Genomic DNA, 71257 nt, shown 5'->3' with positions numbered 1-71257 from the left:
TGGTACACGTAGCACGTATGCATCTGTTCATCATTTTATTTTAAAACTGGTGTAGCACCTTATTGCTGCTGCCATAATGAAACGCTAGGGAAGTGCCTTGTTAAAATGTAGCTTAACACTTTATTAAAAACAAAACAGTAATTACAAGGCCTCACAAATGGAAAAGAAAACAAGAGCCTTATAACCATTTTGTGTCACAGTTCATACTTGACAACTATGGCCTGTCATTCACCTAGGCTTTGATGAGTAAAATAATCTCTGTGTTTGTGACCTTTTACAGCCCAAATTAGAAGGAACAACTAAAAAGGAAAGGGGAAAAAGAAACAAAGAGGAAACAAAGAAGCGGAGTGTCAAGACAAGATTTATCTACATTCTGTCTCCATGTTTACCTAGGTAACAAAATAACACATGTGAGTAAACAAGTATAAAGGAAAAAGAGTCGTCACAAACGTGGAAATGTATTTCATGTCATCGCTCAATCATGGTCTTTGTTGTTAACTGAAAAAATTAATTCAGCTTGATCCACTAGCATTTTATTCATATAGAAAAAGTTAATAGAAACAAGTAGTACTTTTTTTCATTCCAACAATTCAAATTTGTGTGAGAGGGACAAGGAGAAGTGGGTGCGCACATGCAGTATGTGGATGTGTGGGACTAGAGAAAACAGCTTGCTACTTGTATTCTGACCACCTGCCCGAGGCAGCAACTCGGATGCACACAGAACTGATATATATGAAGGGACCACATCAATCAGAGTAGGAAACTCATCAGGGAAACATGTCTATCACATACCCTCTCAATGGCATGCACAGTCAGATTGAGAAGGTACAGGCACTTAGTTTACAGTCCATATTCAGGCTGAGGATCTGGAGGAACATTTGGCTCTGGTCAGACTTTGAAGAGAGCCGAGCCGCTTTGATGTGTGGCTGTCAGCTCCATGTGTACTTCAGTGCGGCGCAGAAAGTCTGACTTTTAGCACCAAGAGTTAGCATCTGTTTCCAGTGGTTCCAGGCACAACCTCCTGGTTTCCAGTAGGGTCCTAGTTACACAATGTTTGGGCTTAACTCCTCCACGTGGTCAGAGGCAACAGAGAGAAAGTCACAGCTACTATTCTAATGGCTGGATTGTCAGCTCCATTGGCTGAATTGCAGAGATGATCCTTGGAAACCCTATTTCATCAATATTTGCTCTGTTTCCTCCACTTTTTTAGTTGTCTCTAATTTTTATCAGGTCTGTTTAATGTTTAACAGCGGAAATTAGGCAGAAGATAATGTAGCAGTATAAGTAACAGTGTGGAGAACAGCATGGTCAGCTGAAAGCAGCAGGGCTTCTGATTTTGTAAGTACTGCACATGCATTTTTCTTATAGACTTGCAAATTCTGCTTTCTGCGGTTGGTGAAATTTTCATGTTAGGTTAATTTCACTTGTCTGCTTGTGATTTGGTTGTGTGCAGATGTTGCAATGGAATATTAATCAAACAAACACGCAAGGGACTAGTGGGACCTGCTGTTCAGGGGGAATATGCTTAGCCTGAAATTAGAATAAAATAACATTTGAAGTCATGGGGACTTATTAAGTAGTTGTTAAAGTAGAATACTGATGAAATCACCTTTTAGGTTTGAAACAGCCTTCACAGTGACTCAAAATTAGCATAATATCACTAGTGACTGAACAACCAGGTCCAATTTATAAACTCTCCTGGTGACAATGTATAAGACAACCATTGAATTGCTAAGGCCAGGCTCTCTAATTAGGACTGGAGTGAGTGTAGGGGGTGGGTGGAAGGCCACAATTTAAGTTTAATTACCCTTTTTATTCCAATAGACAAACTAATCTGTGGTTTGGCAGAGAATTATTTTCTGAATTTCCAATTTGCATATAAAAAATACAGCCCACATTTAATAAAGTTTTTCCACTTTCTCCAGCTTTGAAATGGTAACAAAAACTATTTTTGACTGAAATTTTCTAATTTCAAAATGTTGAAATTAATGTGATTAACATCTCTAAAGGGAAAATGTGTGGGGAATACTTGATGACAATATTCAGTGTTTTCCAGCTTCTGGTAGAAGTACTTCTTTAATATTTCTATAAAGAGCTGTGATACTAAGAAGCTTTTTAACTGATCTGATATAGTAAGAGTTAGCAATGGAGCCGTGCCTAATAAAACCTTGCTGCAGAAAAACCATACTCTTTGCTTCAGAAGTTCTTTGAAATTTAGGCTAAGCTTTGTTTGGACACAGGAAGTGGTCATGAACAGCAGAAAATTATCCTCTTTTTCACATAAGTGTGCAATATCTCATATAACTAGAGAAAAACAGTCTATGAAATGTTAAACAGCAAGTACTTTTGAAACACTCTCTGTACTACATGATTGCTTCATTTGTCTGCCATACATAAGGGGGTTTTTTTGGCTGGGTGGAAGAGGGAGAGTTCTGCCTAAAAGAGATGCAAATAGTTGAATCATCTTCCCATCTAGGGCCATATTGCATCTTCTGGATTAAGGAAATTAAAATTTAGTGTTACCGATTCCTACTGCCGCTCACTGGAGTGGTCATTGTCTGCTTTCAGACATATACAGCATATTCAGATCCTAGCAAATATGAGACCACACAGCTAGTGTATATGTTTGCTATAAAAACCAAGGAAGACCACCATACCAATAAAAAAATAAAACAACTGGTTAATCACCAAGAATCCTGGAACGTGGGCTGCCCTCAGAAACTCTATCTAAATCTTGTTTAGGTAGTAGCTACAGTCATCTTTCACATCTGGGAATGAATACAGGACCAAGAGAACTTTACCTTAGCAGGACATGGGAAAATGCATTCCTGGAAAAGAAGGATACAAACGGGCTATGCTGGCCGAAAACCAGAAGAAGAGGAGAGGAGCCATAACAGTAGAAAAGTTCTAGAAATGTTTTCACGTAGGAGCTGCGAGGGCAAAAACTTATTTTCATAGATAGCTTGTCATGTTTCTGAAGAGAGTTTATATGAGATGTCTCCCCAAAATAGCAGGGAACTGAGTTCAGTAAACTAGACTTGTTCCAGCTCCAATGGAGGTCAGGAGGCTCATGTGAAGTATATCATGTCAGCATTAGGAGAACAAGCATAATGAAGAATCTTGTCATCTCCAAGGGGATTAATCTGAGTGTCCTTTGGTTTCCAAATACAATCTGTGCTCCTCTTTTCCTCTTGAATCCAGGTCCTTCCTGTTTCTCTAGAGGTAGGCACGCATCCCATGTACCCATGGTGAGAGGCAAGCCACCATTTTAAAAGTTACAAACACTTGTTGCAGCCCCCTGAAAGGAGGGTCTCTTCTTTCCAAACATGTAGCTCCTTTGTTGGTGCAAATCTGCTGCTTCCCATGTGTCCTTATGCCTACTTCTCAGTGACCTGTTGCCATGGCACTGGGTACTCCAAGCTTTTGCCCTGAATTTTGCCTTGAAGTTTATGCAGATGACTTTCATCCATCACTTATCAGCTGTGGCCAATGACTGGCTATGTGAGTAAGTAACCACAAAGTAAACAGGAATGTGAATTTAACAAGCACTGGATAGTCCATGATAACCATCTGTCTGTGTGCTGCTGCCCTGATGAAAGTGAGGGAATTTATTCCACTTCCAGTGAGAAGTGAACTGCCTCACATTTACCAAACTGCATTTGGGCAGGTAGAGTATTTGATGTCTTTGAAATCCACACCTTGGGTAACACCTCATGGTAACTTGTTTGTCTGGATGCACTCTATGGGAGAGAATGACCCAGGGAAGATAATGTCATTGTTAATAGATATTATTACGGATTTTGGCTCTATGGTTTCATTGCCAATGAAGAAGAGAGTCGCCTTTTCAGGCAGTTACAATGGAGTATTATGGTTTCATTATGCCTGAAATTTTAGTTTATAATTTGGTTGAATTTATTAATGACATTTGACATTGTGCCCATGGGCACTTTAAATATCCTATGTACATTAGATCTTTATAGTTGCACTGTATAATATTTATGCTAACAAACTATTCATTATTTCTTACTACCAAGATCATTATTACCATCTGCTTATCTAATGACTGTTTGTTTTGTGACAGAATAATTTGAAAAGAAGATGAAGTATGCCCTGTGCCTGTGTTTACTGCTTACTGTTCTTTGTGCCGTAACCCATTGCCACCATGAAGACATTTGCCATGAAGTCAATAATACCAATCTGCACGATGGAACAGAAAATTTATTATCACATAACTGTGACAAGCAAGGCTCTAACTATGCAGATTTTGTATTTAGATTTTACAAGCAGGCTATATCAAAAGAAGCTGATAAAAATGTTTTCTTTTCTCCCATGAGCATCTCCACTGCCTTTGCCATGCTGGCTGTTGGTGCTAAGTCAACCACCCTGTCTCAGATTTTTGAAGGACTGGGCTTTGACGGTCTGACTGAGACTCGCATACATGATATACACAAAAGTTTTCATAAAGTTTTAGCAGTACTGAACTGTACTGATGTTAACATCACATTAAATATAGGAAATGTCCTTTTTACAGCCATTGGGTATGAGCCACAGGAGACATTTTTACAAAATACCAAACAATTTTATGATGCAGAATTTTTTTCTAGTGATTTCCATAAACCAGAAGAAGCTAAAAAGCAAACCAATAAATATGTAGAGGAGAAAACCAAGGGGAAAATTTCTGAATTAATTGGTCACCTTGATCCAAGTACTGTATTGGTTCTTGTTAACTATATTTATTTTAAAGGTAAGATATTTAACATTATTTTCCAATAGATGATTTTGATGGAAAACAAAAATTGTAGGGAACTCTTGATGATTTATTAGCAGACTATTTAGGAAAGAGCTAAACTGTGCAGGACCTTCAAAGTAAAGATTATATCTGGTCAAAAGCAGGGTATCTGATTGTTGAGAAATACTGATTGCTTGAATTTGGCCCAGTTTGTTTAAAAGCTGTGGACAGAGAAGTCCCACTCTAGTGGACTGGCTGATAGACAGGAACCCACTGCACACAGTCTTACTGGTCTGAGGCCATAATGGCTAAAGATGTTTCCAAGATCTCTATCCTGACTGTATGTGCCAGTCAAACTTAGTGAATTGACATGCTTGCACTTCCAGGGTCCCCAGTATTGTGGCAGATCTACTAGGTACACTGCATGAAAACTTAGGACATAGCATTTTGAGGGCCTGGGCTTCTGGAGCTCTTCTTGAATGTTAGGATCCTTTATTCTGCTTATCAATTCCTCACCAGGCTGAGTGCAGTCAGCTTGCATTGGTACGGCCTAACAGGAAAGGTGTAACAAGATCCTGTGGCTGAATGTTTAAGTGATTCAATTTAAATGACATAAAAGGCACAAGTGATGGGAACATATGACTACAATAGAAGAAGGAGTCTCTCAATTGGTTCTCATCAACCTTTGGTTGTTTTTCAGCAAGACAGGATTTACACTAACTATGCTGAACTTACTGCACAGCTAAAATGTTTCATTGTGAGTTATGCAGTAGGTTGAAGTGATTCAGTTATCCTCTTCTCCCATAAACAGCCCTCCAGCATCCTAACATTTAAGTTGGTCTGATTTATATCAGCCATTTTTTATGATCTTCACATGTTTGAGTGCAACATCTTCTTTTTTCCCCCGTTAGCTGCCTGGGAAAAGTATTTTGATCCTTTGCATACATATGAGCATGATTTTTTTGTGAACACAAATACATCTGTTAGAGTCAAGATGATGCAGCGTGACAGTGACTATGACAGTTACTATGACCAGGATCTCTCTTGTGAGGTGGTAGAGCTGCCTTACCAGGGCACTGCAAGAGCATTGCTCATTCTCCCTGATGATGGAAAGATGAAGCAAGTGGAAGATGCTCTCTCCAAGGAAACTCTTTGTAAATGGGATAACAAACTTGAAACCAGGTAACTCTAGGTAGATGGATTACTACATGTGAGGACATGTAATTATTTTTAAAAGAAAGCGTTAATTTCAGATCTCCTCCTCCTGGATATAATATCCTGATTTCATAAAGTGGGGTTTTAAGTGATTCCCAAGACAAGTCAGAGCAGAGCATAACTGATAAGCAACTACAGGCTCTCTGACCTGACAGAAGGGACAAAGCATTGTTACAACTGCCTCAAGACTTACTTCTCTACCTTTTGGCTATCATACCTCTTCTTTCATGGTGCTAACATAACTCATTTGTTTCACTGTGTCTTAGATTTTATCCTCATTTTCCCTTCTTTTAGCCTTCCTGCAGTTGGTCTGCTTACTCTCTGTAACTCTCTAGCCACAAAACTCTGCTAGCTGTGTATGTGGCACTTGGATGAAAGAGTGGCAATGAAGAAATTAGTTTATTTTTCCAAAATCAAAGAGCGAATGTAGGTACAAGAAGCTGGCACATCTCTCTGGATGCCAAAATTGCTCAGGGAATACAAATGCTACCATCAAACAAAATAGCAATCAGAAGAATGCTTTCAAGTGTCACTGAGTTGCATTCTACCCAGCCTGCTGGCTGAAACCAGGTTGCAATACTTCACAGCTGTTTCGTTTTCTTTGTTCAACAGGAGATTAAATCTGCAGTTACCAAAGGTTTCTATTAGTGGATCTTACGATGTTAAAAACCTGTTTGAGGAAATGGGCATTACTGAAGTATTCTCTAGTAATGCTGATCTGTCTGGAATTAGTGGCAGCCGTGATCTTCAGGTTTCACAAGTAAGTGAACAGACAGAGCTGGTGATGGGGTGGTGGTTGGTTGCTCTCATCAATTATATCTGGGGTTTTTAAAGACTTGCTTTCCCTCCTTGTCCTACTGAAGTTATAAGTAAAACTCACAATGACATGTAGGGACTTGCTTAGTAATTGTGCTTTTCTACAGAGAGGGTCTGCTGCTGTCCCATCTTTGTATTATTTTAATATTGCTATTAAAAGGCTGGATATTAAGTACATGGAAAAGTTGGACAAGGTTTTAAATGATTTCTTGGCACTGGAATATGATTGTTTACATGAGATTGTGTGAAGTAAATTATAAATGAGGGGTATATTATGATATTTGTGTTGATTAGTACCTAATTTTTTTTTAATATTCTCGAAGTTTCCAGGAAACTTCCAGTTTGCAGTAGCAGAATTTTACCATGTCAGTTTAACCTATGATTTAATGTGGTAAAGATGACAAATACTGCCCCTGTATTAGCATTTAAATAGCAGTCTTTCATTAACCTTGGAGAGAAAGTGTTGCTAGTGGAAGTCCGAACCATCTAAGAAAATCAACCAGCTAGTGCATGGATTGTTATTATCCCTCTCAGCACTGGTGAGGCTGCATTTACAGTGTCAGTGTGTCCACTTTTATTTTTGGCTCTTCCCATTCAGTCCTGACATAGAAAACACTCCTGTTGCAGGCCATTGGAGATTTACCATACAGGAAAGTTTGGTCCACTGGATTTTATCACTCCTCTCTTCTCCTAAATATTCCATAAGAATAGAGTTTATCTTTACCCCCTGCTTGCTGTCCCATATATAAACCACAGTGTTTGATCCTTTTCCCTGCAGGCAATTCACAAGGCCCTTCTGGAAGTTGATGAGGCTGGAACTGAGGCTGCAGGGGCCACAGCCATAATCCTTACCAGAGTTCTCCGTCCTTCTGTTACCATCAAATTCAACAGGCCCTTCATTATCTTGATTTCTGACAAAAAAACCAGCACCACGCTTTTCATGGGGAAAATTGTTGATCCTACTAAGAAGTGATTGTTGAGTTGTTGGGCATACTGGTATTTGGCATGAGTTATAATGGCTACAGTGTTCTCACATGTGGGCTAGTTAGTGCTACTAACTACTCTCTGATTGAGGGATATTCAGAAGTAAATGAGGAATTTTCTTATCAGATTAATAAGCAAAAGAATTGTAGAAAAACCCCAACAACTGAGACATTTTAAATATAACATTTTCCCCAGTTGAGTAATTCAAGTTACTTACACATTTTCTAAATTTTCCTTGGAAAACAGTTTTTTGTAGTTTGCTGTTATTTTTACAAGTGAATTGTCTCTGCTAAGCAGTTTTGTCCAGACTGCTTTCAGTTCTGGGTTACTCACCAAAAGCTTTATTCCATTAGGTAACAAGTCCCTTGTAATCCTATTACGTCTTCTCCAGGGCTTGGGGTTCATTATTCACCTGAACTGGTCCCTACAGAGTCCTTTCTTCCTTAGATAGCTCTGTGCTGCTTAGGCCATTGTTGTTTACCCTCAATGAACCTGTTCTTTCTCACATGTTCCAACTCTTTGCCTAGGATGTCTTAAAAAAAGATTAATGAGAAAGAGAAAATTCCCGAGACAATAGACTTATTCTGCCTGCAGGACTCACTGTGTGTTTTTGCAGCCCAGAATTGACAAAAAACTTTGAGAGACAGTGAAATTAGGCATAAACTGTCAAAGAATTGTCCTGTAAGAACATCATCCATGATTATTGCTGTGGCTGATGAATAGAATAAACATTGTCATTTAAATCCATCACTTAAGGACTGACTCCAGACTCTTGTTATCATTATATAAATCTTTTAAAATCAACAAAAACTTGTAGTCACTTTTATTAACATAGCAGGGTGTCTGTAAAATATGTTTTAAAGGCTGTTAAATGAGTTCAACTTTTCTCATATGGAGATGGCGATTCTTTGTATTCTCTCCTTACGTGCCTACTTGGGTAAAACTTGTTTTCAAGAAATACATAAGCACTCTCTTGCTGTTGTGGGACTGCAGATCACCCACTCTTACTGCAGTGGAGCACTGGGGCCCAGTGCTCAGCCTTGCTGAACTCTATAGCAAACCCTTTATCACGCAGCTGCTGCCTCAAGGAGAGGTTGACTCCTGCTTTGACAGCTGCTCTCTCACTGAACTGCTTTGACTTGTGCTATTGCATATTGACCTTGGGTAAATTTTTTGCAAGTGGAGTTTAGTCTCTGTCCCTGGGAAGATGATGCTTCTGGTTGTACACGACTCATTTCTACAGTGGTCCTAGCAATGTACTGTAAGCACTGTGAAGGTGGTGGAAGCCTCAAATCAACAAACAAACTCCCCACCTCTGACATCTCTCTGGTCCTCTGATGTGTTCTCCCAAACTTGGTCTATCGCTCACAGAGGTACTTTATTGAGACCCCTCAGTGCTTGTAGCATGGTTTTGGTGTATGGGGAGCTATGCTTCTGACTCAGTGGGACTTGGAGACTGCCACCTTGTATAAGTCCATTTACTCCAAGCAGCAAGAACTCAGTGGAAGCCCTGAGCTATTGTTTCTGCTGGGGCAAGATACCATCACTCAGTGGACTGGGAGATACTGCACCTCTGTGCAAAGCAGCGGCTTTTACAGAGTTGAGATCAATGATAACTTGCTGTGGTGTGAGGCAGCCTGCTCTGCAGTGGCTGTACAAACTCAACAGGAGCTTGGAGCAGCTCCAGTGAGATCCCACCCTGATAAATCTGTGCACCGGTACTGATTAGAAGGTAGGTTGGTGAGATTTTTATCAGAGTGGGGTGGCAGAAAAACAGGTTCTCAGCCTATTGCTAAAGGGAAAGAGGTTAGGAAAAATCTCACGGTTGCTAGGACAGAGCAGAGGTTTTGGGAAATAACACATGGAGCAACTTCCTGACCCATCTACCTCCCAGGACTTTGCTTTTGAGAGTGGAGGCAAAGAACTGCAGGAGGAGACCTGCACTGGGAGTTTTCACACTGGAGTGTGAGAAGTGACTGCCTCTGGCAAAAGTATCAAACAGGGCACCTTTGAATGCTGGATGGGTTTGGGAGGTATCTACCAAGATGTGGGGTATCACCACAGCTGTCCTCCAACTGAGGAACTTCACACTCCAGACCAGCAGGTTGGTCTGAGTTGTGGCAGAAACCTGGAGTAGGAAGAGGGATTGTCCCAAATGTCTCTGTAAGGGGAGGATGTGGGGAGGACAGGCAACAGATTAGTCTTGTGCCATACATATATGGAAGGCACAAAAATGCCTATAGTTCACAATATGGAGATCTATAGAGCCTGGGGACTGAACATACCTGGCTGATGCTACTCTCAGCATAGTCCTGATGATGTTCTTTAGGAGTTGGACAATTCTGCAAAGTTTTTGTGGAGAGAGGGGGCATTTTGTCCTAATTCCAAGAAAATCTACTTGCATTGGTCTGCCTTGCATCATTTGTACTTGTTGCTTTTGTCTGTCTTAATCTGTGATAGGCAACTTTCCTCTTCATGTTATCTAGGTGCATTAATGGTAGAGAAGGAAAAGTAAGATTCTGACAGACATAAGCTAAAATTTTCCTTTAGGGACTGTGTATTCATTCAAACTGTGGTAAACACATGTATTTTATGGTGTTTGTCATTCACTTGTAGGTGATTTTATTAACACCCTTCAATCTTCCACTACAACAAAACCAGAACTGATTAGGACAGCTTAATCTCACACAGGCCTTCTCTCAGTCTATGGGACACTTGGATCCAAACTAAGCCCTGAAAGAGAAATAGAGATTCTTTACACCCTACTAAGTGTCATCTACCTTCCTGCAGTGACAGTCAGCAGAAGGAGATAATACAGCTTACAGTAGAGTATGTGACCCCCTATCATAAACATCCAAGATAAATGACCTGCTGTGGGTCTGTTAGACCTGACCTGACATGGTTACACAAAGGTCTGAGGAAAAGGACTTACCTAAAGAGGGCATGTCTCAGCTGAGATCCCTTGAGAACCCACTGGGCTGGGTCTCTGAAAGGCAGCCTATTTGTCCCCCAGCAGACCTGAGTGACAGACTTCTCCTGGCAGCCTCTGAGCCATGTGGGAGACAGTAAGTTTGTTCTATCTGACCTTGTTTATGGTCCACTGGGACTCTGTTTGCTGACAGGATAGCTTCTGTCAGTAAAGCTCTGTTTGCTTTATCCAATGACATAGTCCATGTAGTATGCTGTGACAAACCATGAAGCAGTGGGTTGCAGGGCTAATGTGGTATGTGTCCAATGCATCTTACCTTTCATCAATAAGGAAAGGAGCTGGCTCAATGTCAAAATGCACAAAGCAATCAGGTAATCACAGAAACACCAGTTGCTCACATAGGCCCTGTTGTTCAGATGTTACTAGCAATTTGGACCTACCTTTCTTATTCCAAGCTATGCAATTTCAGCTTCAACCCTGGTATCTGGAAAACTTGCCCTTGAATGGTCACACCAGCCCTCTCCCCACATCTATGTCATCTATTCAGCCCTTGATTGCTGACACTATTTCAAGGAAATGGGAATTCACCCTTATTTAAGCCAACTGTATTCTAATTGTTTCAGTAGATTCAATACAAAAAAAGCAGCAGACTTTTTCCCTGTACTCACAGTTATTTCAAGGAGAGAATCACTAAGCTCTTAAAAACCGGATGATTATAATAGTTCCTGAGCAGGGAGTTTTTTGACTGTGGATTCTGATAACTATGAGTACCTGTATGGCAGCTACAAGGCAGTTGCAGTGCCTCACAACCCAGCTCATCCTTGACATGAAAAGGCAGACAATATATTCTATAAGCAGCTGGGAGAAGTCTTACAATTGTCAGCCCTTCTTCTCATGGGGGACTTCAACTTACCAGATGTCTGCTGGAAATACAGTACAGCAGAGAGGAAACAGTCTAGGAGGTTCCTGGAGTGTGTGGAAGATAAGATAACTTCCTGACACAGCTGGTGAGTGAGCCAACTAGGGAAGGCACCCCGCTGGACCTGTTTTTTCTGAACAGAGTAGGACTTGTGGGTGATGTGATGGTTGGAGGCCATCTTGGGCATAGAGATCATGAAATGATAGACTTTTCTATTCTTGGAGGAGTAAAGAGCAGGGTCAGAAGAACTGTTACCCTGGACTTCTGAACTGCAGACTTTGCTCTGTTTAGGAGCCTGGTTGACAAGAGTCCCTTGGGAGGCAGTCCTGATGGGCAAAGGCATCCAGGAAGGCTGGACATTTTTCAAGAAGAAAATCTTAAAGGCACAGGAGCAGGCCATTCCCATGTGTCGAAAGACAAGCTGGTGGGGAAGAAGAGCAGCCTGGCTGAACAGAGAGCTTTGGCTGGAACTCAGGAAGAAAAGGAGAGTTTATGACCTAGGAAGAAGGGGCAGACAACTCAGGATGACTACAAGAATGTTGTGAGGCTATGCAGGGAGAAAATTAGGAGGGCCAAAGGCCAACTAGTACTTAATCTGTCTACTGCCATAAAACACAATAAAAAATCTTTCTATAAATACATTAGCAACAAAAGGAGAGCTAAGGAGAATCTCCATCCTTTATTGGAAGTGGGGGAAAGCTTAATGACAAAGGATGAGGAAAAGGCTGAGGTACTTAATTGCCTTCTTTGCCTCAGTCTTAATAGTAAGACCAGTTGTTGTGTGGCGACCCAGCCCCCTGAGCTGGAAGACAGAGACAGGAAGCAGAATGAAGCCCCCATAATCCAAGGGAAAATGGTTAGTGACCCATTACACCGCTTAGATACACACGAGTCTATGGGGCCAGATGGGATCCACCCAAGGGTACTGAGGAAGCTGGAGGAAGCACTCACTAAGCCACTTCCCATCGTTTATCAGCAGTTCTGGCTAAGTGGGGAGGTCCCAGTTGACCAAAGGTTTGCAAATGTGACGCCCATCTGCAAGAAGTGCTGGAAGGAGGATCCGGGGAACTCCAGGCCTGTCAGCCTGACCTTGGTGCCGGGAAATGTTATGGAGCAGATCATCTTGAGTGCCATCACGCGGCATGTACACGGCAATCAGGTGATCAGACCTCGTCAGCATGGGTGTATGAAAGGCAGGTCCTGCTTGACTAACCTGATCTCCTTCTATGACAAGGTCACTCACTTAGGGGATGAGGGAAAGGCTGTGGATGTTGTCTGCCTAGACTGTAGTAAAGCCGTTGACACCATTTCCCACAGCATTCTCCTGCAGAAACTGGCTGCTCATGGCTTGGATGGGTGTACTCTTTGCTGAGTAAAAAACTGGCTGGATGGGCAGGCCCAAAGAGTGGTGGTGAATGGAGTTAAATCCAGTTGATGGCCAGTCACCAGTGGTGTTCCCCATGGCTCAGTACTGGGGCCAGTTCTGTTTAATATCTTTATCAAGGATCTGGATGACGGGATCGAGTGCACCCTCAGTATGCTTGCAGATGACACCAAGGTGGGCAGGAGTGTTGATCTGCTTGAGGGTAGGAAGGCTCTACAGAGGGATTGGAACAGGCTGAATCAATGAGCCAAGGCCAATTTTGTGAGGTTCAACAAGGCTCAGTGCACTTGGGTCACAACAACGCCATGCAACGCTACAGGCTTAGAGAAGAGTGGCTGGAAAGCTGCCAGGTGGAAAAGACCTGGGGGTGTTGGTCAACAGCTGGTTGAATATGAGCCAGCAGTGTGCTCAGGTGGCCAAGAAGGCCAGTAGCATCCTGACTTGTGTTAGGAATGGTGTGGCCAGCAGGACTAGGGAAGTGATTGTCTCCCTGTGCTGAGCGCTGGTGAGGCTGCACCTTAAATACTGTGTTAAGTTCTGGACCCCTCACTACAAGACAGACATTGAGGTGCTGGAGTGTGTCCAGAGAAGGGCAAAGAAGCTGGTGAAGGGTCTAGAGCACAAGTCTTGTGAGGAGCAGCTGAGGGAACTGGGGGTGTTTAGCCTGGAGAAAAGGAATCTCAGGGGAGACCTTATCACTCTCTACAACTACCTGAAAGGAGATTATAAAGAAGTGGGTGTCGGTCTCTTCTCCCAAGTAACAAGTGATAGGACAAGAGTAAATGGCTTAAAGTTGCACCAGCAGAGGTTTAGATTGGATATTAGGAAAAATTTCTTCACTGAAAGGGTTATCAAGCATTGGAACAGGCTTCCCAGTGAAGTGCTTGAGTCACCATCCCTGGAGGTGTTTAAAAGACATGGAGATGTGTCACTTAGGGACCTGGTTCAGTGGTGGACTTGGCTGTGCTAGGTTAATGGTTGGACTCGATGATCTTAAAGGTCTTTTCCAGCCTAAATATTTCTATGATTCTATGACATGAATCTAGGTAGGTTTTGGAGGTATAAAAAAACCTCAGGGCAGGTGTGCTGTTCACACAGATGCAAATTCTTTAGCCATCAAAAAAGCCATACCATATCTCGCATATTCAAGGGATAGATACTAGAATGTACAATTTGAATTTATTTTCTGTTCCTGTATCTTCTATATTTCAAGGCTAAGCTCTATCCCTCTGATAAATCTTCTGGGTAGAATTTTACAACATTTTGGACCTCAGTTGCCTCAGTCAGAAATAACTACCTCATGCCCATGCCTGTCATTGTGCTGTGTGTCATAGTCTTGACGTATTCACCATTGTGTTAAGGGTGACTGAGAAGAGGCATCGACTGAGAAGAGGCATCAGATAGAGGCAAATATGCTCCAGCACTTCTAGCTGCTTCTAGAGAGGCAAGGTGGGAAAGATGGTGCAGCAGTCATGACAGAAAACCTGTATAGATACAGCCTAGATACCAAAGTTTCATGTGGGGGCATGTTAATGTAAGCCATTGATGGAAATGGGATGGTGCTGATCTGCCAGAATGTGAAGTGCAGAGGCTAAGGGCAACCACACAGTCTCTTCTTTCACCTCCATTGAAAAAGGGAAGAGAATTGTTGCATTAAACCATCTCAGCAACCTGTTGGAATCCTCAACATCCTGAAAGCTTACAGTGTCAAAGACTTGTTTGAGAAAAGGGATATGAGCAATGGAATCATATAATAAATTTCAGTTTATTGAATATATTAATTCAGCTAGTTGATCTGCCTTCTGCTTCTTCACTGCGGCCAACAATATTAATCTATTAAATAATAAAAATGATAAAACTTTGTTAAGTTTAGCCCTAATATTTTCTATCTGACTTTGGGAGAAAAAACTTCAAGTGTCATTCCAAAATATCTACATAAGGGATTTTCTCAGTGCTTGTTTGCACTGAGTCCATGTCTGCAACAGAAAGATAAATAATGTAAAAAGTATCAATTAAAATTTCAATAGAAATGACAAGAGACTTCTCTGTGTAGGCAATTTCATTCCAAAATATGAACTTTTGTTCTCTGATGAACTTGTCACTCTAGAAGTTGTTTACATAAGAAGAGTTCCTTTACACCAAGAGAAAAAGGTCTGCAGGGTAAATTCTGCTAGTAAAATGTTATAATTTCAGTATACCTGTTATGAGTAGGAAGATCCTTGCAAGAAGCTAAGCTTTTATTGTGATCCTGCTACGCTGCTTTCTGCAGGTAAAATTCTAAGTATGGAGCCTCTAGTTCTGGGCATTATAGGAAAAGGAGCCCTGTGCCACCATCTTCTGGTAAAATCAAGGAATGGACATGACAAATCCTGTCTCATTTTGAAACCAGAAAGAACAGTAACTTTCTGCTTTGCTGTTACTGGATCAGTGGAGATTTTGATTTTCTTGTTAAGTTTTAGCTGCGGGATTGGTGAAATGCTGTACTTGAACTGACTGCTGTCACTAAGGAGTAAGGGTTTGGTGTTATGATAGGTAGTTCATATACAGATCAGCTCAGTAGTGGGGAAGGAGGCAAATTAAATATTAGAAATTATTGGGAAAGAAAAAAGAGCAAATCAGATAAGAACATTCTGCCACTGTCTAAATCTCTGGATCATCCACACTTGGATTAGAGCATGTAATTCTGGTCCTATAATAACAGAATGCATAAATGAGAATTGAAAGAAACTTTAGAAAATCTTTAGAAAAAGGTGGTAAGGTTAATCAAAGGTCAGCTCCAGTTTGAGGTGGCAGATCTTCAGCCTGGAAAAGACACAACTTAGAGGTCATAAAGAAGGCAAAAATTATTTGTGGCACAGATCGGGTGAATAGAGACAATGTTCACTATTACCACATCTAATGCCAGAGCTACAGATCATCACACAAAGCATGTAGGAGCCAGGTTCAAAGCCAATAAAAAGAGGTAGTTCTGCACACAACAGGCAGTGTATGTGGAGTGGCACAGTGCAGGGTGATTCTGTAATCCCAAAGGTGTACCAGCCCAGTACTTGTTCCTCATGTGTTCCTGACACAGACAAATTCCAGGTGATCAATATGGCATTTTTTTAAAGGCATGTCTTCATTCACAATGCAGCCTATAAACCATAAGCTTGGTGGGTAGATATTCAATATTTGGTTTTTCCATTTCATGTTGGGTCTGTTATATATTGCATAGGAGTAACCACTGCTAAGGAACCCTTCTTTCTGGGAGCCTGGATTGCTGGTGGAGCGAGGAAAGGCAGGACTGGAGTGTGAAGGTAGGGCATCGGCTTGGGGGCAGACAAACAGTGAGAAAGGATCTGGGAATGGGAATTTACAGGAGAGAGTAAGGGGGTTCCTCCCTCTATGTGCATCTTTCAGTGGAGTGTAGATGCTTTTTTTGACACAGGGAAGAAGAGATTGAGTTTTATGTTTAAAAGGCTGTGAAGACAATGGACGATGAAGGAACTTTTACTTGTTCCTCATGCATCTCCTCCTGGTCCTCCCCTGCACAACAGACCTGGGCTGAGAGCACTTTCTGGGGAGATTGTTCAGCCCCAACCCAAGCAGACTGAATAAAAGCTCCTGAGATCTCAACCACCTCTTGCACTGCCAACCTCAGGCTTTTGTCATTGAGGGAAGATGTGAGCTAATATAATAAGAAAGGTCAGAAAAGGCCTGTGTTTACCCAGGTGAGGTGGACAGACTCCCTATTATGGACTGCAGAAAGCAGTGTGTTGTGTCCTTCTTCCATTACACAGGCACTGGCCTGAGATAAATCTAACATATAAACAGGTGCTTTCTGTCTTAGAAACATATTTCTGCATGGGCAGAGCGAATGCTTAGTGCTGTCTATCCATAACTGTAGCTTTTGTACTGAGTGTAAAGCAGGGAAACTTAGGTCAGCTGCATTTCTTTGGTAAGCAAACCATTTTCAGTCCAAAGCATACAATGAACAACAGGTCAAAGGTGCATAATTTCATCATGTTCCAGTTCTGTAATTCACTGTCCACAGTTAGAAAACCCTTTCCAAAGTGCTTCTGCAGGACTCTAGTTGAAGGCTTGAAGTCTCTCACTTAGAAACAGACAATAACTTAACTTTGAAGAACTGCTGGTCTACTCTGCTCCACATCAATTACATATGGAGGACTATCTGCCTTACCAAGGTGGATTCTAGATTGCGATGCTTCCCAGTCACTATTACTTCATCTAAGCAAATGTCTTTTATAACCCATGCCTTTGTATAGACTTGCTGGATTTGCTAACTGAATAGTCACTCAAACAAATTTTATCATAGTTCTTCAGTAGGTTTTATCAGGTAACTAAAGTAAAGCTTAAATTCAGGAGTGTTATGCTTTTAGAAATTGATTTTTAAAGTTCTTTAAAGTTCCCTCCTCCAGTGGTACCTATTAATGAATGACATAGAATCTCAGTTGAAATATATGGTGATCTGGAACATCCAGTCTGGTTATAAAATGTTACAAAACAGTTTTGGTTTTTACCAAACCTACTCTTCATCCATCTTGTACTTCTAAATCACTCCACCAAGTGTTGGACAGTCTACAGGCTCTTCCTGGAAAGGACATAAAAGAAAAGCTAATGATGCTAAAAGTGAAGATACATCATTATTAAAAAGTAATATATAATAAATTGGGTTTTTTCATAAGTAAATATAAGGATGATGAATATATTAATGATAGATAGTGAGAAATGTAATCTCATGAACTGTGAAAACTGAGAAAGTATGACTCTCATAACCTCAAACACAAAGAAAAGAAAACAACCAGACTGGTTTCCAAAGGAAATATTCATGTTTGTAGCCACTTGCCTTCTCTTAGCTACCCTCCATAACATTGCAGCTTATTGGCAGATTTCAGTCAGGTTTAACAGAGAAGTAGGAGTCTGAAAAACCATTATGCTACTCTGTGAAAATCAGTGAATTTCAAGTTTGTACCTTCTGTGGGGAAATCAGGTAGGACTCATTTGCTTTAAATTCTGCCTATCACAACAGGTAGGGAGCCCCAGCCCCAGCCCCAGCCCCAGCCCTGCTCTCCTGGTAGGAATCATCCTGGAGGCTGTGGAGTAAAGCTGTGGTTATTGTGGTGAGGAAAGCCATAAATCCTTAGTAAACTAGGCTTTATTAACTCCACTGCTTACAGAACAGTTTGTTTAATATTTTGCTTTGTCTTGTCTATATCAGAATGTAGTGACTGCCACCGTATTTCCTCTGAGTCAGTTTTAGGGGTTTTTCTTTTTTCTAGGAGTGTAGTTTGAAAAAAAAAAAGTTCATGAATGTTTGTACTATGAAAATTTCATGTATGATGAGAATCAGTACATGCATTGACATTATGCTCTTAATCTGCATTAAACCAGAACAGAGGGATAGGCTCAGATTTTTAATCTCATTAATTTCTTCAGGCCATTTTGTTAGTTGGACACTACTGAAGTCAACGATAGGATAGTTTGCCTATAGAGGAGCTGGATACTAAACCATCATAATACTTCAAGATCAGGTAAAGATGGGTGTTTCTACCTCACTGCAGCTTGCTGGAAGGAGTTTACATCTAACTAAAAATAAAATAATAAAACAGTGATAACTAATAGAATATTCTGTTCTGATGACAGATTCTCTGAAAGAGTTAATGTCTCTCAGCCTGGGTATTTACAGCCTAATGATTCTATGATTCTAATCAACTTATTTCATTGCCTTACTTTTAACATACTAATTTTTTTTTCTTTCATTTACACTTGACAGTGATTTTCAGTTTTTTCAACAAAATCTTGGTAAATAAATTCAAATTATTTTTACATCACTTTATATCAGGATGGAAGAAAATCTAATTTTTACAAGCTTTTAGGAAAAATTGGTTTAAAACAATTGCATATAAAATCTAGTAAATGTGCAATTCTTCAACACTCTTAAAGTGTTTTGAAGTTATTGTTATGTTATCAAAACATCACAATTAATCTGAGATAGCATTTCTTCAGGTTTTTTTCAGTTCGAATCATAATGCATTAATTATTGCCACAGGTTCTGATTCAGGAAAGATAATGATTATCTTTAGTAGAACTACTCACACGCTACTCATATGACTAGAATTTATAACACTTGCACATCTTGTGTAATCAGGTATCCATTCAAAAACAGTTCCCAGGACTTTTGTTTCTTATTCTACTTGAATTGTCCTTGGAGGGAAACCTAAGTTTCCTATTTCCCAGGTTTGTGCTTGCATTATTAGATTAACACATCACACTAGTTGATCTTTCTCCAGTACTAGGAATATCTATAGGGGTGTGTGTATTTACACACATAAATATGTCTTTCATAGGTAGATGAAAACACACCCAATTATTCACAGACAGTTATCTACCCATCTCACATAAGTAGTTTTTCTATTTTATTTGATGTTTAAACAGAAGATCCTCAGAAGGAAGGCTGGGAATTGTCTTTCCCTTTACTTTCTCATCAGTTTCTTGCAGACTGAAGATGAGCTATTCCTCTGCCAAGTGGATGTTTTAGGTCTGATTATTTCAGGTAGAATGGTTTGTAGGACTTGAGAGTCTTATATCCAGCTCAAGCGATCAAGTGCTCCAGTCACTAGGTTACTAAGCAAAAGATTAGTACTGCCCTGCCCTGCAGAGAATGGTGTGCCCCGCACTGTTTTGCTGCTTGCCTGTGCAGCCATGTGAGACAACCATGGAACAAGAGCCTTGGTTTGAGATTGAGGGGAAGAAGGTGCAGTTCCCTTTCCAGTATTGCCTTCAGATTCCTAAATCCAAATTCCTAACTCCACACAAGTGTGCTCCCACTCAGAGGTGTTAAACACCTCATGTGGGGCATTTTGACACCTGATGTAGCCTGGGGCTTCTGCTCAGGAGCCAGATGCCTGGGAACTTGCAGAGAGGGTACATGTGTATTAACCTGGCCGCTGCTCTTTGCTATGTATTACTATAGTTTTCCTTCCTGGCATAGGCTCTCATCTATACTAATGATCTCTTCCAAGAAGATGGTGGAATTCTTTGCCAATACAGTCCAAAAGAAATCAGTATCTTCATCAGTTACACTGCATTCCTTTTGAAATTTGTATTTGATGACAACATCAGCCAGATGACATGTTCCTGCATATGTTTCAGCAGTAAGTAACAAGCAAACAAGTGAGCAGGCCGCGTCCACACGACAAAACCCTTTTGGATTACAATGCATCTTGTGTTCACTTTTCCTCAAATTTTATATTTAAAATTCAGTTATCAAAATTTGTACATGAAGAATTAGTTTCTTGAAGACAGGTGAAGAAAAGCCTGCATGAAGGAATGAGCACATCTGGTTTCCCTGATCGAGAAATGCAAGTTAAAATGGAGAATAGAGTTAATGAAAAATAAGAAGCATCTTCTAGGTTGGTCCTTGTACTGGTTTTGGCTGGGATAGAGTTAATTTTCTTCATAGCACCTAGTATGGGGTTATGTTTTGGATTTGTGCTGCAAGCAGTGTTGATAATGCAGAGATGTTTTCATTATTGCTGAGGAGTGCTCGCTCAGTCTCAAGGCCTTTTCTGCTTCTCACATGACCCCACCAACGAGGAGGCTGGGGGTGCAAAAGAAGTTGGGAGGGGACACAACCAGGACAGCTGACCCCAACTGACCAAAGGGATATTCCATACCATATGACATCATGCTCAGCAATATGAAGCTGGGGGGAAAGAAGAAGGAAGCGGGGGGCATTTGTCTCCCCAAGTAACTGTTAATTGTGATGGAGCCCTGCTTTCCTGGAGATGGTTGAGCACCTGCCTGCTGATGGGAAGTGGTGAAAGAATTCCTTGTTTTGCTTTGCTGACATGCGCAGCTTTTTCTTTACCTATTAAACTGTCTCGATCATCTCAGCCCATGAGTTTTCTCACTTTTACCCTTCTGATTCTCTTCCCCATCCCACTGGGGGGAGTGAGCAAGAGGCTGTGTGGTGCTTAGTTGCCCGCTGGGGTTAAACCATGACAGTGCTTTAGGAGAACTTATTGTCAACATGACCAGTTAGTGTCATGCTAGGAAACTGTATATGAGTTGTCAGTATTCAAATTCCAAATTTTAACATTGCTGAGAAAGTATGCTCCATTTCTCCAGCACGTTGAATTTTTTAATTAGTGGGGGATTTTTTTTTTTTTTTTAATTCTCTTTGTCTAATATCTTGGCAAGATAGAAAATTATATAACAAAAGAAAATACAATTTAAAGCTATAAAGGCAAGAAACCCGAGAAAACAGAAAAAAAAAAAGTGTTGGCTGTCTTGGAGGATAAGGAAGGAATTACATGCATTATCTTTTATATATCTAGTTTTTTGGCATAGAGGAACTTGGAAAAATCTGGATGGATCAACTACTTGCTGGGCCACGTGGCATCACTGAATTGTTATCCCCCTGATGTAGTCAAGCTGTAAATCATAGTCCCATGATGCTCTCCAAGCTTTAGATCATAATAAATGAGGTTTTGCTATTGCAAGCAACATAAACATTTCCTGCTTTAGGTAGTTTTAGATAGCATCAGAAGGTAGCTTGAAATAGACATATCCCTCAGGACCAAGCTAAGAGCAACGGTCTGGCAGGGAGGCCGAGCATCCTGGTGAACTGTGCTGGAGGCTTTGTCCCCCACAGCCAGACCCAGGTAGGGGGTGGCCTTCACACAAAGTCACAGCATTCAGCTCCAGCCATGAAGGGTATGGAAATCCTGCCAGGCACCCACAGCAGCAGGCTGCTCGTGTCAATCCACAAGCATGGAAGCAGCAGGAGATATAGTCCCTGCTCCACTCCCTCTCATCCGCAGTCCCACCACCCAGCACTACTAGCTTGTGTCTGACTGAGGCACAACTGTCCAGAATATCCAGTGTCATTTCTGCTGCTGTGCATGCTCATTGGCAATTTTTACTTGAACTAACTAATGATTAACAGGGGTGCTCTGCTTAATCCTGTTCAATGGTACTGAAGACAAGAAGGAGCAGACAAGACCAGATGTAAACAGCAAGATCCTTTTTGTAGCACTGTAAGTACCCTTTTAGTTTTCCCTTGGATCATTTGGACATTTCATTTTGGGGGATTATCTTGTTGCCTGGGAAGGGCTCATTTTTTCATGTAAACAAGGGCATATACCTGTTACGCAAAAAATCAAAACATGTCAAAATCCAGCAAGAACTGGCTGCTAGTGAGGAAGATACTTCACATAATTAAATAAAAATTTGTTTTGGAAACAGTAGAGATGCTTATAGACTTCACTACCACAGTGATCTGATATTTTATCTTTGAAGAAACTGTAAAAGTGTTTTGTAATTTTGGTTCTAGACAGTATGATCTGTGTTTATATCACATTTTTATTTAACACAGATTTAATTCTCTAATTATCTGATGAATTAAGGAAGACTAACAGAGCTGCATTAGCCATCCTGCAGTACTGAGTACAAAAACATCTTTTACCAGTTACTCTGGGGAAAAGGTCACAAGCTTCCAGTTATTTGCAAATTTTTAGAAATTCAGTCTTACCCTGTTTTTTAAAAGTTAATATGATCAAAATTACCTCTTTTGAGAGGTTTTGGTTATATAGTGTATCAGGAAGCATATTCTTTCTGGGGATCACTGGCATGCGTTAGGAATGTGAAATATCCAAGTATGGGATTTTGAAGAACAAGTGTGTTCTGAGAGCCTCATTTTACTTGGCCGGAGAACACAGCATGAAGAAATTAATTTCCATGCCATGTTTTGTATGTCTATCTCTTTTCCAGAAACAGTTAAAAGGAAAATGAAGACCACCTTCTCCTTGTGTTTCTTGCTGGCTGGTTTGTATGCTGTTGCCCAGTGTCATCAGCATCCTCGTTACCACAATAAGCACGATAATTCTAAAGGGACATATTACCCAGGACGCAGTTCTCATGGGGGAGGAATTTATCCAGTTAAGAACAAAACTTTTGTCAAACTAGTTCCCAGCAATGCTGACTTTGCATTTTCATTTTACAAGCTTGTTGCATCCGAAGCAACTGATGAAAATATTTTCTTTTCACCCATAAGCATCTCTGCTTCCTTTGCAATGCTGGCACTCGGTGCCAAGTCAGCGACGCTGACGCAGATTCTGGAAGGGCTTGCCTTTAACCTGAAAAAGACTCAGGAGCAGGAAATACATGAAGGGTTTTGCCAACTCCTCCACATGCTGAACCGTTCAGATAGTGAGCTCCAGTTGAGCCTCGGAAATGCCCTTTTTATAGAAGAGACACTAAAACCACTACAGAAGTTCTTGGATGATGTCAAAAGCTTTTATGAAGCTGAAGTCTTTTCTACTGACTTTAACAACTCCTCTGGTGCTGAGAATCAGATCAACAATTATATTGAGGAAAAGACAAATGGGAAAATTGTTAAACTAGTGGAGAATCTTGATCCTCTCACTGCAATGGTTCTTGTTAACTATGTCTTCTTTAAAGGTAAGAAATATCAAAGGATGCGAAGGTTCTAACTTAGTTGTCCACTGCTTATTACAGAGAATGAAAACTTAAGAGAAAGAAACTGTAGTTTAAATATTTTAAATGGAGGAAGCCATGTTCAGTATCTGGAATATATTGCTATAAAACTACGTATATTTATTGTCAGTATAAATGTGTCCTCACCTGGTTGAGTGAAAGACTGGATTTTTTTAACAAATGGAAGTGCAAGATATAAATCTCTATGTTTGGTAAATTCTTTAATATGATTATAGACTCATGCTGTAGTGAAGGATGGTGTTTTCAGTATTATCTGTCTATAATTGTTTTAAACACATGAAAGAATAATTAAAAAAAAAGATCTGCAATGTTATAACACCCGAGGATGAAGTAGCTTGAAAAAGATAGTTGCTCTTATCAAAGGAAGGCTGTGGGACTAGACCCTGGTTTATTCACTGGGGCCATTTCTCACTAGATTTCACCATATTATTTTTCTTTTTGTCATAAGCCCATTGGGAGAAACCCTTCAGTACTTCATATACAAAACAGGAGGACTTTTTTGTGGATCGGAAAACGTCTGTAAGAGTTGACATGATGTATCGAAAGGGTTACTACAGAAATTACTTTGATGAAGAGCTGTCCTGTTGGCTGGTTCAGATACCTTACAGTGGAAATGCTGCAGCATTATTTATTTTGCCTGATGAAGGGAAGATGAAGCAGGTGGAAGATGTTCTCTTGAAAAGGACTGTATCTAAATGGGAAAAGTTTCTCCAAGACAGGTAAGTGTTTTTACTAAGGTGAGAGGTGACCATGTTATAGATTAGTAGTGTTGAACTCATCAAGACAAAACATTAAAGGCTGGGTCATTTTACTGAACTATATTCACTTAATGGTCCCTCTCTGTGCAGGACTTCTCTTTTCTTAGTTGGAAAATGAAAAAGAGCTGTGGGTAGTGAACAAATAGGGCATTGAACTTGGGATCCATCTTGGATTGAGTTCCTGGCTCCATCACATGTTGCTTAGCACTATGATGAAGTTAACAGACCCTTGTTTCATATGGGCATTTTGAAACTAAAATGGAGTAGCTATTGGGTGTTAGGGTGTTGAGGGCACTGTATATAAAAGCAGAAATTTTATTCATTCACCATTACTGCAGCTATTTCTGTGGTGGCCCAGGCCCTTTTGTGTATTCAAACAGCCTTAGGACAACTAGATATGATCTTTGGAAGAAAACCTGCTAGCTCACAGTAGTAGCTCTGCCACAGAGTTGGTACAGTTTTGTCTTCTACCCCACTCCTTGAACCCCACTGTGGAGGCAGAGGAAAACATGGGCTCATGCTGCTCCAACTCCCCACGTTAGATAGCTAACTTGCTTAGAAGCGCTATCTGAATCCTGAGAGCAGACTTTTAACAATTAGAAAAATAAATGTGAATTTTCACTATACTGTAGCCATTGAGGAGTGATGACAATTTGTCCCTATTTGTATTATTTGTTACAGAAAAATACATCTGCACATTCCAAAATTTTCTATTTCTGGTACCTATGACGTGAAAAGGATAGTCAAACAAGTGGGTATGATTGATCTCTTCACTGAACAAGCTGATTTGTCAGGGATTACTGAGGAGCCTGGACTGATGGTTTCAAAAGTAAGTCAGCACCTGAAACACAATGACCACGGGATTTGTCTGTTCCCAGGAACCTGACAATATCCCATGAAAAGCTTATCCCAGTCTCTCTGAAGCATCATTCAATCATCAACAGCTGCCAGTCTGGAGGCAAAGCAAGCCCTGTCCTTCCTAAACCTGAAGCCAAACATGCTTAGAAGGGGTTATACATACATGGTTCAAGGACAAGGAAGAAGACGTACATATAATTACATGTTCTTTTGGCTACTAAACAATAGTATCTAATGGTAGCACATTAGTTTTGGTAAAATTTCCTCTAATTCTGCCTACAGAGGGCAAAAGGCTGTTATTCCTGCCCTTCTAGTGCTCTCAAAAAGTTATTTTTTTCGGCTAGATGATAGGGTAAATTCACAATAATACATGAAGCTGCCAAAGGCAAAACTAAGTCTAAGCTAAATTACCAGGTTTCTTTGCTTCCAGAGTTTCTTGCCATCAGTCATCTTGAGTGCTTTTTGGCTGTCTGCTGTTTGAGGGTCACTCTCTGTACATGCATTGAAGGAAGCTAGCAGGAGTGGTCTGATGGCTGATTGTGCTGCAATGGGAAGGAGAGTGGCTGGTGATGACCATCCCAGAGGCTGGTGTTGCTGGGTCTTGCCCCAGTCAGGGCTCCCTTCGGCAAGAGCGAGGAGGGTGGCAGGCTGCTCTCTTCTTGCTGGGTTGTCACCTGGAGGCTGTTTTGCTTTGTGTCCTTGCAGGTGATCCACAGAGCCATGTTGAATGTTCACGAGAATGGCACTGAAGCGGTGGGGGTCACAGTGAAGGAGGTTACCTGGAGATCTGGCGATTTTCCTCACCCACCTCGAGTCAGATTCAACAGGCCCTTTCTCCTGGTGATTCTGGATAAATACACCCGCACCGTCCTCTTCATAGGGAAAATTGTAAACCCTCTGAAAAATGACTGATTGACCAGAGGGCAAGCACTTTCGCACATTGCTGGCTAAATTCCTGTGATCGAGAAAAACATTTATGTGTGCATAACACTGTGTACTAGTGCTCATCTTTCAACTGTTATCCTTACGTACATTATTAATGTCTTAAAATGCAAAAATTATTTTTCCTTGTCCAAAAGTCACTGGTATTTCCCCCAGTCTACAGCCAGGTATAGCTTGTAGTGTTAACAAGATACAAGTCACTTTTCACAGGTTTTGTAAGAAGCCCTTCCTGACATGCTCCCATGGGGTATTAGAGATGGTTCAAAGATTCTGGATGAAATAGTTATTGCTGTACACTCACGGTGTGTGTATGGGAGAGCACGAGAAGGGAAATAGGGAAAAGGAGGTGTGAGGTGTAAGTCCTGTCTGTTTAATCCACTAACTTTTGATGACTAGTTTTAAATGCAGATTCCCTTAATATTGGAGTGAATTTCCATTAATTTCTTTGGTTTCTAACCAAGTATGACATGAAGCTGCAGGATCAGTGACTAGGACACTGGAGGACACTCCAATGTAAAGGGTTGATGAGTGCATCTGTTTTACCTTCCTCCACCTTACAAATAATGTTTATTCTAATAAGGAAGGAAGCATACAAGCAAAAAGACTCTGTTTTACCTTGCTAATATAGCTACTATTGCCAATGCTCTGAGATAAGTATGGTGGAGCAGTGCATGACATAGCACCAGTTTCCTTTTTATGGATTTGTTGTCACTGTCATTTCCCTTTTCTCCTACTGACACTGCCTTCACTTTCCAGCTAGGCTTTTCAGACTGTGGTGGAAAAGGAATGAAAAATTATAACTCCAGGGAGTTTGAATTTCCTCAGTAGGAACAGCAGAGCTTTCCTAGGGACCATTAACCTGCTTTAAACTATCATAGACACACATACAAAAAACAGGTAATATTTGAGAAGTCACCTTTCTAAATGTTAACAGTGGATTACTGTTATACAGTAAAAACATACTGTGAATTGGCATTTGTACCTTTTCACCTAAGGGTTTTGAGTCTAACTTACTGCTATTGTGTTGTTTTACAGTGACTCAGTTGACAGGGTTTTAACACACCAGCTACACTAGATATTTGTATGGTTATGAAAGGAAAGAAACACAAATCAGTAAATATTTAAATTATTTTATTATTTTTTCTTTAATTTTTTAAATCAACATCCTTAGCATGTCTTATTAAAATATAGAAAGCCAATGAAATCACAAATTACAGATTGATTAAAACTTTTGTTATAGAATATCTCAAACAGGTGGGAAAAAAAAAGTAAAACATAAATGGCAACATTAGTCTTTTAAAATGTCTGTGAAAAATATAACTTAAAAATTGTGGTGAATATTTCTAAAATATAATTATCTTGATTGGTTTGGGGATCTTTATTTTCTTTGACATTGAATTAATGCTATCGATATTAGAAAATTGTAGTTGTAAGTATACCAATAAGGAATATAAGAGCCTTTCCATATCTGTCTGCCAGCCATGTAACACCTGATATTCACTCTAAAAGCCCTCCTCAATACCATGAAAACCAATGACAAAAGTTTCTTACTCATAACTGTATTTAGTCAGTTCAATATTTAGTAACAAACAGTTGGCTTCATACATGTAAACATATAAGGACTTGGTCTTGGTGTAATACAGATAAACTGATTCTACAGAAGATCATGTAAAAGTTCTTGGCAAATCTCAAGGCTAATTCAAGATGGTGTGCCAAAGTCCAGCTTTGCAATGACAAATGACTCTGTAGGTGAATACCAAGAGACTTTATGTTTGTGTTTCCTCACAGACCTCAGATCAATAGCCTCTGTTCGTTAGTAGGAAAAAATTATCTAAACAGTATTTTGCCAATCAGATCTCACTTTGAGAGGTAACCTTCTTGCTTAACTCATCTGAAAGTGAGTGGAGAAAAATCAAGCTGAATTAAGAACTGGATAACCAAAAAATATCATGTTTGTAGGGAATCACCTTCAAATGGGAGTATGGACCATATACATGTGTCTTGCCTTGGTTTTCTTTCTATTTTGACAAAAATCAGGGAATGCCCTTCACTGGAAGCAGTGCAGCAGACAGCAAATTTGTGTGGTAAAAAGTGAGTACAGAAGGACTGCACAACCCCCCCAAAACTGTCAGCCTTAAGGTTGTCACAAACCCAGTGCGGTCATGGTTTGTTCAGTACAGTGTTTCTTCTTTCAATCTACCATTTTTTTACTTCTTCTTTCCTAGATTTTTGATTTTTTGTTTGCTTGCTGACTGTGAATTTTGTGACTAAGAAGCCCCAGTGCAACAGAGGAAGGACTTTCCTCCTAGCTAGTCAAGAGTTTCTGTTGCTGTGTGTAAGTACTGTGGTGTGCCACTTCAATCCAGTGATATTGCTGGAGGATGGAGCTGAGCTGATGAACCACCCGAGGGATAAAGTGCAAAGGACATCCTCTACCCCAGCCTGCACTGAAACCTACACGCAAATCTGATGTGGGAGCGCCTGCAACCATGCGTGCGCCGGAGCTGCAACCTCAGCCTTGCCTACGTGGACCCTAAGAGAAATCTGTGATGGTATGGCTGAAAGTAGTCTTCTGTAAAGGCTGTTTTAGATTAACAGCCAAAGAAGAATTGTCAGCACAGCAGAAGTTTTGGAACAGCACACACTGAGCAGCTCTCTGAAATAAGGAGAAAAGGAAAACAAGCATTGTGGGAATAGCAGTAAACTGTGCATTTGTTGTCATAACTAGGAAGGAGGAGTTATCTACAGAAGTGAAACAAAGTCTAAAAGTATAAATAAGGAGCTCATAAACCAGGATTAATCCATGGTGGAGATAGATTTAACCCTTATCTACAAACTGTGTGAAGTTCAAAGGACATTGGAAGAAAACTAGCAGCAATTTTGAGTAGTGCTAAATATAAGAAAAGAAGGAACAAGAAAAAAGAAGCAAAGTGTATATGGATGTGGGGGCAGAGAGGGAAATAATATGCTTAAAGTAAATGAAAGAAAATAACATATTTCAAACAGCCAGCGGTTAGCACCAATGTGCAGGTCTGTCATTGTTCCCAGTGCTGTGCAGCATCTGTTAGGAAGAAACTAAAGTCATATAACATAAGCAACAGCCTTAAAGGTCATGGGCTGGAAACTAAATTGCATATTCTGCTGGAAAGACCTACAAGTGCTCTGTTAAATGTAAGCACAAATAAGAACCCATCTTTTGACAATGGTAGAAGGCACAGGATGTTTAAAGAGAAAAATGCCTGACAGAGCTGAGATGCATGGTTCTGATGTCAGTGTATCCTCATCAAACAGGAGATCTCATAGAATCATACCATAATTTAGGTCCTTTGCAAAGTAATCACCTTTTAATTTGTTTTCTAATGTATAACAACTAAATAGTCACATCTTGTCAGCATTGTCTTGATACTGAGTAACCTATTACATTCTTGTAGTGTATGATACTGTTCTTTCTGCATGTCACCCTTAGGACATAATGACAAAGAAAGACTTTAGCAAGGTTTATAAAATTCTGGTGGGGGTTAACCCCACGATACTTCATGGATGGTGGATTAAGAGCCTCCCCTTAATGACAGCATGCCTGTCCTCATGCTCATCATTGATCAACAAACCCACATCATTACCTTAATGGGAAAACAGTTATCCCTGAAGGAAAACAGCCCCATCACTTGGGGGTGTCTGATTTCTCAAAATCAGATGTCGTGTATTTCATTATGTGTTCAGGCAGTCTAGCAATTTTTACACCATTAGTAACTAACAGATATTCCTGGGCACTTCTATGTGATTTTCTCAGTTCTCAAAGAATTTGGTGATTATTCAGGGCTGAAAACCTGGTTTCTGTTGCCACCAGGAACTTGGCAGCTATGAAAGTGATGTGGCTGAGATCCACATAGCCAACGTCCATCACCTGCTAATCACACTAATGCCTAGGCTCAGGAGGCCCTTGTGAGAGAAGTATTGCTCAAGACAGTGCTTTCCTGGAGCCTTCACAGAGCCTTGGTAACCCCAGATACCACATGCATACCCCTGGCATATGTCAGATGGAATTAGCAGCAATGTAATCACCTATGTGAAGTACGGTTGGGGCTCAGAATGGGGGGATCTGAAGGCATCAACAGTTTCATTGTTGTAATGGATCTAGAAAATGTTTTCTGGACTGGAGTGTATTTAATTGTACCACTGGCTGCTAAGAGACTGCAAAAGCCAGACCAAAACAAATGAATGCATTTCACACAAATGTTTCCAAGCCTTTTTAATGGAGAGCCATAATGTTTTCTCCTATAATTTTTAGGAGTTTAATAGTTTTCAGTAATTCTGCTATATATTAGATTCCTGGCTTGTGCTCTGTCATTTGGCCAGGAGAAAAAAATTCTATAGGGAAGAATGGAAGGTCTGTGGTTATTTGACTCCTGCAAAAGCTTGGCAAAGGATTATATTTCTTTTCTTCAAACACAACATGGTTTGGTCATTTTTGTCTTACATATAGCATGATATTCCTCTCCTATTCAGAAAATACAAATGAAGACTTTACAGTATTATGATAATTAGATGTTGACGCACACAGGCAAGTCAATCACTAGAAGTACTGTTGCCTTTCACTCATTTACTTTCTTATTTGAAACTTCCCTCCTGCGCATGATGAAGTTTACCTGGTTCCAGGCTTTGGCTGCAGATTTCTTCCAGATGAAGATTCACAGAATGCTTTTCCTGAGGACCAGTTTGATTGCTGAAAACCGCTTCCAGATTATGGCCTCAGAGGTTGAAGTTACAGAGTTGTCAGAACATCTCACTAGCTCTTCCTACTTCACCTTTCCAGGAATAGTTCAATATTTAGAAATCTAAGATTGCAATAAACCAGAAACAATTTCATAAATCAGAAACAATTTCAGTCATAAACCATTTTAGTCTGGGCAAAAGAACTGGGAAAGAAGTAGTTTTATACTGTCCATCAGAAATGGATGGCTCCATAAAAAAAACCATGCTCTAGCTGAGGCTGTTGGCTTTCCATTCCATTCTTCATAACTCTTATTCCCTCTGGGTGGCTGACTTTGACATTTCTTATGAGATTTCTCCAGTTTAAATGGACCTGCAAATGTTTTTTATGAGTTAATTGAAAAATACATCTCGGACTTTTATCACAATACCTTTAAAGGCACCTAAACCACTAGATGCCTGCATTGAAAAAAAGAGAAGAAGGAAGAGACCTTCCTCAGAAGCTGATTTACAGCCTCCAGAATTGTTTTTACCTTCTTATCCAGTTGCTTTATGCTGTGTAAGCATGACAGTGCAAGCAATAGAACAAAGAGCAGAAGACACCTTGGCTAAGGGGGCATCTTGCAAGTGGTGAGAACATGAGATAACACTTGTATTAGAGTCCATGTTACCTGTGTTACTTAGGGTACAGTTTCTTATTTCACGTGTGTAAAAGGGTGGGTTTGACAGTGGTGATAAAGGGAATCACCTCTCTGTAAAGCAAGGACTTGGAAAATATCTACTCTTGTGAAAGGATGAGAAAAGAGAAATATTCTTGGAGGTTCTTCATGTGAAGAAACATGTCATGTTTTGAAGAGCACTGCTCTTCGCTGAAAAAAGGCAGAATCCATAAGAAGCAGATGAGAGGGAGAGTGGAGTTACTGAGGTGACCAAGATGTCCATGTTGTGCTGTGAGAAGCAGAGAAACAAGCTGAGGTCCCTCTTGCAGCTGCCATGAGACACAGAAGCAGGAAACAAGAGCAGCCTGGCAGTACACTGGGGCTAATTAGTTCATCTCTCTGGGCAGGCTACCATGCAAGGCAGACTTCAAGTCTTTCTAAGGCTTGACTGGAACTTAATTAGCCCATGTTAAAGTTTTTGGCATAAATAATCCAGACAGTTATGCCAATGGAAAGACAACCAAAGGAAATGGGAGAGGATTGAACACTGAACTTTTTACTTCCATCAGTTAGATGTTTAGTCACAGGGCACAAGCTCAGATCCATGCAAGTGCAACTGCACTGTTGCTTCTCCATTGCTTGGAGTCCAAAGGTTGGCTGGGGTTTGCCCCTCACACACTAGCCACATAAGGTCCTTAAAGTTTTAAAACTTGGAAACACTAAGAATAAAGATTCTGCCCTTCTGTTAACTTTCCACTCCTGTGTCATTTTTGCATGACACTTTTATTTATGTGCTGTATGGCATATATAAGGTTTTTGTTTTAAGCTTTTGACTCTAGTTTTTGCATATCCTTGAGACTCTGGGGCAGGCTTCCTGAACTTCTTTCTTCAAGGCAAGCTCATGTGTAGGAGCTGGCAGCTGATGTGACACAATCACTTCTTGCTCCTTCTTCCTTATTTCGGAAGTACATGGCACTCTCCCTGCACCAAACCATGTAGCAGTTTTAGAGTGCTGCAGAAAATGGAGTTTCTCTTCTGAGACATATTTATATCTTTTTTAACTGCCAGTAATTGCCACCTCAGTACCTGCTCAAAGACTACTCCCTGCCTAGCTCAGTGAGATGATGGTTACCTCTCTTTTTGATTTTGTAGATCTGGTACAGTGGTTAAAACCAGTGTTTAATTTAGACCCATTTGCCTCCAACTAATTCAGTAAAGTCCTATGAATCATAAATGGAACTCAGAACTATTCCATTCTGAGGTGACTCACTTTTTGGCTGGTTTTTGGATAGTATAACATGTTGAGGTTCCTTAAAGAAATAATTCACTTTCCGCACTAAAGAGAAATTAAGAAAAAGAGGAGGACCACAGCACAGTTGGGGTAAACACACGTAGTTTTAATTCTTGTTTCTTTAAAAAATAAATCCTTTCTGTAGTTGTGTTGCTGCACAAACGAAGGCATAACAGATATACAGCTTCATTTAATTCAGCACAGTGAAATCGAAAGATCAAATTAGTTCAGAGACAGTAAGAGGGGTCTGATATGTCCCATCTTTCAATTTTTTAGCAGTAAAGACTATGTTTATCTAGCTTCTTTTTTACTGATATTGATCCCCAAAATGTTCTTCCCATGATCCCCCAAGGAATCCAGCTCTGTTTTCTTTCCAAAGCGCTCCAGTCAGATATCATGTGTGCTTTGGATGGAGGTGGAATTTGGGTGGGGGAAGATGATGAAAGGTCAAGAGAAGTTTAAGGGGAAAACAGCTTCTCTAAACACTTCAGTATTCATGGAGTTTGGCAACACTGAACTAACCACTGAGACCTAAGCCTTGTATCTCATTTTTGTGGGCAAAAATGAGGAATTATTTTTGGCACTCTGTGGATTTAATGGGTGTTCCAGTCTTTCTTTAGAAACTCCTTCAAAGACATTAATTAAAACACTTTTTTCTCATTGTTTGTAGGCTGGTCTTTGAGTTCAGTCATCTTCTGGAAAGCAGCAACGTAGCTGAAACCTGACTCATCTCAAGGTAGCCACCAACAATGCTGACTTCACATTTAAGCTTTACAAGCCGGTCATGGCAGAGGAAGGTGACAAGAACATTTCATTCTCTCTTTTGATCCTTTCTACTACCTTTGCAATGTTCTCCTGGGGGGGCAAAGCATCCATGTGGAGTTGGCTACACAAAGACCTCACCTGACAGAGACAGAAGAGCAGGATGTCCATGGAGGTTTTCTTTCAATTACTGCTAAGCAAGGACCAGCTGAGCAAATGCAATGCCCTGTCTGTACATCAAATCCCAGAAGTTTCTCAATAATGACAAAAAGATTCATGATTCTGAAGCTGGCAGAAAGTGAAGAGAAAATCAATGAACAGTTTGAATGCAGAAAGTTCTAATTACAAACATATTTTTACCATGTGGTAATTAAATACTGGAAGAGGTTGTCCAGAGACATTGTGAAATCCCTGTACTTGGAGGCATGTCCCTGAGGAACTTGATCTAAGTAGGTGTGTTTTGATAAGAGGATTGGGCTAGATGACCTCTGGAGGTTCCTTCCTCCTTGATTCTAAGATTTGTTGCATGGGGACAAAAACCTATAGGGAAAACACACTGGCACACTTGTTGACTATGTTCTCTTTAAAAGTAAAATGTGTTGTATAGAGGGAGAATTTCAGAAATATAATGTTTTAATGTCTGATTATGATCCCCAAGTTTTAATATTTCTCTGCCATATTGATTGGTTGTAGAGTTGCTGTAAGAAACTGTGACTCTCTCTCTTCAGGCCTAATGCTGCGTTGAGAAGCCTAGCTCTGCACTGTACTCAAGGCTTTTGCACCCTTGACATGATGGTACATATTGGAGATATTACAGGCTTAGGGGCCTGGCCACACAGATTGTGGTTTCTTGGGTGATCCAAACTTTTGACATACCCAAACAACTAGAATATGAATTTCATATAGGTATTACCAACGATTAGCTTGAAAACAGCCTCTGTCAAAACAAAGAACATGTTAATGTTATTCACTGAGACCTGTTTTCTGCACTTCAGCTACAACAACCCCCAGCAGCACTACAGGCTGGGGGAGGAGTGGCTGGAGAGCTGCCAGTCAGAGAGGGACCTGGGGGTGTTGATTGACAGCTGGCTGAACATGAGCCAGCAGTGTGCCCAGGTGGCCAAGAAGGCCAATGGCATCCTGGCTTGTATCAGAAATAGCGTGGCCAGCAGGGACAGGGAAGTGATCCTACCCCTGTACTCGGCACTGGTGAGGCCACACCTTGATTACTGTGTTCAGTTTTGGGCCCCTCACTACAAAAAGGACATTGAATTACTCGAGCGTGTCCAGAGAAGGGCGACAAAGCTGGTGCAGGGTCTGGAGCACATGTCGTACGAGGAGCGGCTGAGGGAACTGGGGTTGTTTAGTCTGGAGAAGAGGAGGCTGAGGGGAGACCTCATCACCCTCTACAACTACCTGAAAGGAGGTTGCAGAGAGCTGGGGATGAGTCTCTTTAACCAAGTAATAAGTGATAAGACAAGAGGTAATGGCCTCAAGTTGCACCAGGGAAGGTTTAGACTGGATATTAGGAAGTATTTCTTTACAGAACGGGTTGTTAGGCATTGGAATGGGCTTCCCAGGGCAGTGGTGGAGTCCCCATCCCTGGAGGTGTTTAAGAGTCGAGTCGACATAGTGCTGAGGGATATGGTGTAGTTGGGAACTGTCTATGTTAGGTTAATGATTGGACTGGATGATCTTCAAGGTCTTTTCCAACCTAGACGATTCTGTGATTCTGTGATTCTGTTTTGAAACTTGACAGGGGGACACAAAATTTATATGAGAAGACAACTTAGAATTGTAAGAATTCAACCATGCAATACTTGAAAAGCAAAGAAAACTTGCAAGGAGTGATCTTTATTTCATATGCATACATGCATCACTAGCCAGCTGTACTGACAGATAGTGTGCCAGCAACAAGCTGTCAGATTATGTTGGGCTAATTAAACCTTATTACTTTGTTAGGCACGGCTCATTGAACAGCAACCGTGTAACTGTTCACAGAAATTCACCAATTATTACAGCTCTAACCAAGTAAAAACATGAGGCTAATTTTCTTTAATATCAGTTACAAAAATCAACATGGTTGTCTCCCATGAAAGTTTAACCACAATACATCAGAACAACTTTGCACATGAACTATGTTTATATTAGAGCTAAGAGCAAAATTGTGTTTCTTTAGCAAATGTGCTAAAGAGAAAAATGAAGCAAGCCAGAGAGACATTTTAGTGTATCCAGAACCTGTGTTTGCATGTCTCATGTAAGATTTTAGGTTGCTGTTTTTAAAAAGTCTCTTTTAAGCCGATCTTTACTACTCAGAAAAAAAGGTTAAATAACAGCTACTTAAGACCAGTAAGACTTTTCCATGGACAAACTTTCCACTAGCATAACTGGAGTTTTCAAAGTTGGCGTCTTAAAATTGCACTCTTTAAGTCACAGCAGGGCTCCTGGATAAAAACATGACTTGGCCAGAAAATATCAAACACCTTAACATTTCTTTCAAGCATCTGCCAAATGTAAGCATGAAGTACAGATATTTTTGGTTTGGTTCATAAACATGGATTTAGAAAATCTGGTTCCAGCCATTCCAGTGTAAGAAGTTTGCTTTCCACATGACACAGAAAACTATAAAATACATAAATTCTACAGTTTTTCTCTGAGTCAATAAATACTATACATGTACAGGAAACTTTTGAGTGCTTAATGAATGAAATAAAATGGGATCATGTGCTTTCTTTACTGAGGTTTTAGAGCTGAAATATCTTCAGGGTTTTGCAATATGAAAATGGCAACACAACCTTTTTGCACATCTCTATAGCTGCGTTGTGTTTCCCATTGCGCTTCTCTAGTTGGGAGTGCTTTTTACACAAATAACTATTAGAAGAAATCTAAAGAAAATCTTGAATATGTTTTAAAACTATGAAATTTGTTTTCCTAAAGTCATGATTTTAAAGGCAGTCAGGAACTGAACTTCTGTATTATGCATGACTGATATGTGAATTCCAGTTCTATCTAGATTCAATGAGAATCAGATCTATGTTCCTTCTGGATGATTTGACAATACCATTCATCATCTGTAACTTCCATAGTCATTGTTTGAAATGGATATTTTTATCTCTTGAATTATGCAAATTATTATATTGAAGACTCATTAGGGTAACAAGCTCCTAATTTAGAGATCTCATTAATCTCCATCTACAGTATAAATAAGCATACAGGATCTGTCAAATGGGATTACAGAGCTAAACCAAATATTTTCAGAAAAAGAAATGCAGGGAAGATTTCTACATGAACCACCACCAGTCTGAGTGTGGTTTATCTTCCATGCCTCCTCCTTCCCTGCTGACTTGAAGGTCAGTGGCAGGTAGACCTTTCAGTTCTGTTGTAAGAATGGAAATTCATGGGAAAATCTAACTGCAACCATGTATGTCTACAAGACATTCTCGAGGTAGGTTCTTCAACCTAACTCTGACTCTCCCACAATGACTGCATCCTTTCAGCTAGAGTTGAGTGCTGGGGTAAGCAATGGTGAATGTGGATGGGACATGAAGACAGCCTTGGGCCAGCTGGTATAGAGTGGTTCATGTCTGTACCAGATGTGATATATAATGTGGATGTTATAGATCTTCAGGAGTGGGCTGTCTGTGTCTGCTCTACAAGCACTTGGCCTGAGTCTTCTCTCAGCCAAGGCTGACATTCTGTTGCCCTGAGACATTGCCATTGTTTGTTTTGTTTTGTTTTTCTTTTAGAGAGCCCAAAATAACAAGAGAGTTATGTAACAGTCCGAGAAAATGTTTACATAGGGTGATGCTGAGGGTGTGCATTGCATTCAGCAGGGCAGCCCTAGCCTGAGGTTACAAGGCTTGCTGAGCATTTGTTGATGAATGGGGCTAGGCAGCTCGTACCAGAGACACTTGGAGTAAAATAGTGTGAGTACAGGCACATGGTTAGGAATGAACTATGATGTAAATCAATGTAGCAGCATAAGCACATTTTACAGGTTACTCTCTTCAGAAGCAGGTCCTGTGGTGGACCAGCTGTTGGCTTGCAGAACTTCTGCTGATCTCCCTGGTAGGACAATGGACCTCTTCTTTAAGCCACTGCCTCATGAGAACTCCAATAATTGAAGCAAAGAGAGGCAGATTTTGAAAGAGTTTCAAAATCAATCCATGTTGACTTTCAACAAGAGAATAATACAGATGAACGTCTGAACAGCAAAAACATTTGCATTTGTGTCTCTGCCACAGTTTTCTCACTGTACTGAAGCATGCTTTGGTTCACCTCAGAGTCATGCAAGGAATCCAGAATTACCCCCCAACTTTGCATACAACTCTTTGCAGCATTGAATCCCTCTCCTGCTACCTTCCTCTTCAGCTGGCTGTGCAGCTGAACAGTGGACTCCACTGCCCAGGCTTCCTCTTCAATGTTACTAAACCAAGGCTCAGAGAAAGCCTCTGAGTGTTGAACTATTTCTGAACTGATGCTAAGTCCATTTGGGGGGGGGAAATCAAGTTACATGTTAATTACCTCTTCTGATCTGCTTTTCATATAGCAGAAAGTTAGCTTGGTTTAGCATGTTGTAGCAGGTGTCCAAGCTGCACAGTCAGGGAACTAAAGCCCCAAGTCAGGCCATAACACACCTCAGATGTTTTAGCACTTGTGTCATCAGCTAGCAATAAGCTAGGAAGGTATATCTGGTAGAACAGCTGCTCATGACCATGGACCTCTTCTCTCCAAATTGTGTTTGCCTATGGCAGTTATGCATGTTTGGGGACAGCAAACATTAAAGCCAGCTGACCCTGCGATCACTGACTTCTACTTGCTTTGCATGGCTAAGTGTGGATGGAAAATAGTTTCATCAGCATTTATCTGCATCCTCAGCTAATTTTGTTTTGATCCATGTAATGATTAACAGAAGTGTAAATGCTTAATGCTGCTCAGCTGTATGACTAAAAGAGCAGCACAGAACAGCCAACAGCCTGTCTTGGAGCACTGTGAGCATCTCACTCCATTTTCCTGAAAGACTGCATTTTTGCAATCAAGCATTCTAGTTTATACTTTCATTTAATTCAAATGCAGTGGTTCTGTGGCTGGCTGCTCCACCAAGCCTCACCTGATCTACACAAGTGCTCCAGGGGACAGCAGCAACTGGCACTCTAGTAAGAAAAATTACAAATTCAAAACCAAAATAATAAATGGCAAACTTTGGCTATATCTAAAACGAGCAAGCAGAGTTCAGCTGTACTCTGCAAAAAAAAAGTGCTGAGACTGTAGATACTGTGCAGGGAACCTAGATGCATGACCAAGGCCATGGGTCCCAGTAGATGAAGCAGCATCTCTGAAAGCAGCACAGCTGGGGACTGGGAACAGCTGTGCTTACACTGTTTTACTTACATAGCTCCTTGGCTCTTCAGGATCCAGGGAATTGTGCCACCCCTTCCTGAGCAGGTGGTAACAAGTCCTGCAAGGTGCAGCAGAGGCATAGAAGGACTGAGCATTCTCCTGGCTGGCTCATAAAGCCATGCATCTAAGCAGGTCATCCAGCCATGAATGCTGGTCAGCTGGCTTCACAGCACATATCTTCCTTTGGAAGAATCCCAGGAAATCAGAATACATCTTTACAAGAAGACTGATACTTATTGTTTGAGACAGCCTTGATTTGTTACTGGTTAATGGTACAGGGTTGCTCTCTTCTGTTATTTGCTGTTCTTTGAGAGATTGGGGACTGTGCCTTGGTTTACTGTTTATATATGTTACAACAGTTGCATTTGTTCAGTATGGTTGTTTGGGTACTCACAGTGATGGCACACATATTTACAGCTTTTTTTTTTTTTTTTTCCAAGTGCTAAAGTCTACATTGAGTGCTTTTCAGATCTTGATATATTAAGTGGTCCTTAACAGAGATACAGAGAGAATTACTAGGTTGTGAGGAGACACTGTGTCCAAAATATTACCATTCAATATACAGTTAAAATTCACCATTCTTACATGAATGAATGAAGTACCCTCTTTATTGATAAGGCCAAGAGTATCATAGAATCATAGAATCATTCAGGTTGGAAAAGGCCCTTGGGATCATCGAGTCCAGCCATCAGCCCTACTCTGTAAAAGTTCTCCCCTACACCATATCCCCCAACATCTCATCTAAATGACCCCTAAACACATCCAGGGATTGTGACTCCACCACCTCCCTGGGCAGCCTATTCCACTGTCTGACCACTCTTTCTGGGAAAAATTTTTTCCTAATGTCCAGTCTGAACCTCCCCTGTTGCAGTTTAAAGCCATTCCCTCTTGTTCTGTCACTAATCACCTGTGAGAAGAGACCAGCACCAACCTCTCTACAATGTCCTTTCAGGTAGTTGTAAAGAGTGATGAGGTCTCCCCTCAGCCTTCTCTTCCTCAAACTGAACAGTCCCAGCTCCTTCAATCTCTCCTCGTAGGATTTGTTCTCCAGGCCCTTCACGAGCCTCGTTGCCCTCCTCTGCACTCGCTCCAGCACCTCGATATCCCTCTTGTATTGAGGTGCCCAAAACTGGACACAATACTCAAGGTGTGGCCTCACCAGTGCAGGGTACAGGGGGACTATCACCTCCATGCTTCTGCTGGTCACACTATTTCTAATACAAGCCAGGATGCCGTTGGCTTTCTTGGCCACCTGGGCACACTGCCAGCTCACGTTCAGTTGCTTGTCAATTAGAATCCCCAGATACTTTTCTTCCAGACAGCTCTCCAGCCACACCTCCCCAAGCCTGTAGCGATGCATGGGGTTGTTGTGGCCCAAGTGCAGGACCTGGCACTTGGCCTTGTTGAAGCTCATCCTGTTAACGTTGGCCCACCAATCCAATCTAAGTCTCTCTGTAGAGCCTCCCTATCCTCATGCAGATTGACATTCCCACTTAACTTGGTGTCATCTGCGAATTTACTGATAATACACTCTATGACCTTATCAAGATCATCAATAAAGCTGTTGAACAGAAATGGTCCCAACACTGAGCCCTGAGTACTCATTGGCTTCTGAAGAGTGACCAGTGGGGTCTCTACTGTGTAGAAATAAAAGCGGAGATGTTGACACTTAAGTGGAGTCCAGTAGGCTGGGTAGCATGGCTGAGCACAAGTGGTGCTCCCTTCAGCTCCCTCACCCTGAGCCTGGCCTTCAGAGCTTAGTGCTGGGCAAAACTCTGTCTCCAGATAAACAGTTATCTCCCTCTCAGGTAGCGTATAGGGCAAAGTAGCTACCCTTGGCACAAAAATCTCATTTCCAATAAATATTTGCTTAGGAGTTGCATACCCTTTGGGATGTAACACTCCACTCTACTGACCAGTTGGGCCCCGTGGTCTTTGCTCTCTGTTTGAAATGGAGAGATGTGGACATATGCATACAATGTCCAAGAAAACTAGCTTCATCAGCATTCAGCCTTGTATGTATTTGAAGCCATGTAATGTTTAACAGAGAAAAACAGCAGTATGAGTAAAGCAGCAAGAAACAGCACAACCCATGTGAGAGCAAGACCCTTCTGAATGTAATGTAAGTACCCAGTTATCTTTACTTTAATGATTTTGATGCAGCTGTATGGCATTTAGATAAAGAGTCATGAAACACATCTGCTTTCAAGGGTGAAACCCGGTTTCTAAGCACTTGAATGACAGCAGAACTTAATTTCAAGAAATACTGAATAGCAAATTGTGGGGTTACATTATAGCAGCTCCACAGAGTATCACTCTGCTCTGAATATTTATCCCAAATAGCTCTTTCACATCTAGAAGAAATCTGTCTCATTAACAAGGGGGAAGTATTCTGACTTCCCAAATGTCAATCATACTTTGTTCCCTTACTAATGTTCCCTAAAGCTTACAACCAGATAACAGAAACTGAGGTGAATGAGCTTATTTACACTAACATGACCCAGACAGGATTCACAAATTGATTTTGCTTTGCCAACCTATTCTGTAAGTCCCAATTTACTCAGATCTCACAGAGCAAAGCTACAGAAGGACAAGTTGGTTCCTTTTCAGCCAAATCTTGGTGGTCAGAGTGCTGACACAGAGTGGGGAAAACCCCGGTAAAATTCTCATCTACTCTGCTGAACCCATGTCTCTGAATGCCTGTGCCATTGACTACGGGCTGAGCAGATAACTCATGTGATCTTCTTCCCTGAAGGTGTTCCGCCTCAAGTAGTTGAAGGCTATTTGGAGTTGCTTTTCCAGTCATTAATAAAATTTTTAATTGGAGTAGCTCTTACCTGTTTTCTAACAGGTTAAACATCCTAGACACTACAAATCATCCCAACACGTTCTTTGTCTAACCTGTAAAAGAAAAAGCAATACACACACACAAAAAGTGGCTACAGTTATCAGAAACAGCCAAGGTGACAGGCTCTTTGCTGAGCACTACTCTGGCCACAGAGCTATTTGCCTTATGAAAGGAGGCTTTCCTACTGACAGAAAGTTTGGAAAGACAGGAGGGGCCAACCCGACATCAGTGATCTCACCCTCCCATGACCAGGATGGGGAGGGTACACACAGAGAGGAATCCATCTGGAAGACATGCGTTATATGAGTGGTTGTTTAAAATAAAGCAACATATTCTGATCTAATCACATACTGAAGCAGAACATTTTTACCAGCTCTCTTGTAATTAGTCACTTTGTATGTTAAAGTGAGTCAGGAACAAGAGAAGGAATACCACTTTTGAGCACAGCAATCTTGTATTGTTTTCCATTGACATAGCACTGTCATTTGACATAAGCCTCATTCAATCACTAACAGCATAATAATCCTGAGAGTTCTTAGAGATAAACATAAAAGAACTGAGTTGCTCCCAATGTGCTGTCTCATTATAAAACAGATTTACACAGAAACAAAACAAAACAAAAACCAAAAACCAAAACCAACACAAAACCCCCTGCCTTTTCACTTGTTCTTTCCCTCTAACTCTTATTTTTCTTTAATAGTCACATGTTTCTTTCTCCAGTAACAAGGGGATTTTGTAGCTGGAGTAAAGCAGAACTGAAGTGGGCAGAAATGGATAGGAATTACAAATAAACTCAGAAGCATGAGGATTTAAAAAACACATCCATAGTAAAGGAGCAGGTTAGGAGATAACAGTGATTACCAGATAGCTGTTGAAGGCAGTAGCAGATAGAAATAAAAGATGAGATGTTGACACAGCTGACCTCCAGCATCCAAGATCATTTCATTCTTTGTCCACACAGTAGCTGTGAAGAACGATGAAGGCCACCCTTCCGCTGTGCTTGCTGGTGGCCATGCTTCACCTCACTGTCCACAGCCTGACCCAGACTAACCAACACAATGGTGAGACCAAGGCAACTGACCCTCAGGACCAGCATCCCCATGAGGGAGATCCTCTTGAGACCTGCCAACAGATAGTCCTCAGCAACACAGACTTTGCCTTCCGGTTTTACAGGCAAGCAACCACCCAAGAACCTGGCAAGAACATTTTCTTTTCCCCAGTCAGCATCTCCACTGCCTTTGCACTGCTGGCCCTGGGCTCCAGAGCCACCAGCCAGGCTCAGGTGCTGGAAGGGCTGGCCTTTAACCTCAGCGACACCAGGGAGGAGGAAATACACAATGGCTTTCATCATCTCCTCCTCCTGCTGAACCGCCCTGGCAGCCAGGTGCAACTGAGCATGGGGAACACCCTGTTCATGGACAAACACCTGAAGCCACTGAAAACATTTCTGAAGGACATCAAAAAACTGTACAAAGGAAAAGTTGTTTCTAGTAACTTCCGGAATTCCACTGAAGCTAAAAAAGAGATCAATGATCATATAAAGAACAAAACCCATGGGAATATAAACCAAATATTTAAAGACCTTGATCCAAACACTCTAATGGTAATTGTTAATTACATTTATTTCAAAGGTAAGTTACATAGGTGTTACTTACTGCAGTACCTCGGTTTCACCTGCACTAAAACAAATACCCTAGATTATTTCTGAATTATTTTTCAAAGAAATTCCAGTGTTAAGATTAGGCTATTATGACAAGGAACATTGAAAGTTCTCACACATTGAAACCTCTTCCACATCTAAATTTTTCTAGCATATGTTTAGGCTCCTATGCATAAAAGTTCATTTATTTGCAATCTTCAAGTTTCAGGGAACTGCCAGAGCACAACAGATTTGTGTATTTTTAAATTTTTCTGTCAGATTTTATCTACTTATTATTATAAAAATTAAAATGTCTTTGCACTCTGTATGAAATAGAAAAATAAATTCAAAAGATGCAAATTAACAAATATTGCCAAACACTTTAATTTACTTACAATCCATGCCTGTTAAATGGGTAGGTACCTCCGGAGTTGGAGTCTAAATGTTCTACAGCCTGTCATCACATTATACATATCCCAAGAGGTACTTGCAAATGCACTGCTTTGGCAATGATTAACTTCCTCTTAGATGTTTTATCCATTTGTAGCAGCATGCAAGACAGACATGAAATTTACCACCCAGAAAGCCATGTTTGGAAATAGATGAACTTTCAGCAAAACAGATTTTATTTCAAGTACTTTATTAAATTTGGGTACCCTAGTCTCAGGTGTCTTAGTCTGAGGCATTTCTTTATGATACCAGAGTATATTTTTTTTACTGAGGAGGCAGGAACGAAAGGTCGAACTTATAAGGTAACCAGAGTACTATATAATATACATTTCTTTTTCCATTTATTTTATTTCTATTCAATATTTTTTAAAAAAGAAAACACACTGTATTTATTCAATGAATGACCTGATTTAATACAAAACAAAATATCATGGAAAATTCAGTTGAATAAACATCAAGAGAAAGCCCTTTTGAAGATTAAAGCCCTTGAAACCCTGTTCCATTTACCATAATACAGATATGATCAGGCCCAAAAGTTCAAGTTGTTCTTGCATGTAAGCTTTTACTTAGTGCTACAAGATGAAGAACATATGAAAAAACATGGAAGGACCTTAACATACCTTTTAAAAGGCAGACAACTGCTGTGGAACTTGCTTTACAAGTAATATTCTGAAACCGAAAGTAACTTACTGGATCCTGGTCAGCTTTCATTTTCTTCAACTAAAATGTAATGAATTACTTCATTTAATTTATCTGACTTAGAAAACTGTTGTACAAGTCCGTATAAAATTTAACCTGGGATATTTAGTTGTTACTGAACACACTACAGCAAAGATGACAGGGACAAGATCTTTAATAAACTTGGAATACCTTTGATCTTCAAATATGAGTGTAAATCTTCAGATAAGGGTTTATCTGGTGTGCATTAGTCTGAACTATATTAATTTATCCTCCTTGAACTAAGCATTCGACTGCAATCTTTCTCTTTTGGTTTTAAGCCTACTGGGAAAATCCTTTCAATATTAAGGGGACTCACAAGGATTATTTCCGTGTGAATGCGAAGACCTCAGTTGAAGTGAAGATGATGACTCGAGATGGATTTTATAAAACATACTCTGACAGGAAACTGTCTTGTGAGGTGGTGCAGATTCCTTACAAGGGAGATGTTGCAGCATTGTTTATCCTGCCCAATGAAGGAAAAATGAAACAGTTGGAAGATGCCCTGACAAAAGACACTGTGTCTAAATGGGAAAAATCACTTGAAAGACGGTAAATATAGAATTTTGATTTGATGATTCAAGGTAGTCATAATCCAAAGTCTGAATACTATGATCAGGTTTTACTGTTATTAGCCTTTGTTGTTGATTGGAGGTTTAAGCAATGGAATAGATATAAAGGGACAGACAGAATTATTTGATAATTTCAGCAAAAATTAGAGTCAGCATTGCCTTGCGATGAGGGAAGATATCTGTAAGTTGGGAAATTTAATTTTTTTCACCACACATCTAGTTGATGTTAAGTGTCTCTATTTTCCTTGTCTCAAGCACAATGTGTTAAGACTAGTAACATTGCAACATAGCAATCAGATCCCTCAGAGGGAATGAAATAGGAATTACAAAAGAAAAAACCTTCAAGGCTAGAAAGAGAACACAAACTTAGTCCCCAAAACGCTGGTACCGCTGCTGCTTGCTCTCCCATCAAATGACTATCTTGCAGAATCCTACAAGAAAGCCCAGATGATGTCGTTCTCCTTTCCCATCCTCCAGACCATCGTCTTCCCATCTTTTTTTGCCATATTTTTCAGATTAAAAGACTAACATTTTAGCACAGAAGAACCACCAGCAGGTTGGGAGTCTTCAGTCTAAGACATGCTTTAATTGCAATAACTACCATAATTTTCTTTTGAACTAACAGGAGGATAGAAGTGTATATTCCAAAACTATCAATTTTGGGCACCTATGACTTAAAGAAGATGTTAATGAATCTGGGTGTAACTGATGTGTTTTCTGATCGGGCTGATCTGTCTGGAATCACAGGAAAGCCTGATGTGAAGGTTTCAAAAGTAAGTTTGTCAGCAGAAACAATGGTCAGTGGATTCCTCAATAGTCAATTGTCTTGCCCTAAGCCAAGTTGTGAAATTTTACTTATTGCTAGGGTTGGCTAATACTCTGAACGAAAACATTTAGCTAATAAAGTAACCTTAAACTCTCTCAGACTTCATCAAGATCTGGAGATAAGTGTAATATCTTCAGTCTGACAGGCAAAGGTTGGGAGGGGTGTAGCATTTATCCCAGGAACTAAACACAGCCCAGTTTCTGCATGTGGATGTCTGTGTTGGGGATGCCTTGCACCAGCATATCTAGCAGAAAAAGTGGGTTTTTTCTATCATGTGCATTCTATAATTTTAAAGGATTTTAAAACTTCTGCCACCATTGAAGGCCCTGATGAGTGCTAATCATGTAAGATGGACCAGAATTGAGGAAAACGTCCCATTTCCTGAAAATAGCGTGAAGAAAAACAGATGAAGTGAAGACGAAGGCTAGCATTCTTACAGCCATTCTGAAAGCAGCAATTACAATGTTCTAACATTTGGGGGCTAGTAAAATAAAAAGATTAAAAATGCCCAACAATAATAAAAAAAATAGTATCAAAGCTGAATTTCTACTGGCTAAACTGTAACGCAAGTGCTATTAGGGATACATACAGAGCAGAACTTCCTTTCCCTCATTCCCGTCATTCCTCACGAATTTGCTTGAATATTCTACTTTTAACTAATTCCACAAAGTGTGCAGTCCCTAAGGTCTGTGTTGGCTACACTTGCGTTGAGGAACTCTGGATGTGAGAATACTTGCTTATTGAGAAAGCATTGCTAAAAAAACCACCACGGGCTATAGTGGCCTTCTTACAGGTTCCTGGCCTACCAGCAATTTTTGTGAAAGGCAGTAGCTGAATTAACTTTGTGCTAATTTTAATCATTTCACACCTCGTCCTCCACATAAATTCATTCTTGCTGTATTTCATTTTAGGCTGCTCACAAGGCGCTGCTGAAGATTCATGAGAATGGCACAGAGGCTGCAGCAGTCACTGGCACAGATTTTCTTCCTCATTCTGTTCCTCCTGTTGTTAAATTCAACCGTCCCTTTTTGCTGTTGATTGTTGAGCAATACACTCAGAGCATCCTCTTCATGGGAAAAATTGTAAACCCAACTGAAAAATGACTAATCAGTGGCTGGTCTTACTGATTTGAATTGCATTCTTGATGCAATGGTAGTTCAATGTAATTAAAATTATATCAAAACAGTTACTAACAACTTTCTTTTTCCAAAGAAATGAGGCAAGAGTGTGGTCATTCTTAAAAATGCTGTTCTTACTTCCTGCTCCAGTAGAAAGTAACCACTGAGATACACCTATTCATGAATTATGAAGAATGTTATAAATCAGCCTTTTAATGGCCAATGTATGCTATCAAAACAAGTATCCAGCTGAGAGAATCAGTTTAAAATATTTTAAGTAAATAAAGATTGAACAAAGAGGCCACTCTTGACTTGTGGGTAGGAAGGAAAGAAAATGCTGAGGTCTGCTCCAGCTGCTGCCAGCTCTCACCAGGTCCTGGTGCTGGAGGGCTGACATGTGGAAATTTAAAATACAAATGCAGCCCACTCAGGTTCTTCTCTTCCACGTGGATGTCATTGATGGAGAAATGTCAGGTTGTATTTCCATGAGAAAATACTTGCTCACCTCTCTGAGGATGTCTGTGCCAATTTGACAACTCTCTCCTAACACAGCCTTATGGATCCAAGGCACTGTCAAAATCCAGAGTCAAGGCTCTGTGATTGTGATCCTCACAAGGCTCTTGTGAGGATCTGGAGCACCAAGAAAATGGATGTGTGCCAACAGAAACACAGCCAGTCTGATGTAGTGTCAGCCTGTTCCATCCTATGGGAACAACAGCAGATGTTTAACAGTGATCAATGTATTTAACACTGCTCAGGGGTACAGCAGCATAGACTTAGGTTAAAAAACCCCATACATTTCTCAGTGTGTTGAACATCATTCAATTTCTTTAAATATACCAGGTTAAGTGATCAGGAATTTAATTTTTTTAATCAGAAGTTTGAGTCTATAGGATCATGAGGTCAATTTGATAATAATTAGTACCTGAGAAGGAGTTACTCCATAGAGTCCAGCCTCTCCAAGGCAACTGGATACCTGCAGACACCAGTCTGTGCAGTTAGAGCATTTGCCTTGGGTACAGGATATTCAGGAATATTCATGTTCAGACCCCTCTCTTTCCTGAGGGCAAACAATCCCATACCTCCAACAACCTAAACTCCAGGCTGGTCAGGCTAGCCCCTGTGAAAGGAGAGCTAACATTGGACCTGGATTGCTGGCAAGGATATTTGCCTGGAAGATGGAAATCCAGGTCTGCCCTTGCCTGGATGGAGAATGGATTTGGTAGATAAATCCTAATGAATTCTCTGCAGACTACACTATTGAGTGAGTGGTGGCTGAAGCAATGATATCTTGTGACATTGGTAGGGTTTCTAGGAAAAGGAAGTCATAACTTCAGACCACACACTGGAGGAGTCAGCCACCTTCAGTCCAGGCCTAGGCACTTCCTTTGAAAGTCAAGTCTTTTGCCATACTCTCATTTACGACATTCAGAGCTGATGACATCCACCCACATTGTGTTGGATTCTTTGAGTCTCCCTTTAAGGTAACAAACTTTCCCTAAGCATCCTATGTGTAAGCAGTGGCTAAATCAGAGCTGGGGAATATTTCAGTTGTCTAGACATGCAAAAGGTGCTACTGGCATTGCTGTATAGATTTAATCTTGTGTTTCATCGACAAACAGAAGTTCAGAAGGGATAGAGTATGAATACCTGGAAGATGTAAAACAAATATTAAGATTAATTATATTCCCAGAGTTTACATCTATGCTAGTAAATAAAGTGCTTCAAGGTCTGTTCTTTAGCCATGAGGTCAATTGGCTTATCACAGCTTGTATCCATGTTGCTTCACTCTGACCTTGCAAGACATCTGGGCTACTTATTGGAAATATCCCCTGGCCTGTGCTACCTCCAAAAACATGCTTAGCCCTTGTTTGGAAGAATTGTAGATGGCATGAGCAGTACCTGTGTCTGAAACTGTACTAAAAATGTAAGAATATGAGTGACTGCAGGTTGATGGCCAGGCTTGTGCCCCAACACTGCTCAATGTACTAGTACAAATGGAGCCAGAGTGACCAGCTGAAGGGTGGGAAACTATTCCTCTGTCATTCAGCCCTATAGGCTCTCTCTCTGCTGGTTATCTGCCTTTTTTTGAATGACACTAAATTCCAGGTCATGCTGATAAGACTTCATCAGTCATTTCCCAAAAATGAGGAACCTTTGCCCTTCTGTGAAATAAGGTTAGGCAGTTCAGGAAAAACCCTTCAAAACTACTGCAAGTCACAAACTGTGAGACTCCCATGTACTTCCCATGGATGTGTTTTGGTGGTTTCTTCTGATCAGTCCTGTGTATTTGCTGTAACAGCAACTGTGCATGCTTATTTTCACAAGGCTGCTCCTCATTAAGGATTTGTGCTAGTCCTCAGATGAGACAGCAATGCTTTGATGATGCAGATACTTGAAACACTTCACACCTGAGCACATAAAAACTATCATGAAGTGTAAAATATGCAAGTTTAATTCTATTTCATTGTAATATAAATGAACTTAAATGCAATTTAAAATGTGATACAACTTACTGTGGAGGCATAGCCACCGTCTATTGCCCACGTCTCCTCTCCTCAAAAATATTGAAACCAAGATTTTTCTTACGAACCAGAAAGTCTGTCACTATTTCAGGGACCTGACAGGTTTTTCTACAGTTGTGCAAACTGTTTGCTAGGTGCTGCCCTGACTCTGCAAAGTGGAATGACTGGCAGAAAAAGGCCCTTGGAGAGTCTCCCTTGCAGCTGGATCCTCCTGTTGAGAAAGGCTCAGCACCCAAAGCCAATGTCATGCAGCTCTCTTTCCAATGACTTCGCAGAGGCAGGCAGAGATGGAGGTGATGAAGTGCACAGCTCCTCACTCCTTGAATCTGACAGTGATGTTAAATAAAGCAGACTATGACAGCAGTAATACCATTGCCAAACTAGTGCCACATCAGAGAGATGTATCCAGATCCTGTGTGATCAATTCATTCTCATAGACAGAGCCAGACCAAAGGGAAACTCATATTTTTTGACTGTTAAAAACTTTTAGGAATGGTTTTACTGACAGATCAGAAAGACAAATGTTGCTGTAACCTAATAAAGTAATAATTATAGAAGTTCTCGGAGGGCCACATGGATGAATTTAGGAGTTGTTTCTGGCATGGTACCCAGATATGAAGTCTATTTACAATTAGATCAAGATACCTTCAATTGGCTTTACTTTATCCATGACTGTGTGCAGTGATCCTTTGCTGCTCTTGAGCCTGTTGTCCTTCGCTGTCAACAGTCCAGTGGCTATAAGCAGAATAAGAAAACTAAGCTCCACAGGACCAGCATCACTGTGAGGGAGATAATTTTAGGTCCTGCCAGTGGATAGTCCCCAGCAACACAGACTTTTCCTTCCAGTTTTACAGGCAAGTAACTGCCCAAGAACCTGTCAAGAGTGTTTTCTTCTCCCTGGTCAACATCTCTGCTGCCTTTGCCCTGCTGTCCCTGGGCTCCAGAGCTACCAGCCAGGTTCAGGTGCTGGAAGAGCTGGCCTTTAACCTCCCTGACATTTGGGGGGACCCATCACTTTACTGTCATTTATTTTGATTCTGGAACTTATACATGCCATCCCTAAGTTCTTGTACCATCATACTTACTTAAGGTTTTTGGTCTATAGTTTTGACTACTTGAATTTGATGCATCTTTTGGAAAAATAAATTCAAGTTAAAATTAAATTTGAGACCAAAATTTTGGTCTTGCAGTCTATCTACTATTACTTTTTTCCCCCTGTTTTATTCTAGTGAGTTTTAAAAAACTTCTAACAACTAGTTTTGAAAAGCCTTGGCAGTGTCAAGCAGGTCTACAATTCCAATGTCTTCATCTGGGAACTTTATGGAAAATATATCAGTAAAACCTGAGATGAGCTCTCAGTGAGAGATTACCCATCTTGAACATTAACATGCTGGCTGATTGACTCCAGTAGAACTCACATCAGGCCTTAAGTGCTTGTATGCTCTTGGAAACACATTTTCTTTCAGTGTTAGGAGATTACATACAGACAAAGCAGAAAACTTAAAATATTGTTTTCTGCAAACTGATAAAAATTATCATCTGAGGTGAAATGTCTGTTATGACAAATGGAATCACACCCTGGTAATAAAAGAACTTGATTTCCTTCTGAAATATAACACAGAAGAAGAAACTAATAAGATTGTTTGATTCTGTTTATACAGCTTTCATCTAGTATACTATGAGTTCATATGAAATTTTAGTTCAGAGATTCCTGTTGCATTGGTGAAAGAAGCTGAAAAGGTCTAGTTTCTATTCCCAGTTCTGCCACAGACTTTTTGCTTAGTGTTAAACTTTTTTCTTTCTGTCAGTAATGCTGTTTTTTGAAATGGAGCCAGAAGCTCTTTCCTTATCCGAAGAGAAAAGGATGAATATTTGTAAGACAGAGAGAGCATATTTGGGATACCCGTTACAGAAACAGATAAAAATACAGAGGGCTTGACTTTTATTCTAGTTACAGTAATTTTGTAATGATGCCAATCTCCTGATTTTAGTTGGAGTTATTTATGTCAAGAGGTTTATTTATATGAGCTTTTGCAGACAGACTTTGAGTGATACATCTTTATAAGGCAACAAGAAATGGCTGCATGAGGATTTATCATGCAAAGTACACAGTTCTCTTGCTCAATCCTTATCATCTTGCTGATGTTTTGTTTCCACAGCCAGAAATCTTTTGCCCTGGAAAACCCAGAAATATAACTTGCAAAGCTATCATATAATAATCTGACAACCAAGGAGCAACAGTAGTAAATTAATGATATGGGATGAAAGTGCTCCTGTAAGGCGGAACCAATACATATTTCATAACTGAGCAAAGTCACTGGCAGACAGTAGGGAAAGAGATAATTAAATTATTCCTTAATTCCCATATAAACCATTATCAGGCCAATGGGAAAAGCACATCTGTCAGTCCTTTATATGACTCTCCTGGGTCCTGGAGTGATCTGTCTGTCGCAGTCATTGCTATCTAGAAGCATCCAGGAGCTCTCCTCTATGAAATTCTCCTGTATGGATCTCCTTCCTGCAAAACCCTGCAGAAAATTTCCAGTTTAGCCTCATATTTCACAGTGACATCTGCTCTGGGGACACAGACATTTGCACCAACAGGAATGTGCAGAGAAGCAACAAACTGCTTTCCCCTCCCTGAATTCTCATGGACGTTGCCATCTGGCAGGTATGCTGGTGATACCCATGTGTGGTGACTGACCCTCATTTTCCATTGCATTCAACAGGAAACTTGTGTTTTCCAAGAGTCTCTATTTCTGGCACCTATGACCTAAGGGAGAGTTTCAAAGGACTAGATGTGACTGATACATCCATTGACCATGTTGATCTATCTGGAATTGCTGAGAAACTGATTGCTTTGAAAATGATCATTTGTGGGTCTGATGTAACTGCTGGTCTTAATCTTGTCTGGGAAGACACTTGTGCCAGGGTCAGAGGACCTGGTCCCTGGGAGTGGTGAGTAGGGACAGCATAACTTTCCACTCTCTCCATGACAGGCTGAGTGCTGCTGCATGTCCTGGGAGAAATTAGAGGAATAACTGTAGAAGCTCTGCTGTTCCCAGCAGTTCCTTCCTGAAAACAGTAACATCCTTCAGATGGTTAGCCAAGCATCAGGAATGGACTGAAAAATTCATGCTATCTAGGCAGGCCTAGACTTGAGAAAAATAGCTTGTCTTCGCTAGAATTAAGCAACAGCATACTTGCTTCTGCTGAACATTTGCCATTTTACATAATACTGCAATAAACTTTCTGGGTACTTGCACACATCATGAAAAAAACCCTCTCTGTGGAAATACATTCCGACCAACTCTGTCTCTATCTTGTAAGAGATAGTAGTTACATAGCAATAACTATGGTGAGTAGATTCCTATGTGTAGATAAATTGTTACCTGGGGTGAAATCATGTACATTCAATGGAAATAAATAGTCATTGTTAATTAGGATGAGTGCCATGTATCTCATCCTTAATTAACCTTCTAAATAGCTAAATTGTGCCTGTTTCTCTCAGCTCACTCTGAGAGGGACCCCAGTGTAAGTCACATATAGTATGTATATAAATCATGCCTGTCCTATGCATATATAACAAGGGGTTAAGAAGCTCTCCTTTCTTCTCCCCAGCTAACATTTTGCCATGGTAAAGATTGCCTATTTCATTCTTCCATTTGTTTTCTTATTTTGGCTATTTTCCAAGGATGTTAATACTTTGCCTTTCACTTTAGTAGTTTCTAAAATACTCATCAAAGGTCTCTCAAAAAGCTAACCAGTGCCCACGAGTATCCTTTATCTAATAATTTAATGAGCCTTCCAAATAATGCCAGTTAGGGCATACCTGCAGTGTGCACTGCAGGGCAACATAGAGATAGTGAGCTATTCCTGAACAAACTTGCTGCTGGCTTGGGTACTCAATTAGGTGACAACATTACATCAGGATATCCCATGCAGAGAGTTCAGTGAGACACAGCATTCTTTTTATAAACAGACATTGCTTTGGCCCTATCTCAGCTTTCCAGTTCCTCTAATGTTCTGTTTTCTAAAGCTCATTTACCACGGTAATGGCAGACTACCTTGCAAAGCTCTTTTGCCCACAGTTTAGTTCAAAACCAAGAGTAGCAAGGTCCCTGCTCTCTCTCTCCCCTCAGAGCCCTAGGTGTTGGCATCATTCTGCCTGTATGATGGGAAAACAGACTTATAATGTTTGATGTCCAGAAAAAAAATAGCTTACTCAGTCTTTGCTTTACAAATAGATCTTATTTGCTCTGTTTAATATTTACCAGCGGACATTAATTTAACACTACCCAGCAAAATGTGTAGGAAAGAAGCACAGTGAAAGAGAGGTCCAGCACTGTAAGTACCATATTACACTTTCTTAGAAGCCTTTGAATTCACACTGTCTGTGATCTCCATCATTTACTGCACTATATTTAATTCTGAAATGAATTTATTTTGTACAGTAATTGGAAATTATTTTAGCTTCTGGAAGCAAGTTCAGTCAGTGATCCAGCTGCTAGCTATAGTGGCAGGATGACTGGGAAATGAGGTCCAAAATGAGTACTTAACAGTCAATACCAAGGTGAAAAACAAGTTGTCTCTGCTCCCAAAGGAGTAAATTTAGTTGCAATCTCAATGTTCTGACTACTCTAGGCTGATGCAGGGCTAATGACAGTAGCATCCTTGTGTGCTGTAAGATCAGGCTACTTGCAGCCAAGTGGCCTGGAAGAGAAATTAGTGTCTCAAAAGCAGCTTTGAAGAATTATGAAAAGAGTACTTACCAGACCAAAAGGAATTACCTCCATTTAGAATGTCTTTTTTTTCAGAGTTGATGCTTTTATCCAGCATTTTAGGCATGCTGAGCACAGCTCCCGAACTCAGCACTTCCACAGCTTATATCTCCAGTGTTTCATACTGGGCAGACAGAAAAGGGGGAACCCAGATTTAACAACTCCCCTTGAAAAGTTTGATATAAGACCTAAACCTGGCATTAGACACAGAGTCTGAGGCAGACCCTGGAGCAGAATCCCATGCTCCAGAATAAGTATAGAGCTGCTATGAGCATCATTCAGATTGTCTCTACTTTCCTGCAGGCCACTGCCTACTTCATATTTTTGAGTTTCTGTCATTTGAGATAATTTAGGTGAGACACCCTATGGAGAATATTCTCCAGTATATTTCATGATTCTTCCCCTGAAAAGAGCAGAAGAGAGATTGTGGGATTATGTAGAATTTGCTTATGTCAGTTAATGGAAGAGGAAAGGTCATTGGATTCCACATACACAGGAAGGCAGATTCCACTATAGCTTTTCCTAAGCTCTTGAGTCTTGGGTTTTGCAACTTTATGGACAGTTTATGTGCAATAGACAGTGAATAAACTTTCTCGATTTATCCTTAATTTGCTGAAACATTTAAGCTAATGTTTTGAAATATTACGGTTCTTGAGTTCCAAGCTGCTACTCAAGAGGCAGAAAGATATAAATAGTTTAAGGGGTGAGCATTTAGCTGGATTTTATTCACAGCTATAACTGATGTTATCTCTGTATCACTGCAGTGCTTGAAAACCCAAGTGAGAACAAGACCATGGGTACTACAGAAACATATCAGCAAATGTCAGTTCCTCTGCCAAAGTACTTACCAAATATATGGGGGCTAATAGGTGAACTCAACCATGCACCCAAAGGCATGTAGGAATGTAATAAGGCCATGCTGGTCAGAGGCAAGAACTATTATTTCAGGCATAATACCTCACAAAATCCTACACAACATCAACTCTTCCGTGGTGATGCCACATTAATATCTTCCTTCATTTTCTCATTGGTCAGACATTGAGAGAACTGACTAGAAATAGACTATCCAGGAGGCCAAGTAGAAGCGTATTTCTAAATTGAACAGTAATCCTAAAGACTGACATCTGAAAATCAGTAACTAGAATACAGAAACTAGAAAAAAAAAATACAGGAAAGATAAAATTCTCCCATTCTAAAAGCTGTTTATTCTTTCTTAACAGAATTGTTCAGAAGGAAAATGAAGTCTGCATTGTATCTCTGTTTGTTGTTTCTTGGACTTCAAGCCCAGAGTCAACATAGGTCCAGTCTCAATGAACAGCAGAAACAAAAAATACCCCATTTCCCAGAAGACCATTCCCAGGCTGAAGGTGAAAACTTGGCTCATGTCAAGATAGCCCCCAGCAATGCTGAGTTTGCATTTAAGTTTTACAAGCAGGTCAGAGAGGAGGTGGGCAACAAGAACATTTTCTTCTCTCCTTTGAGCATCTCCACTGCCTTTGCAATGCTCTCCCTGGGAGCCAGATCAAACACACTTCATCAGTTGCACAAAGGCCTCGCCTTCAACCTGACAGAGATGGAGGAGCATGAGATCCATGAGGGATTTCAGCGTGTCCTCCAGCTGCTGAATGACCCCCACCGAGAAATCCAGTCGAACATGGGCAATACCCTGTTCATAGATGACCAACTGAAACTGCTCCAAAAATTTTTGGATGATGTCACAAATTTTTATTATTCTGAAGCTATTTCTAGTAAATTAAAGAATTCTGCAGAGGCTGTAAAGGAAATCAATAAGTACATAGAAACAAAAACCCACGGGAAAATTGTTGATTTACTTAAGAGTCTTGATCATGAGACCGTGATGGTTCTGGTTAACTACATTTTCTTTAAAGGTGAGTGACAAACGTAGATAAGAGTTATACATGTAAGTTCTGGAAGTCTTATCCAGGTGTAAGAAACATAACTTTTTTCACACTGTGAACCTATGCTATCATCTAATTTAAAATATGTCTTTCTACTTTTAAATGACATAAGGAAATATTTGAAAGCCAGGTATGAAGAATCATTTTTCTGTATGAGTAAAAAAAAAAGAAAGAAAAAGATCAACCCATAGAAATACTGATCAATGTCATACCAATTTTAAAGAGGTTCAGAGCTGAAAATATTCAGAAAGGTTGAGTGTGGCAGCTTATGATCATTTGTTGAAAGGTATAGGTGTTTGGCTGTGCAGGACATGGTCAAACATGGCTGACACTTGTATGAAAGGAATAAGGCTGTATAGTGGCAGTCTGTGGAAGTTTTACAATTGCATTAGCAGGCAAAGGCTCTTTTCCATGATCTCAGCCCATATTTTTCTTGTGTGATTTTTATTAGAACCATTGAAATGACGTAAAGCTTCTTTCCATGGCCAGGAAACAAGCATCCTTAAACTGAGATAGGTTTGTTGTTGCTTTTACAGTTCAAATAGAGCATTTTAAGCATCAACTAATGTGACATGCCTTTATTAGTCCCTTTTTCAATTTATTCAATTCTATACCTATTCTTTTATCAAAAGGCTACTGGGAAAAACCTTTCAACAATTTAGCCACCAGAGACGATGACTTCTTGTTGGATGCCAAGAATTCTGTTAAGGTCAAAATGATGCATCAAAACAAAGCCTTTAATATCCATAGGGATGAGAAGTTGTCTTGCTGGGTGGTAGAAATCCCATACAAAGGAAATGCTACTTCATTGTTTGTTCTGCCTGATGAAGGGACAATGAAGCAGGTGGAGGACTCTCTGCTAAAAGAAACAGTGTCTAACTGGATGCAATCACTTGAAAAAAGGTAATCTTTTAACTGCTGCTTTGTTTAAATATCGAACAGGCCGTAACTACTCATCCGGACAAAGTAAAGCTTAGGATGCCACAACGAGTTGCTAAGCAACTCTGAGAAACAAATATTGCATAGTTTTTTTAACAAGGTATCAGGTGATTTTGTACCTAAGGGGAAACGTCTCCTCAGCTCCCCCTGTCACAGCAGTGGGAGTGCTACCAGCTGTGAGGATCCTGCACATGGGTACATTGCCCTCAGGAGCTTGCTTTGGGTAGGAAGAATCCAGTTAAAAAAAAAATACAATTTCTTTTTCTCCAGTCTGGATGATACTTTCTAGCCAGCCACTTTCATAAACCAGCACTCTGTCCCTGCACCACTGATCAGACTGTGGCTGGTGGGACAGGTATTTCAATTTCTGCTTCTCTAACATGGGATTTATCACTGTCTTAGAAAGCCAAGCCTTAGCTCCACAGGTATTTGGGATGGGTGTATACCTGCAGCAGCTACTGCATCAAGGGATCTTTCAATAATAAACTCATATTTTTCACTTACTTTTGAAAAGAAAAATCTACCTGGACCTTCCAAAATTCTCCGTCTCTGGCTCCTATGATGTTAAGAGCCTGTTTATGAAAATGGGTGTGACAGATGTGTTCAGTGACCTCTCTGAAGTGGCAGAAAAAACTCATCTGAAGGTTTCCAAAGTAAGTATGCAAACAGAAGTGGTAATCAAGAGATTTGTATGTCTTGCTTGCATGCAGGTTTTACCTCCGCAAATAGGCTGATCCCACTTCTGGAGTCTAGTCATGGCTCATTGATGGTAACAAAGGAAGGAAAATGTTAGGCATTAAATGGCTGTTGTTCCTACAGTTTAATATAAAATTGTTTACTACATAGTGACCCTGCAAATTCACTTGAAAGTCTCTGAAGAAGAAAACAGATTTGGAAAGGATAACAGAAACAATTTCACAAAAACCTGGTGTAAAATAATCAATGCATGATGAGAGCCATAGCTGTGATATCAGTTTGGGAATAGTCATTCTTATCCTATGTATACACCTTTCATTACTGCATTATCTGAGCACCTCAGAATTTATATGGACAACAGACTTGTGGGACAGGGGTAGCCCCATTTCACAAACAAGAAACTGATACACAAATAAGTGATTTCCCTAATGTCTCAGGGAATATATGCCTTGCATCATGAGGAAGTGATCCTTCCTCTCTATTCTGCACTTGTGAGACCACCTCTGGAGTACTGCACATCCAGTTTGGAGCTCTCCAATGCAACAGAGGTGTGGGCATACTGGAGCAGAGCCCACCCACAGTGGAGGGTGAGCAGGATGGCCTCATGGCTGGAGCATGGGATGTATGAGAAGAGGTTGGGAGACCTGAAGTTGTTCAGCCAGAAGGGAAGGGGAAGGGGGTTTCTTAGTGCTGGCTACAGATACATATTAGGAGGGTGCAGAGAAGATGGACCCAGACTCTTCTTGCAGGTGTACAGTAATTGGACAAGAGACAATGCACACAAGTTAGAAAATGGGAAATTCTCATCAGATATTATGTAAAAAAATTCACCATGAGGGTGATCAAAAACTAGGATGAGTTATTTAAAGAGGCTGTGAAATTTCCATCCTTGGAAATACTCAAACCCTGACTGGATGACACCCTGAGCAACCTTATCTAGTGTCAGAGCTGACACAGTGCAGGGTGGTTGGTTGCATTAGATGACCTGTAGAGGTCCTTCCAACCTATATTATTTAATGACATTGTGATTCCTCACACTGAATAATACCTTATTCCACATGTAAACAGCTGGATTACAGATATGAGACAAGTGAATAGAGGAAGGGTAGCAGGACCTCGTGAGAGGAAATTTCAGATGTGTTATGGACAATGAAGAACAAGCACTAGGGACTGACCAAAGACAATGAAATAAGATCACATGAATTCAGAAATATGAATTTGCTATACCTACCATAGAAAGCCCTGTAAAGTCAAGTCATATCAGTGGGCTGTGTTACAGAGACACCCTATAAAACTTGTCACTATTGTGTCTTTGCTGAAAGAATTTTTTTGCATACACAGAAATAGATGAAAAATGAAAACTTTCTTCTTTTGTGTTAAATGCTAAGGACAAAATCTTACTCTGAGAAACAACAGAATAATAAAGGTTGTCTATGCTGCTCAGTCTCTGCAAGCAGCCAAATTTGATTCTCCGAGCGTTGAGGAAAACTGTCCCTGAACTCAGAGCAAACTTCGCTTGTCTTGGACAACAGTTCTACACTCATTCTGTTCTTTCTTTTAAGAACTACCTTCTCACAGTGTTAAAGCAAGCAAGTTTGTCCACAGCTACTTGTACTCTTCTGTACCTAGATTTTAATCTTTGCTTCCCTTGCAGGCAATTCACAAAGCCGTGGTGGATGTTAGTGAGAACGGCACAGAGGCTGCTGCAGTGACCGTAATAGAAGTGGTACCATTGTCTGCAGAGTTTCCTCCTCCTCCTCACATCAAATTCAACAGACCCTTCCTGATGCTGATTTTTGACAAAATGAGCCACAGCATCCTCTTCATGGGGAAAATTGTCAACCCAGCTGTCAAGGAAGACTAAGCCAGAGTACTTGTACTCCCCAGTGCAGAGAAGATAGCTTGTGCATATTCCAGGGACTTCTTTGCAAGAAGGGACTAGAACTGACCCATAATTAACAAATAAATAAATATTACATGAAGTAATTCTTCACTTACAGACAGTTGGAGACAAGCATGAGTGAGCCATGTTTACAAAATGACCCAGGCCAAATAGGCAGCCATGAGATCTTCAACAGACAAATATTTCCCTACCTCACTCACTCATCACTGGTGCCATGGTCCCTTGCATGCAGATAAACCTTCCTACTCCTGGCTGAGAAACTCCCTATGTCTCCCATTTCCTGCATATCGAGTCCTCAGCTCAAAAGCCACAAATCTTTCCCCTTCAGCTGAGAAACCATCCTTTCCCTCCCTCTCATTTCACTGTGAATCCCAGGAGAAATCTCCTTCATCTTTGAAGTCCTTCCAGGGCTCAGTGGCTAAGAAGGGAAACAGAAACACAGACCTGTTAAACCTTTCCTCTCCTAGATGGTGGATGCTCCTGGGTAAAGGATAATGCTTTTCCTTCCAGCTTGACAGCTGCCTCCTACCAGCCCCAAGCCCTTGCTCCCATCTCCATTCCTCATGAGTTGCTCCAGAGTAAGGGGCCAACTTTTCTGGCAGGGCAAGAATTTAGCTTCTGTGTCAGCGAAAGCCACACATCGTTGCTCAGGTGGTCATCCTTAATGGTCTTGTGTATGTACAGTAAATTCTGGGCTCCCTAGGAGAACTGGATGTGGCAAAACCCACCCTCTCGTTTCAGAAACTGGTGACAGCAGCCTGGAAGCTCATGTCTCCATTGCCCAAATACCCACTAATCCTGTTGCCCTCACCCGCTTCTGCAATCTCAGGCTGATGAGTGCCTCCAAAAGATTCCTCTCCATTAAGCTGATGTTTGCAGTGCAGCAAGGTGACTTGGACACCTTCCTGAGCATTGAGTAGGCAGAAGTTGGTGTTACCAGCAGCATGATGTGAATGGAGAGCTGTGCTGCAGCACATTAATTCAATTTATTGCCAATTAAAAATAGAGTAGGATAGTAATAAACAAAGACATAATTAAAAACACCTTTCTCCCATCCCTCCTGTCTTCCCAGGCTCAATTTCACTCCTAACTCCTCTACTTCCTCCCCCTAAGAAGCACAGGGGAAGGGGGAATGGGGGTATGGGGATATGGTGGTTGCTGTCAGTTTATAATGCTTTATCTCTGCTGCTCCTTCCTCCTCACAATCTTCCCCTGTTTCAGCCTGATGTTCCTCCCTCACAAACTGCTCCAGCATGGGTCTTTCCTACAGGGTACAGTCTATCAGGAACAGATTTCCTCAGCATGGAATCATCTCCATGGGGCCACAGGTCCTGTTAGGACCCTGCTCCAGCGTGGGCTCTCCATGGGCTGCAGCTTCCTTCAGGGCACAACCACTTTCTCTACTGTGGGGTCCTCCATGGGCAGCAGTGTGCATACCTGTTCCACCACGGTCCTGCATGGGCTGCAGGGCCACAGCCTGCCTCACCATGCTCTTCTCCAGGGGCTGCAGCGGAATCTCTGCTCAGGTGCCTGGAGTAACTCCTCCCCGCCTTCTTCAGTGACCTGCGTGTCTGCAGGGCTGCTTCTCTCACATGTTTTTTAATTCCTCCCTGTCACAACTGCTGCTTAGCATTTTTTACATTTCTTAAATACACTTTCTCAGAGGCACCAGCATCTTGGCTGAGGGGCTCAGCCATGCCCTGTGGTGGCTCTGTTGGAGCCATCTGGAAATGTCTGGATCCAGCCATGTCCAGCATGGGGCAGGCCCAGCCTCTCCTCACAGAGGCCGCCCTGCAGCGCCCTGCTGCCACCACCTCTGCGCAGGCACCTGATAACAGAAACGCAATCCTAAAATAACATCAAGTTCAGTAAGGGGAATGGTGTTTAATGGATGGGTAAAACACTTTGATGGTGCTAATGAACTGTCAGGAGCTGCCATTAGGATCCCTTCACAGTTTCCTCTCAGCATCAAGAACTGGTGGGCCTCCATGCACTTAGCAAACACAGCCTGAGCTAAACGACAACACCTCCTCCCAACATTTCCAGTCTCAGCTCTGCTTTCTGCCTGAGGAGGGGCAGGAAATTTTACCTGAGAGGGCCTGGGGGGTCCCTGCCATTGCCGGAGGGTTTTGGCTTCTGGCTAGGCTGAGTCAGAAATGCTAAATGTTTCTGCTGTTGTGGCTTGGTTTGGAAAAGCCTTGACAGGTCATACGGATGGGAGAAAACCATAGTGTGCATATTTGCAGTGAGACATAATAAGGCCTTTCATGTGGGCAAGCACAGACCTCTTCCCGGACCTATGGGCAAAAACCCCCAATCTCTAGGCAACCTATTAATACAGACCTAAAGATTTCCATAATGAAAAATATTTTCTTTGTAATCATCCCCTTGTCTCCAGATTTTAAAGAAAGAAAATGAGCAATGCTTGAAAACTACTCTATGGAAAACCTTCGTCAGCTATCCCTGTCTAACTGATGTTCTCTCTCAGGAAAATAAAATCAATTGTTTCAGCAGTGCTTGAAGGGGTGAACCTCTGCTGCTGGAGCCAAGACAAGGATTTCAGCTCTGCACAGGGCTGCTAAACTGCAAGTCTCTTTATCCACAGCTACTAACACAGCTTGCACAGTCGTTGCTCCCCTGCTTTGGGAGTGGTGAGGTTTAGATGAACAGTTAACTGTGCACTATTTGGGACCTGTTAGAGGGAAGGCAAGAATGAGAGTAAAGAGGAAACTGTTCATATTACTTCATTTCTTCCCTCCCTCTCTGCCTGCTCCTGGAAAATGAAAACCAGGAATAACACTAGTCTTTTTGTTCAGTTGTAAATATTACATATCTGAAACAGAAACCTTTGTAAAAATTCTTGATTATCTTCTTATCAGAACTGTGAGATTTTCTTATGGAAAATAGTGCAAGTTCACTTGGTGCCCTATGGGTTAAAGGCAGTTATTTGAGGGTGGAAAAATGATTTCAGCTGATAGTTCCCAGCTATGCTTTTGCAACTTCCCTACAACTGCAAATAAGAACAACCACTCAAAAAAGTTTTAAAAGGCAGGCCAATGATTTCTCAAATAAGCAGTTAAGTTCAAAGACTCTGTTGAATAGTTATATGGGTTTTGGAAAGAGGCTTAAAGAGTTGGAAGAAAGCAGCAGCGTTGAGCTGGTTTGCTCAGGAATTTTAGCTCCATGGTGGAACTAGGGGGAGTATAGCAAGAATAGGATGATTTAACAGAAAAAGTGAAAACTTTACAGATGTTCAGAAACACTGCCATAAAACCAAAGGCAGCACAGTGGCCCAGCTGTAGATACCCTGAATCAGCTCTGGCTGAAACCGAAATTCTGCCAAGAGGAAAACATATCATCCTGGGCCAAGGTAACACTAGCAAACAGCAAAGCCGTCACATTTGTGGGACCAACATGGAAAGAAGAGGGGTAGGAAGAGTAAAATCTCTCTGAACAGGACGAGGAACCCTCGGCCACACTTCAACATTGATGGTCCTCACATTTAAGACATACTGACCCAAGTGAGAGAAATCTTGGAGCCACATGGAATGGACTGCTGACATGCTGTGTCCTTGTGTTATCAGGGGATAACTAGCCTTACCTCATCCTCCACCAGCACAGTGCCTGCAGGTAATTAACTAAAAAACAAGGATATGGATTTTGATCCTTGATGACTTCCCTTGTTAACAGAAACTGTAACATCACTCCCTACCACACATGAATACTGGGCATACAGGATCTGTAAGCACAATGAGGGGTAAAACTAGACTGCATAAACTTTACAATGTTTTGCCTCCATTTTGCATAGATTTTAACAGACAGGTTTCTCTGTGCCTTCATTAATCACCTATGGTGTCAAGGCTCGATCTGAGAAAACAGGCATTACTGAAGTGCTCAGAGACAGCAGTGCTGTTGCTGGAGTCACAGGGAGCCTGACCTGGCATTGCCTGCAGTCAGCCATAAGTGGGGATGGAGATTAACTCAGCAGTAGTTATGTTTTGTATTTTCAAACAGTCTGATCTGGCATCCAGCAAAATTAATGTTTATGAGCAGCAATAGGGAATGTTCTAGGCAGCAAACTGGCAGATTTGAAAAGTAACATATTGCACTTCAAAGTTACTGTGAGCTCAAAGTTACTCATTTCTCTGAAATGCACCTATTGAAAAAATAACCATAAATAGCCACCAAATCAGAAAGGGTCAGAAAAAAACCCCATGATTTGTAACAAAGGGGCACCACCAGGTTTTTAGTCTTTTAAAACTGTAACTATTGCTAGCTCTGTTAATGTTTTCCATGAAACCTTTTAGTCCTCATTTGTAAATCTGTGAGTCTTTAGGCAAGTACATCACATTTTCATCAAAATTTTGCATGCCTACATGCTGTGTGGAAGCCAATGGGAGCTGCAGATACATGTCGACTGTCTGTACTGCAGGTGGGATTGATTTAAGCATTTAAATATGGCACTGAAAAAGGAAACAGAAATCCACAACTTCTGTCTAATTTAGGAACACAGCCATTCTTTCCAAACCTCTGCAGGGTCTGTGACATTCATGCACAGTGCCTTTGCACTTATCATTGTTCAATTCCCATTCAAGAACAGAGTGCCCAAAACTGAGCACTATCTATTCTGTTCTGTGAGGGACAGTCTGCAATCCTGGACATTCACCTTAAGACCTACAAAAATCAATAGCTGAAGTGCTGTGACTGTTCAGAAAGTGGCCAAGCTGATGAAGCAGTTCACATGGAAGAAACAAGTTCCTTCCCACAATAGCAGATAGCATTAGACCAAGCTCGAGAAGCTGGTTCCCCAAATGTCCCTGCTCCCCCATCTACAGCCCTGTTGAGGTCCACATGTGCACATGGATGGGAAAGGGAGAAAGCAGCATCAGGATTCATTCTCCCTGGCAGGATTAATTTTGAACAATTTAATTTCCCATCTTGCAGGTTGTCTGGTGTAAGGATTTTTGGTAGTCCATAAGGGTTGTAGGTGGAGGTGAGTTGTGTGAAAGTCTTCTCATAACTTTTAAATTACTTGGATGACATCAACAACTCTAAACTAAAAAAAAAGTATCTTAAATAAAAACTTCGAATGCTTGTCACTTTCCCATCTATGTCCCTATCTCTTGAAATCCCTGTGATATTACAGAAGGAAAGTAAATTAGATATAAGCTGAACATGAGCCAGCTCTCTGTTTATCTGGCTGGCTCATTGAACCACATGTTGCAAGGCTTCAGGGGAAGACTCTTTAGTTGCACCAAGGAAATAGAGTGTTTATTCACGTCTATGCATTTCTAAAAATGAAACTGTTTGATCTGGAACTCATCTGAAACATATGTAGGGGCCTCAGCATAACAACAGAAACAACTTAGAAAAACAATTTAGAAAAATAGCTTTCCTAAAACTGCAGATTTAAAGAAAATCAGTTTCCACTCATTTCACATATTTGCCTTTCACCAAGAATATTACTAGCTAATAAAACTTTCAGAGCACCAGTAATTATGGGTACTGCTTGGTGAATCTGGCCATCTGGTTACAGGGTAGATATGCCATTGCAGAAATAAGATTTCTGTGGTCAAAACAAATTAAATAACTATCAAAACAGAGAATAATTGGATATTTCCTAATTATTTCTCTTTTGCTTCTTTTAGCTTCATTTTCCCTGTTTCTCAAAAGCCTCATGAACAAAGAATTTCATTATAAAATGACTCAGGATCATGTTTGTTTTTTCGTGATGGCAAAATATCAGTTAAAGCCCAAATGAGGATCAAACTGAGTAAAAATCATAGTAAACCTCATGAGCACTGAGTGGCTGCCTGCCTGGGTGGTGAAATCCCATAGACATAGTAAATCTCTTGTTTATTTTACAGAAACAAAAATGAAAGAGGCATAGAAGGCCTGTTGGAATAAAATGTTATATAAACACAAGAAAATTCATTGGAGTACAATTTTTTATCTGTTGCTATGTTTACATACACTTGAGGCCAGAACAGGCCAGAAAACTATGCCTTGACAATACAAGAATAGTCTGGTATCTTGCTTTTTGTACAGTTCTAAGGGGGCAATGCATTTCTCACTGTCCTTGGAAAAAGCCCTTTTGCCTCTAAAGGTCTGCTCTGCAAAGGAGAAGTGCTCCTTCCCTAGTTTTACTCGGAGCTGGATGTTATATATGAGATGGAGGCTTTTTCTTCACAGGCTTTTTCTTCCCCATGGGCTGCAATGTCAAGGTTTGCAATTCCCTCACAGGTGATAAATTCAGCATCTTGCACAGCTGGTAGGAAGGGGCACAGGGAATCATTCCTTTAGTATTTTCCCCAGAGCAGTCATGTTGAAGGAGCCATCATACTCCAACTAAAATAAGACCATTTCCCTCTCTTCATGCTGGATCAGAGACTGCCAACTCCTACTCCAGTATGGAAAATTATAAATCCTCCTACTTAGCTCCTTCAACACTATAAGGAATAGTCTGTTGGTGAAATAGTATTATTTGGGGGTTCTATGTTCAAGGGAGACTTTTAAGGAGTAATTAGAGAGATTATCTTAAAATAGGTTTGTGGATCAGTGGATAGGGAGTGAAAAATAAAGTATTTGTTTGTCAGTACAAATGGAATTTATCAGAAATGGGAGTTGGCCTCTTGATACTGAAAGGGAAGCAATAGAAAAGGTGTAGATTTTGCAAAGACCTTGGAAACAAAAGAGAAGCAATTACCAATGCAGTAATAACAAAGAAAAACCAGTGAAATCTTCAAAGGGTCAAAGCCATGGGTCTGAGTGGGGCAAATATGTATTTGTGAAGCCCAGAGAAAAGAAATGTGTACCCCTCACATTCTGTTGGTTTATTCATTTTCACAACAACTTGACTGCTGGCTCCAAGTGCCAATGCCAACTCAGGCTCCAACTAGGTTAACACAGGTGCACAGAGAGTATCAAAGCAGTGAGCATATGAACATGGTGGTCAGACTTGGAAACCACAAAGGCTGTGTGAGAGTAGACACTAACCTAAACAAGATTTAGGCCACATTTTTAATACAGCCGAATTCACAGTTATTCATTAACATGGACACCCAGATTTCCCAGTCATGTACTGAACTCACTGTAATTAACAACTTTATGTTTTTCTAACTGAGTATCTGATAGAAAGTTCTTTACAATGACCTGTGTTCTTAACCACTAAGTACCATCCTGGATAACATGCCTGTTCCTCTGTGCTGGTTTTCCTGGGTAAGGATCCAAGAGTTTTTACCAAACCTTGCACATAGTTTTACTTTCTGTGAACCCTCAGTTTTTCCTTGAACTCTTCATCATGCTGAACCCTGTGTGATATAGGGATCAAAATTCTTATGGATATTTCAGAGAGGGCACAGTCAGTAACTCTAGCAATATTCAGGGTGCTAAACATTTTCATTTGTCAATTTACCACTTAAAGACTTCTTACTTAGCCTTAACCAAAACATCTCATCATGACACCATGTTGCTAACTTTGGTCTAAAGGCTTAATTTATCCTAAAGCTATAAACTAGGAAAAGTTGTTCAAATACTCAGATAGGAAAGAAACTAAAATAGGCATATTTGATATTTGTGATCAGCTTAGGGTCTGTTGTTAAGTTTATTCAAAGAACCACATAAAATATAGTTGGCTTGTATTTTGACTGTAATTATTATTTTAATTAATCTTAAAATTTCTCTAGATTTTTAAATGTAACTGCTTGGGAGGTAAATAATTTTACATTCCTTGACTGAAATATCATCTCTTTCTAGCAACCAGACATGGGAAAGAGAATAAAAGTGACACTTAGCTTCAAAGGAAGAGGTTGATTTTTCAAGGATGAGATGCAATTTAGAAAAAATGTCTCAGGAAGTAACGTTGCATCTGTCACATGCAACTAGGACTCTAATTTGTCAGGATTTCCAGGATTTATGAAGAAACCAGCTTTACTTGGTATATCTGAATTTGGAGCCATGCTGCTGTAGGTTTTCCTTTGAAGACTTTGATTCAGAAATGCAGGGGAAGGAGAGAATTTGCTACAGCTTACCAGCCTCTGTCCAAGAGAAGCTGTGTAAAAATCCCATTGCCCTGCATTTCTGGCATGAGTCTTAACAGGATAGCAAGAAACAGCGGAGCTATTGGGAACCAGGAGTTCTTAGTAAGTGCTGTTTTTGCTCTCTTGTGCTGGCATGCATCAGGTATTTATTTGTGTCCAGAGGAGAACATTATCACTGCTTGTTCTACAGCTACTGTAAAAACTTTATTTGCTCTGTTTAATGTATAACAGTGTGCTCACTGTTTAAGTCTGTTCAAACAATATAAAAACAGTACAAAAAGCAGTAAAGGTCAGATAAATATGATGGGGTCCTTCTGAAAGAGCCGTGGATACTGTTAGATTTTAGTAGCTACAGACATTAAACTCACATTAGCTCTTTGCATCATAGATTAATGCATTCAATAGATTAATGCATTCAATAGTTTAATTCATTCATGCACAGCTGATGCAGTTCACTATGGCAATGACAATCTACCCTGTACAGAGAAGCTTTTCGTTAGCCGGCTAAGCAGGTGGATGAAGTTTTCACTCCTGTGAAAATTATTTTTGAATGAAACTTTTAAAGAAACAGCAACGGGGAAAACATGGATCACTGGGCACAAATTATAGAAAGCTGCAGGATTTTTAGGAAGGACAAGTTCTCATAATTAGTAGATAACTAGGGTATCTATTTCTTTGGTACAGAAATGATGGCTCCCTGTACTTCAACACATAAGGTCTGTCAGAACAGAGGCCTTGTAGCAAGGACTAAATCCAGGGGGTCTCATAGCAGAAAACCTACAGAGAGAATCAGGAAACTCAAAAGAAAATCTGCAGCTTCATATGAATGGACCCCAAAGCAGACATCCTACCTCTGGTTGTTGGTGGGGTCAGAGAGGAGGGATCTAAGTGGCATGAAAGAATTGGTGCCAATGTGGAGAATGAAGATCAGGGCCTTTTCTGAGCAGGGACTGACAGGTGGGGAGGGACTGGGGGTGAAGAGGGAGGATAGGGTAAACAGACCAATAAGAAGATAAGAAAGAAGTGGTGATGAAAGCAGGTTGAGGATGACAACATGGGGCAACAGCAGGACTTGACCATTTGAAAAATACACAGTCAGATTCTCTATCTGATGTTACTTACATTATCCAGAGAAGTGAATGGTCCCAAAAGAAAGTGAGCAGAGTCCTTTTTCAGGGTGTGCTGCTGACCAGGTCCCATGTTGCAGCCCCATGTCAGCCCCTATCTGACCACCACAGCAAACAGAAAGAGCAACATTCCCCCAATGAAGGTGGGGCGGTCATGAAAATCTGACTCATCCCAAGTATCCCCTAGGAGCACAGACTTTGCATTACATTCTAAAAGCAGGCCTTGGCAGAGACAGGTAGCAAGGTCATTTCCTTCTGTTCTTTGAGCCTGTCCATGGTCTTTGCAATGCTCTCCTGGGGACCAAAATGGCCACACGGAGTCAGCTACACAAAGGTTGGAGCAGCAAGAGATCCATGATTGTTTTCAGTGTTTCATCCAGCTACTGAATGACTGTGACAGCAGCAGATAATCAAGCATCACTGCTCCACAGGCTTCTGGCTGATGCCCAGAAGCTGCATGATGTTAACACTATTCCTAGAAACTTCCAGAAGACTTTTGAGGCTGAAAATTAAATTCATGATTACCTAGAGATAAAAAAAAAAGAAAAGGCAAAACTGTGAAAATAACTGAGACGGAAACAGTTAAGGACAAGAGATGCTTTGCCACCTCTGAGAGCATGCAACCCTTCCCAAAAAGACCATCTGACACTGCAGGTGTAGCTCAGGAAAGGGAGGAGAGAGTTTCACCTTGAGACACCTTCCTAAGACTTCTGCTACAGCTAAGGACCCACTGCCTACCTGCCTAAATACACACACAGATGCATACACTGTTGTTCTTAATATTTCCACCTTATTATATTTTTATTGTGTTCAGACCCACCAGCCAAATCAATCTTCTTTCTGATACAGAGAAATGATTACTTGTTTTAAGACTTACTTACTTATTTACTTATAGAAAACTGCTTAGCAACTTATTTACTTACTTATAGCAAGTTACAGTATGACTTATAGTATTCTTTTAATATTGCTAAGAATCCTGCTTGCCCAGACTGTTCTGTGGAATTTTACCAAGGACTACAGTGTCCATCAAAACAAAGCAGTTTACTGTGAAAATCTACCAAGAACTGCAGTGTTCAGCAAAATATCATGTTTTTGTCCTTGAGGAACAGGTGTGCTCTAACTAGTTGGGCCTCAGTAATGAGTAAAGATAGCCATATATGGATGGTAGAAGTTTCATTGGTTCCCTTAAATAAGATAGGATAAGTAAACTGGCTGAAAAACATTTTTTTGTTCAAGAAATTGGCTAAGAGAATCTGCGCATGCTCCGGGGGAAAAAACAAGATGAGAAAGACTACGAACCTTCCTCCCAAAGACCCCCAAAGACGCCCCCCAGGAGGCAATGCGCAGGTGCAAAGATAACATAAACTGCTGACACCAGCCTTTTGAACTAACGCAGCCTTGCTCATGCATATTTATGTTTGTGTTATGTAATCCAATTAATATGTATATCCACACTCTATAAGTTTTTGGTAAAAAGTGCTGTTGGTGTGCAAGCTTTGTGGAGAAATCCCCTTGCACCCCAGCCAGAGTAAAACATACCTGCTTTATAACTCTATTTTGAGTTGTAGGGTCTTTTTTCCGCAAATCCTTCTGACGACATATCTCAGCTTCCTTCTTATGTCTAGTTCAGATGTATTGACCCTAAAGGCCTATCCTCTTCAGGATGAAAAAGGAAAGGTGCTTAGCAAAACCTGCATTTTTCTGGAAGAATTTTACATATACACATTCACTTTCTGCTCTCAATTTCTTTCTTCATATATCATCTGTATTTGGGATCACTAGCTGAGAAGAATTGAGAGCATAAGGCATACTTGACTGTATATGTACTCATGATACATACAAGAAAGACACTGCCGAGACAAAAGTCTCAAGAGATTCTATGACTATGCATGGGGACACTACTGGTAGCTGCTTCCTTTACTATTGTTAACTGATTGTCTATAAGTAGCTTTCCAGTTTGGATGACTCCACATAACACTTCTACTGCAATAATAATTACCTGTGTCTGGACCCAGAATCCTTCACTCCAAGATGATCACCTAAAGCAGCTCCTACTCCCAATACCTGTGCAATGGTGTGCTGGCTGGTCAAAACATGCATGGAATATCTGTGTACCTGATCTGCAAATGTTAAAAACAGAGAGAGCCCTCACTGGCATCACAACATGCTGAACAAACACTCGGAAATTCCTGCTGGAGTTCAAGGTAAAAGATTGGCTTTGTGTTAGTCTCAATATTTGTAAATGGTATTAGGATGTTGCACTTAGCACTTAGGGGATAGA

General features: G+C 40.7%; 4 protein-coding genes across 4 annotated transcripts; all 4 read left to right on the top strand.

The window, feature by feature from the left end:
- Window positions 1–1265: 1265 nt before the first annotated feature.
- LOC141922430 (alpha-1-antiproteinase-like) lies at window positions 1266–8506 on the top strand. Its single transcript, XM_074821575.1, has 5 exons — window positions 1266–1338; window positions 4082–4744; window positions 5641–5911; window positions 6557–6704; window positions 7539–8506. Exons 2-5 carry the CDS (start codon window positions 4099–4101, stop codon window positions 7731–7733), a joined length of 1260 nt encoding a protein of 419 aa, XP_074677676.1. The 5' UTR covers window positions 1266–1338; window positions 4082–4098; the 3' UTR covers window positions 7734–8506.
- Window positions 8507–22005: 13499 nt separating this feature from the next.
- On the top strand, window positions 22006–27424 carry LOC141923579 (alpha-1-antitrypsin-like). The gene is made up of 5 exons (XM_074825022.1): window positions 22006–22017; window positions 22751–23440; window positions 23946–24216; window positions 24937–25084; window positions 25819–27424. The coding sequence occupies exons 2-5, from the start codon at window positions 22768–22770 to the stop codon at window positions 26023–26025; spliced, it is 1299 nt and encodes a 432-aa protein (XP_074681123.1). The 5' UTR covers window positions 22006–22017; window positions 22751–22767; the 3' UTR covers window positions 26026–27424.
- Window positions 27425–40898: 13474 nt separating this feature from the next.
- On the top strand, window positions 40899–47344 carry LOC141923580 (alpha-1-antitrypsin-like). The gene is made up of 5 exons (XM_074825023.1): window positions 40899–40999; window positions 42687–43356; window positions 44813–45083; window positions 45729–45876; window positions 46841–47344. Exons 2-5 carry the CDS (start codon window positions 42702–42704, stop codon window positions 47030–47032), a joined length of 1266 nt encoding a protein of 421 aa, XP_074681124.1. The 5' UTR covers window positions 40899–40999; window positions 42687–42701; the 3' UTR covers window positions 47033–47344.
- A 6551-nt stretch (window positions 47345–53895) lies between these two features.
- On the top strand, window positions 53896–59893 carry LOC141923578 (alpha-1-antitrypsin-like). Its single transcript, XM_074825021.1, has 5 exons — window positions 53896–53919; window positions 55574–56242; window positions 56905–57175; window positions 57726–57864; window positions 59562–59893. Exons 2-5 carry the CDS (start codon window positions 55591–55593, stop codon window positions 59769–59771), a joined length of 1272 nt encoding a protein of 423 aa, XP_074681122.1. The 5' UTR covers window positions 53896–53919; window positions 55574–55590; the 3' UTR covers window positions 59772–59893.
- Window positions 59894–71257: the final 11364 nt, after the last annotated feature.

This window comes from Strix aluco, chromosome 4 (assembly GCF_031877795.1).
Source record: "Strix aluco isolate bStrAlu1 chromosome 4, bStrAlu1.hap1, whole genome shotgun sequence".
NCBI classification, from domain to species: domain Eukaryota; kingdom Metazoa; phylum Chordata; class Aves; order Strigiformes; family Strigidae; genus Strix; species Strix aluco.
The sequence above is the reverse complement of the archived record's forward strand: the minus strand, read 5'-3'. Positions and strand labels throughout refer to the sequence as shown.

Coding starts and splice junctions, on each gene's coding strand:
- LOC141922430 (XM_074821575.1), top strand. CDS start 4,099: ATGAAGTATGCCCTGTGCCTGTGTTTACTGCTTACTGTTCTTTGTGCC. Junction 4,745..5,640: donor TAACTATATTTATTTTAAAG/GTAAGATATTTA, acceptor TTCCCCCGTTAG/CTGCCTGGGAAAAGTATTTT. Junction 5,912..6,556: donor GATAACAAACTTGAAACCAG/GTAACTCTAGGT, acceptor TTTGTTCAACAG/GAGATTAAATCTGCAGTTAC.
- LOC141923579 (XM_074825022.1), top strand. CDS start 22,768: ATGAAGACCACCTTCTCCTTGTGTTTCTTGCTGGCTGGTTTGTATGCT. Junction 24,217..24,936: donor GAAAAGTTTCTCCAAGACAG/GTAAGTGTTTTT, acceptor TATTTGTTACAG/AAAAATACATCTGCACATTC. Junction 25,085..25,818: donor CTGGACTGATGGTTTCAAAA/GTAAGTCAGCAC, acceptor GTGTCCTTGCAG/GTGATCCACAGAGCCATGTT.
- LOC141923580 (XM_074825023.1), top strand. CDS start 42,702: ATGAAGGCCACCCTTCCGCTGTGCTTGCTGGTGGCCATGCTTCACCTC. Junction 45,084..45,728: donor GAAAAATCACTTGAAAGACG/GTAAATATAGAA, acceptor TTGAACTAACAG/GAGGATAGAAGTGTATATTC. Junction 45,877..46,840: donor CTGATGTGAAGGTTTCAAAA/GTAAGTTTGTCA, acceptor ATTTCATTTTAG/GCTGCTCACAAGGCGCTGCT.
- LOC141923578 (XM_074825021.1), top strand. CDS start 55,591: ATGAAGTCTGCATTGTATCTCTGTTTGTTGTTTCTTGGACTTCAAGCC. Junction 56,243..56,904: donor TAACTACATTTTCTTTAAAG/GTGAGTGACAAA, acceptor TTTTATCAAAAG/GCTACTGGGAAAAACCTTTC. Junction 57,865..59,561: donor CTCATCTGAAGGTTTCCAAA/GTAAGTATGCAA, acceptor CTTCCCTTGCAG/GCAATTCACAAAGCCGTGGT.